Below are 72,089 nucleotides of genomic sequence, written 5' to 3'. Positions count from 1 at the left end.
TTATTAACTTATGTGTTGTGATGGAGGTGTTCCCTAACACTATGGTGGTAATCATTTTGTAATATATAAGTGTATCAAATCAACATGTTGTATGCTTTAAAATTACACAATTTTATCCATCAATTATATCTCAACAAAGCTGGGGGAAAATAAGAAATCAAAATTAGCAGTTGTCTATAATGCCCCATCCTGACTCAGTTAATGTTCTCCTAGAAGCCCCAACATATTATTTGTTGATGACACATATCTTAAAAATAATCAATATATATTTTGTGCTGGACATTCTCTTTACAGAACCTATTTATTTAAAGTTTTAAGTGAGCACCTTTGCTGATAATAGATATGACTTAGAAATTGGTCACGACTGCAGCTTTGTTGAGTTCCCAGAAACAACACCTAAGACCGAAATTGGTTTGTGTAGAGCATTTATTAAGGTGTATACTTGGGTTCAACACCTTTGAAGCAGAATTGGACAGAGAATAAGGTTAGGCTGTGGTACAGTCTCAACCAAGGGCTCTGGTGACCCTATACAGACTCTAAAGCTGGAATGGCCCTTCAGAATTGTCTTCCATTACATCAAGAAGGTAGGGCATTTTACTCTGAATCAATCTGTCACTGGATGTAGACCTCCCCTGAGGAGAGAGCATAAACTTGAGCAAAACAGTTGGGAGAGAAAAATTTCCAAGAAGAACTGACAGCTGGGGGACCAAGTCCATCAGTCCTGAAGGGGATGCAGGCATCATGTCAGTTTCCACTACAGGCATAGTATGAAAACAGAGAAGTTTTTTAACTTCCTGAGATGCCCCAACATGAAGAAGAAACAAATAACTTCGTAGAGGCAGTCCAACATACAAAGGGAATCCTAGTTATGCACTTCTGAAGCTAAAGAGGGTTACTCCATCCAGAAACCACTATGCACAAAAGTACCCTTTACTGATTTTGTTACTCTTGGTGTCAAAAGTTTCCCTTATGGTTTCATGAATCCATACTTAAATAAGAAATACTTATTCAATTATAATAATCTGTCCCTATAGGAAAGAAAAGGTATCTCAGCACTGTCTCAACACAGCAAGGGATCTGTACATTCCCAGGACGTTTACTCAGTGGCACCCAAGTGAATGTCCAGCACTTTAGTGCACGTGCTACATAAATCACCCGTAGTAACAAAGGCAAACTGGTCCAAACTGTTCAAAAATATTATCAGGGAAATTTCCCCTGAGAGACTTAATAGGTGACCAAATATTGCCTTTTCTATAATTATCATAACCCAGAAAAAAACTATAAAGGTAGGGCATGACTTACAACTACACCTCAAGGATAATTTGAGCATTTACGAATGGATTTCATTTAGTTGCCCAAATCACAAAGCTTTGAGTAAGTTTTAGTAATAATTTTAAGTTTTCTGGTTAGATTGAAATTTTCCTTGATGAAAGTCTAACACTTTAACTTTTGGCTGGGAGGAAGTTGTGTATTTTTTTATTCTCCTCTTCACAGGTGAACTGCTCAAGAAGCTATATAAGAGTCTTCCTTTAAAACAAAACTGTCATTTACCTATAAGCCTCAAAGCCCTGGAGAGGTAAAATGAATTAATGATATTTTTTATTTTTTACATTTTTATTTTTAAAAAATCCTAATTTATAGCAAAGTCACAAGAACAGTTAAATTAACTCCTGTATACACTTTACCTACATTCACTAATTCTTAATATTTTATACATTTGCTTTATATCTCTCTCCTTCTTTCTTTCCCTCTCTTTACATATATTATATATTCATATAAATAATGAAATAATTATTATTACTAATGCTAAACTGTTTGAAAGTTAGTTGCAGATATCATGACCCTTTATTCCTAAATATTTCTGTGTTTATCCCCTAAGAATAGAAACATTCTCTTACAAAACCACAGTATAGTCACTGAATTCAGAAAACCCAATATTCTTATAATATCATAGTATAGTATATTAATTACCTCCTAATGTCCTTTATATACTTTTTTTCTTGATCCAGAATTCAATCCAGGATCACCCATTGCAATTAGTTGTAATGTCTCTTTAGTTTATCTAGAGCAGTTTCTCACCTGTCTTTGCCTTTATTACATTGATATTTTTTAAGAACACAGGCTAGTTGTTTTATGAACTCTCCATCAACACGGGCTTTTTGATGTTCTGTCACAGTTAGTTTTTGCATGTTTGTCAGGAATACCAAGTAACCGACGTTGTGTCCTTAGTGCAACACATCAAGAAGCACATGACATTAGTTTACCACAGTACTAGTGATGTTAGCTTCGATCACTTGGTTTAGATGGCTTCCACAAGGTTTCTCCACGTAAAATTATCAATATACCCTTTGTAATTAATACGTAATCTGTGGGGAAAAAAAATAAGTAATGTGTGGGGAAATACTCTGAGACAGTTTAATTATCTGTTCCTCATCAAACTTTCACCTAATGGTGTTAGCATTTATTAATGATTCTTGCCTAAGTCACTTATCACTATGGTAGTTGCAGAATGGTGAATTTTTTTTCCCAACTCTATCTTTCCTTCTATATTTATTATATAACATTCTATGATAAAGAAGAGCTTTTTATTTAATGGGTTCTCATCCATTACTGCGATATTTATGTTGATGATAACATTGTCCCATTGAGAGCCCTTCAAACTGGCTCCTGTGTCATTTTTACAATGTCATTTTTTTTAGAACTTCCTTACTTTTTGACACAATGAAGTGCTTCAGACTCATCTTGAATTTTTTCTGTCCCAGCCCTGGAATCAACCATATCTCTAAGCTCTTCAGAAACGATTACATGGTTTAAGTCTACCTAGAGTGTTTGTTCTCTACAATTATATCAATAAATTTATGTACCCTCAACATGTACGCTTAGGGAATCTTTTTTCCTATGTATCTAGATCGTACTCCCATGCTGACTACATCATCCTGCCCTAGTTCTTTTTCGTTCCTTTTATCTTTATGTCCTCTTGATATACACCCAAGGGATTACTTTTCCTGTATAATTAGATGGGTATCCTATGCTAATGACATCAAAAATGACCTACACTTTGACAAAATCATACTGCCTTTCTTAGGATTCATAACAAATCCCTCTTCTCATAATTTTGATGGGGAGCCTCTCATGGTAACTTATCAGAAATGATTCAAGACACCAAAATCATGAGGATTTCTTCCTCAGACTGAAATATGTGATCCATGGAAGTGGAATCATTAATTTTTTTAAGGGAGGTGGAAATAGGCACATAGTTTTTAAGGTTGAGCAAACTGATCCATGGGACTTATACTCCTGGTTGATTCTAGGCCAATTAAAAACTAGGTACAGAGATTGGTTCAATGGCAGAGTAGAAGGACGTGCTCTCACGCCCTCTTCGAGAACACCAGAATCACAACTAACTGCTGAACAATCATCGACAGGAAGACACTGGAACTCACCAAATAAGATACCCCACATCCAAAGACAAAGGAGAAGCCACAATGAGATTGTAGGAGGGGTGCATTCACAATAAGATCAAATACCATAACTGCTAGGGGGGTGACTCACAAACTGGAGAACACTTATACCACAGAAGTCCACCCACTGGAGTGAAGGTTCTGAGTCTCACGTCAGGCTTCCCAATCTGGGGGTCCAGCAACGGGAGGAGGAATCCCTAGAGAATCAGACTTTGAAGGCTAGCAGGATTTGATTGCAGGACTTCAACAGGACTTGGAGAAACAGAGACCCCATTCTTGGAGGGCACACAAAAAGTAGTGTGTACGTCGGGACCCAGGGGAAGGAGGAGTGACCACATAGGACTGAACCAGACCTACCTGCTGGCGTTGGAGGATCTCCTGCAGAGGCAGGGGGTGACTCTCTATCACCATGAGGCCAAGGACACTGGCAGCAGAAGTTCTGGGAACTACTCCTTGGTGTGAGCCCTCCCAGAGTCCGCAATTAGCACCACCAAAGAGCCTGGGTAGGTTCCAGTGTTGGGTCGCCTCAGGCCAAACAACCAACAGAAAGGGAACCCAGCTCCACCCATCAGCAGACAAGAAGAATAAAGTTTTACTGAGCTCTGCCCACCAGAGCAACAGTCAGCTCTACACACCACCAGTCCCTCCCATCAGGAAACTTGCACAAGCCTCTAAGATAGCCTCATCCACCAAAGGGCAGAGAGCAGAAGCAAGAAGAACTACAATCCTGCAGCCTGTGGAACAAAATCCACATTCACAGAAAGATAGACAAGATAAAAAGGAAGAGGGCTATGTACCAGATGAAGGAACAAGATAAAACCCCAGAAAAAGAACTACATGAAGTGGAGATAGGCAAGCATCTAGAAAAAGAATTCAGAATAATGATAGTGAAGATGATCCAGGACCTTGTAAAAAGAAAGGAGGCAAAGATTGAGAAGATGCAAGAAATGTTTAACAAAGACCTAGAAGAATTAAAGAAGAAACACCTAGAATAGTTAAAGAACAATCAAACAGAGATGAACAATACAGTAACTGAAATAAAAACTACACTAGAAGGAATCAATAGCAGAATAACCGATGAAGAAGAACGGATAAGTGACCTGGAAGACAGAATGATGGTATTCACTGTGACGGAACAGAAAAAAGAATGTAAAGAAATGAAGACAGCCTAAGACACCTCTGAGACAACATTAAACACAACAATATTCGCATTATAATGGTCCCAGAAGGAGAAGAGAAAGAGTAAGGACCCGAGAAAATATTTGAAGAGGTTATAGTCAAAAACTTCCCTAACATGGGAAAGGAAATAGCCACCCAAGTCCAGGAAGCACAGAGAGTCCCATACAGGATAAACCCAAGGAGAAACAAGCCGAGACACATAGTAATCAAATTGGCAAAAATTAAAGACAAAGCAAAATTATTGACAACAGCAAGGGAAAACTGACAAATAACATACAAGGGAACTTCCATAAGGTTAACAGCTGATTTCTCAGCAGAAACTCTACAAGCCAGAAGGGAGTGGCATGATATATTTAAAGTGATGAAAGGGAAGAACCTACAACCAAGATTACTCTACCCGGCAAGGATCTCATTCAGATTCAATGGAGAAATCAAAAGCTTTACAGACAAGCAGAAGCTAAGAGAATTCAGCACCACCAAACCAGCTCTACAACAAATGCTAAAGGAACTCCTCTAAGTGGGAAACACAGGAGAAGAAAAGGACCTACAAAAACAAACCCAAAACAATTAAGAAAATGGTAATAGGAACATACATATCGATAATACCTTAAACGTGAATGGATTAAATGCTCCAACCAAAAGACACAGGCTTGCTGAATGGATACAAAAAAAAAGACACATCTATATGCTGTCTACAAGAGACCCACTTCAGACCTAGGGACACGTACAGACTGAAAGTGAGGGGATGGAAAAAGATATTCCATGCAAATGGACATCAAAAGAAAGCTGGAGTAGCAATACTCATATCAGATAAAATAGACTTGAAAATAAAGAATGTTACAAGAGACAAGGACACTACATAATGATCAAGGGATCAATCCAAGAAGAAGATATAACAATTATAAATATATATGCACCCAACATAGGAGCACCTCAATGTATAAGGCAACTGCTAACAGCTCTAAAAGAGAAAATCAACAGTAACACAATAAGACTTGGGGATTTTAACACCTCACTTACACGAACGGACACATCATCCAAAGGGAAAATTAATACGGAAACACAAGCTTTAAATGACAGAATAGACCAGAGAGATTTAATGGATATTTGTAGGACATTCCATCCAGAAACAGCAGATTACACTTTCTTCTCAAGTGCCCATGGAACATTCTCCTGGATAGATCACATCTTGGGTCACAAATCAAGCCACAGTAAATTTAAGAAAATTGAAATCATATCAAGTATCTTTTCTGACCACAATGCTATGAGATTAGAAATGAATTACAGGGAAAAAAACATAAAAAACACAAACACATGGAGGCTAAATAATACGTTACTAAATAACCAAGAGATCACTGAAGAAATCAAAGAGGAAATAAAAAAATACCTAGAGACAAATGACAATGAAAACACGATGAGCCAAAGCCTATGGGATGCAGCAAAAGCAGTTCTAAGAGGGAAGTTTAGACCTATACAAGCCTACCTCAAGAAACAAGAAAAATCTCAAATAAACCATCTAACCTTACACCTAAAGGAACTAGAGAAAGAAGAACAAACAAAACGCAAAGTTACAGAAGGAAAGAAATCATAAAGATCAGAGTAGAAAGAAATGAAATAGAAACAAAGAAAACAATGGCAAATATCAATAAAACTAAAAGCTGGTTCTTTGAGAAGATAAAAAAAATTGATAAACCATTAACCAGACTCATCAAGAAAAAGAGGGAGAGGACTCAAATCAATAAAATTGGAAATGAAAAAGGAGAAGTTACAACAGACACCACAGAAATACAAAGCATCCTAAGAGACTACTACAAGCAACTCTATGCCAATAAAGTGGACAACCTGGAAGAAATGGACAAATTCTTAGAAAGGTATAACCTTCCAAGACTGAACCAGGAAGAAATAGAAAATATGAACAGACCAATCACAAGTAATGAAATTGAAAATGTGATTAAAAATCTTCCAACAAACTGGGGCTTCCCTGGTGGCGCAGTGGTTGAGAGTCTGCCTGCCAATGCAGGGGACATGGGTTCGAGCCCTGGTCTGGGAAGATCCCACATGCTGCGGAGCAACTAGGCCCGTGAGCCACAACTACTGAGCCTGCGCGACTGGAGCCTGTGCTCTGCAACAAGAGAGGCCGTGATGGTGAGAGGCCCGTGCACCGCGATGAAGAGTGGCCCCCGCTTGCCGCAACTAGAGGAAGCCCTTGCACAGAAACGAAGACCCAACACAGCCAAAAATAAATAAATAAAAATTAAAAAAAAAATCTTCCATCAAACAAAAGTCCAGGACCAGATGGCTGCACAGGTGAATTCTATCAAACTTTTAGAGAAGAGCTAACACCCATCCTTCTCAAACTCTTCCAAAAAATGGCAGAGGAAGGAATACTCCCAAACTCATTCTATGAGGCCACCATCACCCTGATACCAAAACCAGACAAAGATACCGCAAAAAAAGAAAATTACTGACCAATATCACTGATGAATACAGATGCAAAAATCCTCAACAAAATACTAGCAAACAGAGTTCAACAACACATTTAAAGGATCATACCCCATGATCAAATGGGATTTATCCCAGGGATGCAAGGATTCTTCAATATACACAAGTCAATCAATGTGATACACCATATTAACAAATTGAAGAAGAAAAACCATATGATCATCTCAATAGATGCAGAAAAAGCTTTTGAGAAAACTCAACACTCATTTATGAGAAAAACTCTCCAGAAAGTGGGCATAGAGCGAACCTACCTCAACATAATAAAGGCCATATACCACAAACCCACAGCAACGATCATTCTCAATGGTGAAAAATTGAAACCATTTCCTCTAAGATCAGGAACAAGACAATGATATCCACTCTTACTGCTATTATTCAACATAGTTTTGGAAGTTCTAGCCATGGCAATCAGAGAAGGAAAAGAAATAAAAGGAATACAAATCAGGAAAGAAGAAGGAAAATTGTCACTGTTTGCAGATGAAATGATACTAAGAGAACCCTAAAGATGCCACCAGAAAACTACTAGAGCTAATCAATGAATTTGGTAAAGTTGCAGGATACAAAATTAATGCACAGGAATCTCTTGCATTCCTATATACTAATGATGAAAAATCTGAAAGAGAAATTAAGGAAACACTCCCATTTACCATTGCAACAAAAAGAATAAAATACCTAGGAATAAACCTACCTAGGGAGACAAAAGACATGTATGCAGAAAACTCTAAGACACTGATGAAAGAAATTAAAGATGATACCAACAGATGGAAAGATATACCATGTCCTTGAATTGGAAGAATCAATATTGTGAAAATGACTATACTACCCAAAGCAATCTACAGATTCAGTGCAATCCCTATCAAATTACCAATGGCATTTTTTATGGAACTAGAACAAAAATCTTAGAATTTGTATGGAGACACAAAAGACCCCAAATAGCCAAAGCAGTCTTCAGGGAAAACAACGGAGCTGGAGGAATCAGACTCCCTGACTTCTGACTATACTACAAAGTTACAGTAATCAAGACAATATGGTACTGGCACAAAAACAGAAATATAGATCAATGGAACAAGATAGAAAGCCCAGAGATAAAGCCATGCACCTATGGTCAACTAATCTATGACAAAGGAGGCAAGGATATACAATGGAGAAAAGACAGTCTCTTCAAAAAACTATGCTGGGAAAACTGTACAGCTACATGTAAAAGAATAAAATTAGAACACTCCCTAACACCATACACAAAAATAAACTCAAAATGGATTGAAGATCTCAATGTAAGACTGGACACTATAAAACTCTTAGAGGAAAACATAGGAAGAACACTCTTTGACATAAATCACAGCAAGATCTTTTTTGATCCAACTCCTAGAGTAATGGAAATAAAAACAAAAATAAGCAAATGGGATCTAATGAAACTTCAAAGCTTTTGCACAGCAAAGGAAACCATAAACAAGACGAAAAGACAACCCTCAGAATGGGAGAAAATATTTGCAAACAAATCAACGGACAAAGGATTAATCTCCAAAATATATAAACAGCTCATGCAGCTCAATATTAAAAAAACAAACAACCCAATCCAAAAATGGGCAGGAGATATAAATAGACATTTCTCCAAAGAAGATATACAGATTGCCAACAAACACATGAAAGGATGCTCAACGTCACTAATCATTAGAGAAATGCAAATCAAAACTACAACGAGGGCTTCCCTGGTGGCGCAGTGGTTGAGAATCTGCCTGCTAATGCAGGGGACACGGGTTCGAGCCCTGGTCTGGGAAGATCCCACATGCCACGGAGCAGCTGGGCCCGTGAGCCACAACTACTGAGCCTGCGCGTCTGGAGCCTGTGCCCCGCAAAGGGAGGGGCCGCAATAGTGAAAGGCCCGCGCACCGTGATGAAGAGCGGTCCCCGCACCGCGATGAAGAGTGGCCCCCACTTGCCGCAACTAGAGAAAGCCCTCGCATGAACCGAAGACCCAACACAGCCAAAAATAAATAAATAAATAAATAAAGTAGCTATAAAATTAAAAAAAAAAAAAAAAAAACTACAACGAGGTATCACCTCACACCAGTCAGAATGGCCATCATCAAAAAATCTACAAACAATAAATGTTGGAGAGGGTCTGGAGAAAAGGGAACCCTCTTGCACTGTTGGTGGGAATGTAAATTGATACAGCCACTATGGAGAACATTATGGAGGGTCCTTAAAAAACTAAAAATAGAACTACCATATGACCAAGCAATCCCATTACTGGGCATATACCCAGAGAAAACCATAATTCAAAAAGACCCATGCACCCCAATGTTCACTGCAGCACTATTTACAATAGCCAGGTCATGTAAGCAACCTAAATGCCTATCGACAGACGAATGGATAAAGAAGATGTGGTACATATATACAATGGAATATTACTCAGCCATAAAAAGGAACGAAATTGGGTCATTTGTAGAGACGTGGATGGATCTAGAGACTGTCACACAGAGTGAAGTAAGTCAGAAAGAGAAGAACAAATATCATATATTAATGCATATATGTGGAACCTAGAAAACTGGTACAGATGAACCGGTTTGCAGGGCAGAAATTAAGACACAGATGTAGAGAACAAATGTATGGACACCAAGGGGGGAAAGCGGGAGGGAGTGGGGGTGGTGGTTTCATGAATTGGGAGATTGGGATTGACATGTATACACTGATGTGTATAAAATGGTTGACTAATAAGAACCTGCTGTATAAAAAAATAAATAAATTTATATTAAAAAAAAACTAGGTACGAATAGTGGGATTCCAAATATTTCTTTTGATATTTATGATTCTTCTTGGCTTTTCTACTGAATGATATGCAGGTGCTTAAAAACTACCACAGTGCCAGTATGCCAGGCTGACGCTCAGCTTATGCTACTGCATCAAAGACTGAAGCCATTATGGCTCACTCAGCTGACTTTGACCAAAAGGAGGACAAAGTTATTCTAATAGAGAAATATTACAGTCTTACCTTAACGAAAGAGCAGAGTTCAGCAGAAGTCCAGCCAAGAGTTCAGCAAAAGCCATACCCAGAAATAAGACAATCACTTTCAGTCACAGGATTTCTCAGAAAACTCATAAATAACTAAAGTTGCCTTCCCTGATAACTGCCAGCCCCTGATGAATGCCACCTTGCTTCAAGGAAAATGTTCCCCCTGATAAATTTTAACTAATCACCTTGCCCATGGGCCAAAAATAATATTTCACGGTTCCTCAGATGCTGTGGTTTTTGCTTTAATAAACCATTCCTTACCTTGGTTCCATGATTGATCTCCATCACATGTGAATAAATATCAGCTATGCTTTTAATTAAACTGAATACATCTGGGTTATTCTTTGACAAGATGATCCTGAATCTAATCAAGACTTGAAATTTGACTTCCATTTACAGGAAACTCAGTAAAAAGTTAAGTGACCAACCTAACTTGGAAGCATATAGGCATATGCAGAATGTAAAATAGTTCATAGGAAAATTGACCCAGTTTCTGCAATAACTCAATGGCAGGAATTTTTTAAATGAAGGGAGGTCTGCTGCAGATTAAAAGAGATTTGAGAAACATAAAACTGAATAGAATGTGTGCACCATATTTAGGTACCATTTCAAAAAAATAAACTGTAAAATGGCATGTTCAAAACAATCATGAAAATGTGATTATGAGCGAGGTATTAGATGTTACCAATGAATTATTAAAATTGTTAAGTGTGACAATAGAATTGTATTTATGTAAGAAAAGGTGCATATGTTTTAGAAATACCTACTTAAGTATGTAAGAGCAAATTTAAATAACGTCTATTTCCTCTTAAAGATTTCAACAAAGGTGGAAAAAATAAAGAAAAATTAAAAAATAGAAGCAAGGAAATCTTGATAATTTTTTAACTTGATTGAAATGAGTTCATTATTTGTTCTCTCTTCCTCTGTGTCCATTTGAAATTGTTCATCACAAAAATATTCTTAGTAAATATTCTTAATTTTGATAATATAAGATGTGTGCACAAGTTTTTGAAACCCTTTTTCCAAAAGAGGACATTTCCTGTATATTCTAAATAAACCCAAAGAGGAAAACTGTAGGCACCATTTGCTACCCAATCTGTACATTTCTCCCTTGTCGCTGACCTGAATTCCTGAAAAGTTAGCTGTAATTAGTTACCCTATGATTAAGGAAGAAACTGAAGAAAAAAAGAGGAAGAAGGAAGAGTCCATCAAGATGTGAAAAGATGAGAAAAAATAGAATGAGATTCTACTGTCTATAGCAGAGCTCAAGGCTAATGTTACTGTCAAACTGAATTTTTTATGAAATCACTTTTTAAAAATTCTACCTACATCTATTAATTCAATTCCATCTGATAATAAAGCAGGATAGGGTTGGGGAAGTTCAGAGGGTCAGAGAATGAGTTAATAAATGATTAGTGGAAAAGTATCTTTGGAAGGCAGTACAATAAATTGCTTTTGCTTTTCTCTTTCCTAATTCCCCCTCCTCGTCCTTCCAGATGCGATTTAAATAAAACGAAGTTCTTAGGCAACTAACGTTAACTGTGTGTATAGTGCAATGCTTATGGTGGGGCTTCTGTTTAAAAAATAGAATAGAATAAGCCCTGTGGGATAAATGTAGTGCGTCATATTTCTCCTAGGTTTCTCTTCCAGGCACTTCAATATTGTCTCTGTTGTGTTCTCACTCAAGTGTTGAAAGCTAAAATGCTGAGTGGAATCCCAAGGGGAATCAACTTCCCAGCTTCAGTGGTGTCCACCTAATGTTCTCCTTGGACTCAAGATGTAAATCAACACACAGAAAGAAGGAAAACATTACAGTAGTTGCTGTCAAGATAGCAAATAATTTTTCAACATTACCAATTTAATGTAAAGATTCAACTTATTAAATGTACATTAAGTCTTTCTTATGCTTAGGGCAAGTTCATTTCCAGAAAAGTTCAATTACAAAATCATCAATAACACTTATGAATTTCAATAAGTCATTTTGCTTCTGGGTAAATTATCCTTATTACTAATATGTGCAAGTCTCATTTGGACATAAAGAAAACCCTAGGTATAAGAAAGGAGATAATAATTAACTAAGCATTCTCCATTTTTAATAACTAACCTAAGAGGAAAATAATGATATGTTCATTCACCACTGCAGAATCAACCAGAACTCACTGAACAATGTAGATTTCATTGTTAATAAGGAACACTAACTCCTTCCTTGGAATGACTTTCCTTTTAAATAAACCATATTGGATGGTTCCATTAAAGGACATCACTACAAACAATAAATGCTGGAGAGGATGTGGAGAAAAGGGACCCCTCCTACACTGTTGGTGGGAATGTAAATTGGTACAGCCACTTTGGAGAACAATATGGAGGTTCCTTAAAAAACTAAAAATAGAGGTACCATATGATCCAGCAATCCCACTCCTGGGCATACATCCCAAGAAAAACATGGTTCAAAAGGATACATGCACCCCAGAGTTCATTGCAGCACTATTTACAATAGCCAAAATATGGAAGCAACCTAAATGCCCATTGACAAATGAATGGATAAAGATGAGGTACATATATACAATGGAATATTACTCAGACATAAAAAAGAACAAAATAATGCCATTTGCAGCAACATGGATGGACCTGGAGATTATCATACTAAGTGAAGTAAGTCAGACAGAGAAAGACAAATATCATATGATATCGCTTATATGCGGAATCTAAAATAATTGATACAAATGAACTTATTTACGAAATAGAAACAAACTCACAGATGTAGAGAATGAATTTATGGTTACCAGGGGGGAAAGCTGGGGGGAGGGATAGATTGGGAGTTTGAGACTGACATATACATACTGCTATATTTAAAATAGATAACCAACAATGATCTACTGTATAGCACAGGGGAACTCTGCTCAATATTTTGTAATAACCTAAAAGGGAAAAGAAATTGAAAAGAATAGATACATGTATATGTATAACTGAATCATTTTGCTGTACGCCTCAAACTAACACAACATTGTAAATCAACTATACTCCAATATAAAATAAAAATAAAAAATTTTTAAATAAAATAAAAACAAAAAATAAATACATGATAAAGGACATCGGGTCCTTTTATTTTTAATTAATCTATAAGGGTTTAAATGTGGCAAAATGATCAAAATGTTAATCAGTTAACTTTTTTCATGTGTTACTATTTTAGGTGCATCTCTAGATATTTTCAGCTTTTACTGCATTTCCAATCACCTAAAAAAATTCTATGGCTTTTTTACTTTTTCATAAACTTCTTTTGTAATCAACTGAGGTCAGATCAAAACAATTAATTCAATTCTAACAATATTTTTCATATCTCACTAACTTTTAATAATTACTTTAAGATTCCTTCCCAGACCCTTGATTATTATTAGCGGAAAATCATATGATTGTGTTAGATGACATCAGCTAATCCTCCAAAGCAACTGCTCCTCTCCAGTTTGGAAAGAAACCAACACCTCAGGCCTCCTTGCAGAGATAATACACAATACACCACCGAAACCTACAGTAATTAAAATCTCTGTTAGCACGCCTTTGATTTCCACAACTTCCTCTTACTGCTGTTAAAGATTTTTAAAACTACCAAGGATCTTCTACTGACATGAGCTTTATCCCCTTAAGTCCTTTTGGGAATGGGGCAGGATATAAATAAAGAAACAATAGTAAACAGCTTAGTACCTGCTCCCAAGATGAGCTAAGCAAAGAAGGGCTGTTAGAAGCATCGCTATGGTTTCAATGGGTTCAGTCATCTTGATTTATTTTCAACAGTGTTGAAAATTGTTGTTGTTGTTGTTATTTCACACACATTTATTGACTATCTACCCTGTGAATCATGAAGCCAAACACTAAAAGGGATATAAAGATATACACTACCCAGTCCCTACCTTTAAAAAGGTTAATTGTATTGAAAACCATAAACATAGTAGCCATAATTTATTAAACATTCATGGTGATTTAGGCAGTTTACACATGGTAACCCTTCAGCCTACCTCAAATTCTGTAATATAGGAATTGTTGTCCTTATTTACATTGTACATATCTAGTACCTATTCTTTAATTTTGGCATCCACCCATCTTCATCAAAACCATTTGCTTCATGGAAAGCTGATTCTCATCTTCAGACCTCTGGGACCTGCTCAATCTATAGTTAGATGAGCTGACAAATCCCCTTCTATTATCAAAGCCAGTTTGCATTGTTTTTTCTATTCTTTGCAACCAAAAGCACTCTAACTGATACACAGGATAATAGTCAACCTTCAAAATTAATAACATTTTCTTAAGGAGGTGGGGGTTATAGTTTCCTTTATTTTATAATTTTTTAGACACTAAGGAGAAGCTTAACTGATTTCATAATATAAAAACCGGAAATTTCATTAAATAAATATTTGCTGAATGAATGAACTGAACAAATGAATGAATAATGATTAAACTATTGAATATGAGATAATTTCTCTGTCCTTATTTTGCCCCTACCCCATCAGGCTAAGATGCATGATTGACATTGTTATGTTAAAAGAACATAAATATATAACAATAATTGATGTAACTCAGCTCTTTGAATTTATTTAGTTTTTCTTAGGCAGTTGATGATAGACCCAGCTTGACATTATTTGAAAATCATACGTAACGGGGGTTAAGTAGCTAGCACCTAGAAAGTCAGAAATAGAAAAGAGTCACCCATCTGACACTTGCCTCTGTGTATATTGACCTCCATCTCACATTCCTATACATCAGTAAGTAATGTTCTCAGAGAGTGAGAGATTAGACCATAAAATGTGTGTTTTGTTTTGTTTTACTCACAGTGATCAAAAGTGCAATAGATTTTGTTCAACTGCTAATGGTGGTTGTTAAAGACATTAATGCCATGACTTAGGGACCTTTTTCTCCAAGGAAGCTAAAGAATGGGTAGAAATGACACATAGCCTGAGGGGAAAGGGTGTGGTGGGGAGAAGAGGAATACTTTAAAGATATTAATCACACAGACATACTGAAGATCCCTCATCTCATGATTGGAAACTACTCCACTGAGAGGGAATTAGCTCTCACATTTAAAGTAGGAAGTGACTATAGAGAGGGAGAAAAGGGTTGTTTATTCCCAGACGCTGCCAACTTCCATATTGCTCTCTTGCTGTGTCATAGTCACAGACCTATACAATGACAGGAAAGATAATTTCTAATCTTCCTGTTCAAGAAATGATTTTATTGATCTCCACTTTATCTTTTATTTTTCCTATGACTCAGCAGGTTAGAACTGCTCCAGCTTCTGTAGCTTTCTATCATTCAGCAAGACATCCATGGAGTTAAAATGTCTTACAAGTTAATAGGAGGCGAAGAAATTTATTTCAGCACCAAGGAGAGTACCCTGTAATTTTTCAAATGGTTTTATGCATTCAAAACTGCATATTACTCATGAGGCTAGAAAGAAATTTTGAAAGGTGGTTTGACAGAAAGCTGCTAAGAACTTATTTCATTCATGAGAAAAATTCTAATCATTTCTATAAAATTAAAAACTTGCCAGAGTTTTGTACCTGTACATGATTTCAACAATGCACTATTTCTTAGCTTTAAAATGCAATGGAATTAGAGATTATTTGTCTATTTCTCAAATGTCAAAACCACATATTCTGTATGGACTTAGATTGAAGGAAGTTTCAGTGAAGTCACAGAAGAGTTAAATTAACAGTGATGCCCCATGATGCAACTAGAGATTATAATACTAAGTGAGGTAAGTCCAAAAGACAAATACAATAGGATATCACCTATATATGGAATCTAAAATATGACATAAATGAACCTATCTATGAAACAGAAACAAAATCAGGGACATAGAGAATAGACTGGTGGTTGCCAAGGGGGAGGGTCGTGGGAGAGGGTAGGAGCGGGAGTTTGGGATTAGAAGATGAAAACTGGTATATATAGAACAGATGAACAACAAGGTCCTATTGTATAGCACAGGGAACTATATTCAATATCCTGTGATACACCGGTCAGAATGGCCATCATCAAAAAATCTACAAACAATAAATGCTGGAGAGGGTGTGGAGAAAAGGGAACCCTCTTGCACTGTTGGTGGGAATGTAAATTGATACAGCCACTATGGAGAACAGTATGGAGGTTCCTTAAAAAACTACAAATAGAACTACCATACGACCCAGCAATCCCACTACTGGGCATATACCCTGAGAAAACCATAATTCAAAAAGAGTCATGTACCACAGTGTTCATTGCAGCTCTATTTACAATAGCCAGTACATGGAATCAACCTAAGTGTCCATCAACAGATGAATGGATAAAGATGTGGCACACATATATAATGGAATATTACTCAGCCATAAAAAGAAATGAAATTGAGTTATTTGTAGTGAGATGGATGGACCTAGAGTCTGTCATACAGAGTGAAGTAAGTCAGAAAGAGAAAAACAAATACCGTATGCTAACACATATATATGGAATCTAAAAAAAAAAAAAAATGGTCATGAAGAATCTAGGGGCAAGACGGGAATAAATACGCAGAACTACTAGAGAATGGACTTGAGGTTATGGGGAGGGGGAAGGGTAAGATGTGACAAAGAGAGAGAGTGTCATGGACTTATATACACTACCAAATGTGAAATAGATAGCTAGTGGGAAGCAGCCGCATAGCACAGGGAGATCAGCTCGGTGCTCTGTGATCACCTAGAGGGGTGGAATAGGGAGGGGGGAGGGAGGGAGACGCAAGAAGGAAGAGATATGGGGATATATGTATATGTATAACTGATTCACTTAGTTATAAAGCAGAAACTAACACACCATTGTAAAGCAATTCTACTCCAATAAAGATGTTTAAATATATATATATATATCCTGTGATAAACCATAAAGGAAAAGAATATGAAAAACAATGTGTATATATATATATAACTGAGTCACTGATGTACAGCAGTAATTAACACATCGTAATTCAACTATACTTCAATAAAAAATAAATTAAAAATAAAAAAGCTCCATGAGAGCAAGTCCTAAAATCTTTCTCACTGCTCTATCCTCAGAGCTTGGCACATGGTAAATGCTCAATGAATATTCATGTGAGTCAAGTGAGAAAGAATGAATTAATGAATGGCATTCATTAAGTGAGTAGGAAGGAATTAAGGAATATCTTGTTTGTAATGAATCACTTTCTGCAACTGGTCTCAGAGATCCTCACATTGCTCAGCCTGAAACATGGACACATCTTTCTCTGCCCTGTATCAATGGTGCTCTGGATCTCAGAAAAAATCATGCCCCAGATCATGCCTCTCGGCTCCATTAAGCTTTCAGTGTAAAGGGTTCTCCTTAGAGCCCTGGAAAGGTCACTGAGGTTTCTACCCATGTAATCCTACATCTTCAGGGTAGCATGCCATCCACCCACCTGTGGCTTCTCCAATGCTCAAGCCAACCAGTCAAGCTGGTTCTGCCCTGTTACCCGTCGGACAGGACCCAGACACAAGAGGCTAGCTCTCATCCTCTTCCACAAAGTCCCCAGGTAGACCATAACTACTTGTCCTTATTCCCAAGCAACCCAGGCAGCCCCTTCCTTCTGTGCCAAAAGTAGAAAATATCAGGCCTTGCTCTACTGAGAGATCCTCAAGAGCCCAGAGACATCTTAGTTCAGCTGTGCTAGGAGACAAAGGACAATAGTGCAGTTCTCCTCTGAGTTACCACCATAGCCAGACATGAGGTCACCCTGAGAGACTAGAATCTACCAGAGACATGGCCAAAGGTGAAAGAGGAAACATGAACGAGTAAAAACAGTGTTGAAACAAATGTTTCCAACAGTCAGCATGGCAATGAAGACTTCTCAGGCCTCTGAATCCCTTTCCTTGTTTTATGTCTATTTGTTCAATGAAACACGTGCAAATCAAGTCAAGCCTCCTGGCTCCCAGGTAGGTACAGCCCAGTTCTTAGCTCCTAGAAGGATTCTGGGCTAAGGCTCCACTCAACTTGGACTGTACTATCAGGCCCCCAAAACGGGGGGAGCTGCCAGGGAAGGACTGATTTCCATTTCAAACTGCATTCTGGTACTTTGTACTCCAGCACCATTGGCCGATCAATATTTAATGCTTGGAGATTCTGACTCTGCGGGAGTCATGTCAGGGGACCTTGGGAGCCAATCTGCTTGAGCTTCTGAGTGATAATTATTCATGGGCTCCTGCCTCTTGCTCTTTCTCTCGCACGGTCCCACTCTGCAGACTCAGTGCCTTATTCAGTCTTCTCTCTCGCTCTCTCCGCTGCTGTAGCTGGACCCTCCGCCTTCGCCAACGCTCAGCATCTGCACATTCCCTACAATGGCTAAAACAGCAATGGGTAAGGCTCGCGCCTCGTTCTTCCTCGGCTCGACCTGGAGCCCACCTCTCACCCTCTCTCTTACAGCTTGGAAGACATTCGGAGATATTTTATAGAGAAAAAGACATTACTGTTAACGTAGCAATCGGGAAGGATGGAGGCCGCTCCGGGGTTTGAGGGAGGGCAAAAAGGGGATCCTTGGAAATCTAAAGCTAAGGATTTTTTTTTAAAGGTGGAAGCAGGTAAGTTGCCGTCCCATGGGTAGCGAATTTATTCTGTTTCCCTATTTAAAATTGGGGCTTAGTCGTGGGGGGGGGAGGGGTCTACTCTAACTGTATGCCTTAAATGGGGTTAAGGGACATTTTGGAAAGTGCTTTGTAACATCCTTTATTTCTTCTCTAGTTAAAAAAAGAAAAGAAAAGAAAGAAAAAAGAAAGAAAATAGGGGAGAGGAAAGGGGGCGGGAGAAAGGAAAAAGAAAAACGCAAAGTCAAAGCGGTCCCATCTAGGCTGTTTGAAAGATGGGTGGAGACGAGGGAGGCGGGAGAAGAACCGGGCAAATGTATGGCATTGTCTGGTCGGAAAAACTGATAGTCCTGGGGCGCGGTGCGGAGAGGTGAGGGCGCGGGGCGGGGCTGGCGGCAGGGGGGAGACCTACACTCCTTTGTTTTAGGGAAAGGGAGGGGGAAGGAGAGAGGAAGTTGGGAGGGCACGGAGGGCGCGGGTGGGCAGCTGCAGGGGCGGGGAAGCGCGCGGTTGGGGAGGGGTGGAGGGACAGCGGTTTCGCAGGCTCTGGGGTGGGGTTTCTTTGTGTGAGGACGAGCTGTCCCGGGGGGGAGGCACCTGCAGCGCTGGGCACACAATGCGGACGGCCCCACCCTTTGCGGAGCCGCGCTGGCGCCCGCCCCCTCCCCCCTCCCCCCTCCCCCCAACCCGGTGCCGCGGAAAGGGGGCCGGGTGCGGAGCGCAGCGCGACGCCCAGGAGCCCAGCCCTGGGGAGACAGCAGCGCCACGCCCGGAGCCTCGCGCTCCCGACTCCCAGCCTCGGCTTCCGAGTGAGACCTGAGCATTGCCCCCGCCTTCCCCACCCTGGCCTCATTGTTCCGTTTTACAGAGAGAAGGGGGGAAAAGTGGGTTAACATTTTTCTTTTCAAAACCACATTACATAGGGTTATTAGACATAAACGCGATAAAGCCTTCTTTGAACTCATTTGATCGTTTGGGGGAAAAGCTTCTGGAACCTAGATACGAGTATACTAATAATACAGACACAAAAGGGGTCAAGGTCTTAAATTGAGCCAAGTGAAGTATCTGTTTTGTAGGTCAGACAGGGCCACATATCGGCAATTTTCATAGGCTCAGCCTGTATCGGAGAGACGGTCGAGACGCAGAGACCAAACGAGGTTCCGGATCCAGGGCCTCCATCCCCAACGGGTCTTGCGCCTCCAGTGCCCCTCGGTTCGGCGCTCGGTGGCCCCGGGAGAAACAGGCAGGGAGGGACCCGAGGTCGGGTGGCGGCTGGAAGCACCCCTTCCGCGGGATCCGGTGGGGGATGCGGAGAAGGGGGAAAGAGGCGAAAAGGGCTCGCTCTGGTCAGCTCCGCCCTGCCCCACCCTCCCAGGCGGAGCCGGAAAGACCTCAGGCTCAGATACTGGGCAAGGAAAGGGGACTGGGGAGGGGCCCTTGAGCGGTCTGCCGTCCTCGAGTCCTTTTTTCCAGCCCCGCAGTCCAGAACAGACCGGGCGCCCCTCGATGTGCGCAGACAGCGGGCGTTGCTCCGAGTCCCAGCGCCGAGCCCCTCCCAGCCAAGTGCGTGGCTCTGCGGAAAGGCCGGCTCGAGCCCCGCCCGGCCACACAAAGGCGCGGCCCCACCCCAGCCGGCCGCGGGACCGCAGAGGTGACCCCTTCCCAGGAGCGCGGGGAGGGTCTCTTCTCGCCCTCCCACGGCCCGTGGAGCATGGGGCTGTTTCCCGCAGCCAAAGCCCACGGCCCACGCCCTGTTCTCCATGCTTTCCTGGGTGGAGACCCCTTGGATGGTCTCGGCAGGAGAGACCCTCGCTCCTTGAGCGAGGGCCTCGTCCCCACCCTTCCCAGCTGGGGCCCAGACCCGACAGCCGCTGGCCGGGTGGGGGCGCACGTGGCGAGCCGGCGAGTGGAGCGCAGCCAGCCCTGCAGAGCCCCGCGCCGCGCCCTGCGCTCCGCTCCCCAGGGCCGGGCGCTCGCCCGCGTGGGTGCAGCCGGGAGAAGGGTTTCTGCGCAGTGTCCTGAACTACCCCGGCCTCCCGCGGTTCGCGGTTCGCCTGGCAGTCCGGCAAGGTTCTGAGAATGGGGGGATGGGGGCTCTCTCGCTCTGCGCTCTGCACCTCCACCGAGAGGTTTCTGCTGCAGGAGGGCGTCTGCAAACTCAGCAGCAGCAGCATTATTGCTAGTATTTTAAATTATTATTATTATGACTCACCGGCCATATTTGTTCAAAAGGTTTGAATGACTGCATTTGAATAAGGATTAACCCTTGTTGTGCTCACTTTTCTTCCTCCTGTTCCCAACCCCCCTCCCAAAAAAAGAATGCATTCCCCCTTTCATTTTACGTTATAAAACAAATACATGTTCGCTTCCTTTAGGGACTTTGTACGTTCATGTGGGTCAGATACAAGTGCAGATGCTTGCTTAGGGCAGGGCTTGTGTGCCAAAGATTGCTGGAAAATTCTCCGCAGAGAATTGTTTGTGGCCGCAATGGATGAAAATATCCGTATATAATTGAAATATTTTGATCTTCACCTTATAGTCCATAGACCCTATCTATAAATATATAAATATAGGTTATGCACAAAATTTTAACTTTTTGTTTTTATTGCTAAACTCTTCTTCCAATTGCTGATTCTTGATACGGACTCGATTCTGCACAGAAACATGGATGGTGAAATAGCCACCATCCCATTAATAAAAATCCCACCCCAAATATGACAAACGCAAGGGCCCTTTCTGCCATGAGTAAGCAAATCATGAAAAGAAGTACAACCTCTGCATTATTAAAATAATGGATTTTGAAGTCATTCCAGTTGCAAAGCATAATCAGTTAATCACCAGGGCGGGAGTTTTTTCCTGATTCATTAAACAATTATTGTATTCAGCAAGATTGTACTAGGTGCATATAATATTCCCTGTTATCTTCTCTAATGAAGTGGGCACCTTATAAATGGATGTATAAATAACTAGAAGTGTAAAGAGGAAGATTTTGTCAAATTTTCAGGATAAAATTGAAAGAGAAATAGCAGTAGTTTATCACTTAATCTTATATGCAGAGTTCGTACCAGGAGAGTAAGCTGAGCCTGCAGTAAGCATTGCTGACCCAGTGTAGCAGCATTACTGACCCAGCGTAGCTCAAGGCAGGTAGCTGGTTTAATGATATAAATTAATACACCGGGTGGTGGTTGTCTACCTACGCATGGTAAAATTCTCTGAAAGAAAATAAATTTTTCAATGATAATTATCAATGATTATTGGATTGGATGGTTTGTCATATTAAAATGCACAACTTTAAAGTTAATTAAAATTAACCATGGTTCTGTGATGTGACTTACCGAATAATTGTACTATATTATTCTAAGGGGGAAGGGAGTGTTTTTATTGTCAGAGCAATTGTCTCTGCCCTTAATCATTAACAGTTTTAGCAGAATTGTATTTGTTGCATTAAAAATACTTTTACTTACCTTCATATTCTTTTAATTGTTAATGGATAGATCGTGGAATAAGCATTTAATCATTTGGCACAATATATTTACCTTCAAAAAACTTGTTCTCAATGGTGAAATGCTGCAAGAGGGTACATTTTCCTTAGATTCAAGAAATGTCCTCTCAGTGTCATAAAGCCGGTTCACGCAATAAAATAGCTTTCCTCCCTGTAATTTAGAATCAAAATAGTTACTCAATTCTGTGAATATTTAGTAGTAGCTATTAAGCAGAGTTTTAAAGTTAAATCTGTACAATTAAAAATGAAATGGAAGATAAATCAATTACATAATTAATTGAGGATTTTTGTCATTGATAAATCCAGACCATCTTTAGGAAAATTCCTGATTTATCGGTCACTGGTGTTTTTTATTCCAACCGACTATACACCCACCCCAATAGCTCACTGCTCACACAGGCTGGATGACGCTGGCCTCAGAGCTGGTGGCTACCTGCTTTGGGTGTGGCCACCCCAAGCTGTTATATCTAACTCCAGCTCACACCAGTTTCCTCTGAGGTCTTAGAAAAACACACATTATTCTGTTGTCAAAGAACCTGTGACCTTATATGAAGAATGCAAGAAATTTTCCAGACAAGAAAAAAAAAAAAAACAGAATTAGCCAGTGACCCAGATGTTTCCAGAACCAAGGCTTGGAGTCTGCATTAACTTTTCACTCCACTAGAGGGCAATCAGGTTCTCCAAAGACGTAGATTGATTTAAACCCTGTTCCAAATACTTGCTATTTAAGAACGTCTTTTATCTGGAGCATTCAATTGCTTATTGGATAAGTTTAATGCCATGCTTAGCCTAGTGAATGAAAAGGGTTTGTACACTTTTTCAAGGAGACGAGATGAAATGAGCCATCTTCATAATCTGGAAGTAGGTGTAGGTCCTGGTTAATTATTCTCTGATGATTTTACTTCCTAGTATCATTACATTGTTACTGTAATATCATTTATGTTATTAGGGAGTTTGTAGTGGATAAATAGTAGATGGTGGCCAGTAGTAATATCAAGATTATATAGGAACAGAATGTTTCAATGTTTAAATAAAGGAATAATTAAACAAAAACATTGTTTAGTTATTCATTTATTTAAAATGTGCTCAGTGTTGAGGACACACCTGAATGTCACTCACCACTTTCAGGGAGATGTCAAGTTAGTAGATAAAGCAGGTAGATACAATGTGATACTGAGAGGGGCCCCCCAAACAGGCTATTACTCTTTTTCCCACTTCTTGTTTTTTTTTTTTTTCCATTTAAAGGATATCTTTTAAACCAAATCCAGTGTGATTTCAGCTTGAATATTTAAATCTAATGTTATGTCAGCTTTCAATAATTATTGAGTACCTCCTTGTAGTTTTATTATTTAGTAGAAAATTGATGTTAATTTTAATGAAATAAGAAATAGATAAGCATAAACTAATTTTTAGGATTATCAAAAGTGGATTTTTTAATGTTTGCAAAGGTAGGAAATTCTTTTTCTCTATGTCATGTAACTCTAATCCAACCGTAAAATATTTAATAGGTTCATATTACTATGCTCCCCAGACTTTAATGTGCATGTGAATTACCCTGGATTTTCATTAAAATGCAAATTCTAATACAGAAGGTCTGGTTGAAGCCAGATATTCTGCGTTCCTAACAAGCTTCCAGAAGATGCCGATTCTAGCCACCAAACACATCAGTTTAAGCAATATAAAATTGTGATAGACACGTTCCTCCCACAATAAGCTCTGGCATTACGTCTTAACACTCAAGTCTATGGCAATCTTTACAAAATATTTCACCTCCAAACTCATATACTTAGGGATTTTATTCCTCTGGGAGTTATGTGTTCTGTGCCATCATTCTCTTTTGATGGGATTTTTGTAATATATTCATATTGCAGGATTCAGCAAAAGACCTTCAAGAGAAATGTGGAAATAAGAATTTGACTCTGTTTGGGGGCGGGCGGTGGCGTGTGTGTGTAAGAAAAAAATGAATGTGGCTTGCAGCACAGTTGAGGAGGATGATAAATCAATACTGCTAGTTTACTGTCATTTACAAAACAATGCGCAGAACAAAAAGTTCAATTCAGAAACTTTTAGTTACGGAATATCGTGCAAAAGTCTGTAACCCCATTTACCATATGGCTAATTCATTGCAAATACTCTACATACTAAGGAAATTAACACAGAGGATTGAGCAGTCCTAAAGTTGTCTCTCAACATATCCCATACTTATTACTTACCAAATTATCTAACAGAGCATTTCTTCCTGGATACCACATGAGCAAATTATTAATACTTTATTGAGTATGGCTGTATATTTGAAAACAGATTACGTGTGTGTTTTCTGCTTACTTAAGCCAATAAAGGACCTCCATTATTCTATACTAACTTTCTAAGAAAGTCAACCTAGAGGTAAAAACTGGGTCTTCAGGGAATATCATCAAAGATGTACTATGTCAGTCCTGGCATTCAGTGGGTGGCTGGCCCTGCAAACATCACCACATCTCGGGAAATGCTCTCCTGCAAAAAATGATACTATGCATGAAATATCTCAAATTAGAAATTTACCGTTTCCCAAATAGGGCACTAAAAACATGGTCCCAAATAAAACTGGCCATAGAGATAAGAGGATATACTGTTTTTCCCCATGAAGTTGAATTAAGCCTCAAGGTTATCCATCCCTTTGTTCCTATTGTTTTTAACTGTTCATTTCAGGGTCTCTCAAAAGCTAGGAAACTTTCAATTTTTGCAACTCCTGGTACATTTAAAAAGGAAGAAGACATGCTAAGACAGCATTATAAAAGTAATGATGTGTGTTTTAAATGTTTAATCCTAGCAGTCTGTTGTAGCTGTATGTATACTTCATTTGGAGATAACAGAAATTTAAACTAGTGGACCCTGAAGAATGAGGCAAAAAATTTCCTGACTGGTCCTTCAATCAACAGTTTTCCTGTGACATTGCTTATTTTCAAGGATCATTTCTCTGGCATAGAAGTAAATTTCAGAGTGTCTGTAAGAAGTTACTTTAAATTATTGCTTTCATCCTTATATAGTATATATAACATGCTAGGCACTAAGCACTTTACACATATTAGCTATGTTCATCATCCAATAATCCTAAAAAGTAGGTACTATTACAGATGAGGAAACTGAGGCGCAGAAAAGAGGAATGACTTGCCCAAGGTCACACAGTTACTCAGATCCAAAATTTGAACCCAGGCCTTCTGGCTCCAGAATCTTCGCTTTTAACCAGTACCTTTAGACGTCAGAGGTGTTCTCATCATGGGGTTTGAACCAGTGATACTGCTATTTCGTTTAACAAGCCTGATGGTCTTATCCTTTCTGAGCACAGATCCACCTTGAAGATGAAATACCTTCAAATTAATGACTACTTTAATAGCTAACCTGGGGCTTGTTAAAATAATTGCCGGGGTTTAGGCTTTTGGTGAAAGAGTTATAAGACTTGGGGACTCTAATGTATAGAACCACCTTGCTTTCTGAAGGCTCAACTAAGAACACAGCAGGGACTTCTCTTGTGGACACAGTGATTTTTTTTTCTGGAAAAAAAGAATTCTTGACTTAATCTAATCAGTATCTTCCGGTTAACACATTTCAAAATGGGCTCTTAGCTGGTTCCGTGGACCCTAGATGTTTAATCTTAATAAAGATGTTTAATCTTTGTTTTATGAAATAAATCTAGAGCTAAAAGAGAGATACAGCCCTGGCATCCACATTTAACATAATCATTAGATATTACTTCAAGACTTTCTCCATCTTATTACCTCAAAAGCAGACACTCAGGCAAGAGAGATCTGTGGGAAGGCTCTGACTCCCTTGGAAAACATTTTTAATTATCTTTTAATAAAGGAATCAGGTCCTGTCATTTGTCAAGGAGACATCTGCAGTAGTAAAACCTGTGTTTATATAACCCATTTTTATTAGTCATGATTAAGATAACATTTTGTGTACGTTTGTTCTCACAAAACACTTTTATGTGAATGTAAAGGTTAATTAATGCATTTCAGCAATCATTTTGCTAGTCATCTGGAAATATAGCTTCTCTAGGAATTGTACTTAAGAAGCCACACATTATACTATAAAACCAGAACAAAATTTTAAGGTTTTTCTCATTTGCAATTTTGTTGACCTCCAGATTAAAATATTTAATACTTTGAAAAATTATAAGATTTTAAAACTTTGTTTTTGTGATCAAAAATAATTACAGTTCTTGTATAGTCCATTAAATATAATATTATCTGGAATTGATTTTTTTTAATTGTAAACCAATGCCTATAAGTATGCTTATTTAGCAGTTACTCTTCCGGAATAATTGTACTTTGGATGTCAGAATTTGTAAATCATCCATTAGCACAAGTACTTAGTATCACAATAGATGATCAGTAATATGAATCTGTCAACCTTTTAGTTGTAGGTCTTTATATCTGGAAAAGAAATGGATGAAATTCATCTAAACTTAGTTCCACAAATACTCATACAAGAAAGCATTTTAAAGTTTACATTTTCATTCTACTCCCTCTGTCGGAAGATTTTTTTTTTTCTATTAATGGCAGCCATCAAATTTAATTTCCATTCAACAAAACTGCTTACAGTAAACCTAATAACACTCTTTCAGTTTGGACTTCCTAGTAAATAGAAACCTAACTCACATGATAAAGCTCAACGGTATAAAACATTTGACTGTTGCAAAACTGAGACCAGAAAATCACATCAAGATGTCACTTGTTACCACTTCCAGACTCTAATGCGGAGGGGCACCAACCATCTCAGGCAACTGAACAGCAGCTAGAGTTACTGCAGCGTGCCTTGGAACGCTGCTTAGGAACATAATTGTCTTTACTACTGCGTGGTTCTTTTTGTTCCTGACACACTAGTATCTACTGTTGTTTTTTAAGTCTTACAGCTTTATCTGAGCAGTGCCAGTTAGCATACTTCTCATAGTCATTGTTCAAACACATGACAAATTACCAGAGTTGGTTCTAGCGTTTTCATGCACAGATTACATGATCCAAGACTCCTGTCGCTTTAAAAATCATCTTTTCATTCTATTTCTGACCTAATCTTTACTTTTAGAATAAAAAAAAAAAAGGGAAGATAAACACAGAAGATTGAAAACATTCAAAAGAAAAATTGGATAGCATGATCTATCAATGTGGGACCTTGTAGGTCTCAGAAAATACTCACCTGTGCCACACTTTTTAACCTTCCTATAATCCTTATGAGATGGGCATAGAATACATGTCACTCTGTTTAAAAATGAGTAAATTTAAGCTCAAAGAATTTAGTCAAGTTCACATGTGGTAAGTTTTAGAGCTAGGGCCAAAACACAGGTCTATGTGTGTGTGTGTGTGTGTGTGTGTGTATATATATATATATATATATATATATATATATATATATATGTAATTTCACTGATGGAATCCACAAAACAAATGAACAAACAAAACAAAATAGAAACAGAGTCATAGATACAGAGAACAAACTGGTGGTTGCCAGGGGGCAGAAAGGGGGCTTGGGCAAAATAGGTGAGGGAGACCAAAAGGTACAAATTTTCAGTTATAAAATAAATAAGTCACAGGGATATAATGTACAGCATAGGGAATATAATCAATAATATTGTAATAACTTTGTATGATGACAGATGGTAATTAGACTTATTGTGGGAATCATTTTATAATGTATAAAAATATTGAATCAATATGCTGTGCACCTGACACTAATACAATATTGAAGTCAATTATACTTTAATAAAAAGATATAGATATCTAATATATATTAATATATATTATATGTATTAGATAGGATTAGATTAGATATGATATATATGAATATATCTAATGTATGTTACATCTATATTAGATATGATAATATATAATAAAAACAAAACTAATAAAATGTAGCACTTTCTCCTGTCCAGTAACAATATGCACAAGTGAGGAAAGATGCACACTAAGTGGGTTTACCTTCAGTCTAAATTTATTAATAGTTAATGGCATTCGCGTAGCACAGGGAGATCAGCTCGGTGCTTTGTGACCACCTAGAGGGGTGGGATAGGGAGGGTGGGAGGGAGGGAGACGCAAGAGGGAAGAGATATGGGGACATATGTATATGTATAGCTGATTCACTTTGTTATAAAGCAGAAACTCACACACCATTGTAAAGCAATTATACTCCAATAAAGATGTTAAAAAAAATAGTTAATGGCATTAACTGCAGTAAAATAGATTCAAATACCAACTTTGTTCTGAAGCCTATGCTAGGTATTGTAAAAATATAAATAATCATGGTCCTTACCCTTGGAGAATTTAGTCTTTTGAAGAAAACAGGACCCTGTACATACAAAAAAAATTAATAACCAGTAATAGTAACTTGTAACTATAAATAGAAGTCTCCACCATTTTAACAATCTTATTACACTACCCTACAATATTATGAGGCAGCATATAATGATGTGCTAAGACCACCAATTAGGAAATACAGAGAGCCACTCAAATGCTATAAGAGACCTCTAGTGTATAAGAGGTGGGTATGGGGATTAGATGGATGTAATTTTAAATCTTGTTCCACCTATTCACTAGTCGATAATCCTTGAGTGAATTATCATTTCTGTATTACAATTTTCTTGGTTATATCTCACAATATATCTCAGGTATAGCTCAGTTATATCTCAGGGGGAAATAAGACCACCTAAATTACACAGTTGTCAGACAGAAAAAGACAAATACTGTGTAATATCACTTACATGTGGAATCTAAAAAATAAAAAATACAAATGAATGTATATGTGAAACAGAAACAGACTCACATAGAAGATAAATTTGTGGTTACCAAAGGGAAGAGGGAAGTAGCAAATTAGGGATATGGGATTAATAAATACAAACTACTATGTATAAAATAGATAAGCAATAAGGACATACTGTATAGCACAAGGAATTATAGCCTTTATCCTAGTAAGCTATGATGGAGTATAATCTGCAAAAATACTAAATCACTATGCTGTGCACCTGAAACTATTATATTATTGTAAATCAACTATACTTCAATTTTTTAAAACATCACATGGTTGTTGAGAGGATTAAGTAAGCAATTCAGTGTTAAGCACTTTGTAATCCAAAAGAGTAATCCCCTTCCCTGACACCCTAGATGGATGATGAAAACACTAAATAAAAATATTAATTTAAAGTAAATAACTAAATTCTTATACTTTGTAAATTTCTACATGTAATAACAAATCTACTGGAATTACTTGGAATTTAGGAAATGAGCATCACTCAATAATTCTTTGTGGTAGAGGGAGAACTGATGTGATATTTATGACACAGCCGTCAACATAGAACACCTCCAAGATAAATCCATTCCAGGTAATGCCAGAATTAAAAATACATTTCTTTTGCATTTATTTCTCATCTCATGTTTCCCTGTTATACTTCATATCTCATCCTCCTTCAAATACATACATAGCTTCAATAAAACTAACCCTTCTTGCCTACCCAGTAAGGCTCATCAACATAAAATGTCATATTCAGTAGAAATAAAAACTGATTCCAGAAACATTAAAATGTAAAAGTCCTCCCTGACGTTTCTTGGAGAGCAGGAAAGGGGAAATTATATCACATACCACACACACACGCACACACAGAGTCTCTTGTTCTTAAAATCTTCTTAACCCATCAATTTCACCCAAATCTCACATCAATTGACTGTTTCATAATCTCTCATTTCTGTTTCTCCAGTCTCCTGCCTGCCTGGAACTCTCCTGCTCTGCTACTTCCATTTTCAACACCTATCCTTCAGCTAGATCTTTTCTTTCAGGGATAACTTCAGGTATTTCTTACCTGGATCAATTTAGCCTTGCTACTCTCCACCCATTAGTAGATAAGTACAACAAAAATACTAGAGCCAAACAGTACAAACAGAATGACTGTAGTAAGAAAAAGGATATAGATACTTAGAGTTTAGTATTATTCCTCCAGTACTCATGAAAATAATACCTTTTCAATCAGTAGTGTTCCAGGTACCAATCAGTAAAACACTGTAAAATGTTACTGGAATGTCATTATTAAAATAATAAAGATATCCTGAGAAATCAAATTAGCATTCATCTGACATCTGACTTGACAAAGGCTTAAGGGAGCATAATTGACTTCTGCTATAAAAGAGCATTACAACTATTTTGTTTTGCCTCCAAAATATCATTTCATATAAACATATGGTACATAAAGTTGGAATTATATTTACGACATAATTACAGGCATATTAATAGAAATATGTTTACATTTACAAGTATAGTCCTTTTTCAAAGTAGATACTGTTGATAATAACAATCTACATATAAAAATACTCAGTATTGTTTGTATTTATAGGCCATAAAATGCAGATAAGATATACTCCTACTTTCTCACAAACATGAAATAATGACAAAGGAGGAGCTTTATATGAAAGCATCAATACAATTTAAATCCTCACGAGGTCATAATATATTGCAGTGAGTAGCAGAGTTCAGCTTTAAAGAAAATGTAGACATTCTTTCATTTTTAAAAAATTGAACAAGTTCCGAAATGCCTAACCAAAACACAATGGTAGAAAGAAAAGAACTGCATCTCTTCTATCAACCAAAAAGTTGGTTTAAAAAAAAAAAAGCTTAGTAGTAGAACAAATAAAAGAAAATGAAATTCAGTACCTAGGATGAGAATTTTTTCTAAATTCAACATTAACATTGAAGAAATATTGAATTACGCTGCTTTGAAAGAACTGGATTCCACTTGCTGAAATTTTTCTTAAAATGAACTTTTTCAAGCGTGTACAGTATCAGTCTATTTGTTATGAGTTGCAGGAAGCTGTATTCCAACTTACGCAAGAGAAGAATTGCAGAAAAATGTAACTTGGGAGAGAATGATGAACTTTATGACCTGCTTGCATAGCTGAAGAGAATAAACGCCTACCCACTTCTGCAAAGGGACGACGCTGCTCCTGACAACAAATAGCCAACATTTTATCACTTTTGATAAATTTTAGACGTGAATGGTGAATACATAGGGTGAGGACGGTCAGCTAAGAAGTCAAATAGGATTTCTCAGAACTGCTTCTGAAAAAGGTTTGTTCTCCTTGAGACAAAGAGTAGCAGGCTTTGCAAGGCAGCCTCAAATCTAGCTTTCCTTGATCTTTCTTCCTGTGAACTCTATAGCTTTACTGTCTAACAATGAGCTTGGGGATTAGCTACATACTGACTTGCAGCACCTTTTTGTGGTCATCATATTTCCCATCATTTATTGTCCCCTACTATGCATGAACCAGTCACATGTCACGTGTCCCTATGCCCTTTTTCCCATTTCATTTTTATGGCAACTCTTAGGTTTCATTATTCCCACTGGACAAGTAAGGATAGGAGAAGCCAAGGGTAGTTAAGTGACTTTGTCGAAGTCACACACCTTGTTCAGGGCAAAGGTGGGTTTCAGATCTCAAGCCCTCTCTCTTCACTCCAGCTGCCTCACCGGGAACAGTTGTTACCTGTGTGTTTTGCTACAGACATTTCTTTATCTTATATGCAACTACACTGAGGGCTTCTTTTAGGCCAGAACCACGTTTCATGTACTTTGTCGCCCTCACAGCATCATGTGGCCGGCAGTAATGATACTATTGGGTCACGTGTATTGAGTGTAGTGTGCCGAGTGCAGTGACAGCTATCCCAAGCACCTTGAGAAGATTATTATCACCCCCATTTTCACAGCTGGGAAAGGAAGGCAGGGAAGGAAAGCCACGTGCAGCCAGTAGGTGCTAAGGCCAGGATTTGAAACAAATCAGTCTGACCCTGGAGCCCTCTTAGGCAACCACTATACCTACAGTCTCCCTTGGACATAGTAGAGGCTCTCATTGTGTTCGGTAATTTGATGAGATAAGGATGAAGAGAAGCCACAACATTACAAGAAGCAAGATGCCACCGCATTTCACTATAGCCACGGCCTGTAGACGTCAAAAGTCACTCAAAGAATAAAGAGCAAATCAGAGAAGATTAATCTTTGCTAACAATATCTCATATGAGTTAGCACTTCAGTTTCGCAATACATTATTTAATTCCATCTTTACAATAATATCCCCATCTTGTGGATAAATAAACTCATGTTTAGAAGGTTTAATAAATTGTTAAGGTTGGATAGATCTTGAGCTAGAGCCTAAGTAAGTCTTCAGCTTTTACTCATATTTCTTCCATTATCCCAAGGTAATATCTACTCATCTTAAGTCAGTTTTGTGGCCAAGAAAGCAACAGAACATATAAATGAATGCAGAGGAGACATTCACCTGCCTCCTTTTTCTCCGTGCATAGACAGAGGTGATTACCTGTTGTCATGAAGTTGACCTTATGAAGGATTGAGGTAGGTGGGTCTGCTTAAATTTTGCCTGGGAACCAAGCAATTACAGTTGTGCCACTAACTAGTGCCATTTTGAAACTATCGCCATAGCTACAACTATGGGATAAGGGCTAAGTGAGATGAGTAGGCCACTTCAAAGCACCCAGAAATACCAGTCTAGCATAAAAGGAAGTTAGTAAATTTAGTGGAGAGAATCGGTGAGCTCAATCTGGCTCCAACATCTGGACTCCTAATCCCCACTCTTAACCTAGTCTCAATGAGAAGCCAGCTGAGCCACTGACAGATCCAGGGGGTATCATTTGCAGCTGGTGACAGCTCCTTCCTGCTCAGCCACCAGAAGATAAGCACTTACACAACACTAACTGCTACATATAACTACACGCATGCATTAAATGAGACACCTTCTCTCGCCCTCAAAAAACTTAAATTTAGTTGGGAAGAAATGATTAGCAGTGAACCCAACAGTAGAGGAATAAGGGCTAAGCTTTGTGAAACAAGCCAGGAACATGACTGTGTCTTTGAAAGGAGAAGAGACTCAAAGCCCTTTGGATGGAAACCATTAAGTTTGAGTCACTTCTGTTTTTAGGGAGATGCGAACTCAGCCTTGTGGAATTGCATGAGTCAACCATTGGAGACATTTCTGAATTGTCACCACATCCTGGTACACAGATCCTCTGTCCTGCTCTACACATTATTACTTGGCCAGCTTTTTGAAATTTTGAGCAATATCCCGAACCACAAGTACACTTTTTTTATGAATGTATTTAGGCAGAATAAATCTAGAGAAAACAGAAAATGAAGGAAAGCCCATAGTGTGCCTTTAAGTATTATGTATTACCAAGTTATGATTTTTAAAATAATATCAGCAATTTATTATGCCAGATTCTGATTCATATTTATCTATGCAGATCAAACACTTGATACCATTTTACCTTCAGTTTTTTACTAGGAGTGTTTATGACCAAGTCTTGTAGTACTTGCTACCAGAAAGAAAATAAGAAGCATAGGTTATTCTGATCTCACTCAACCAGTTATACCAACATGTAATCTTTCTCATATCTTAGGAATGAGTATCATGAATTCAAAAGGGGCTCCAGATGGCATCCAAAAAGCTCATATTTTATCAATCACCTATTCTGCCTAATCATAAAATATATATATTTTATATATATTTAAAATAGATCTTCCTTGTAGTATGGGGAAAAGCTAAGTTTGCTCAAATAGTTTGACAATTTGAAATTCAAATGATGGGTTGCTTTATGAATCACATTATATATAACATTTTGTGTCTATCATGTAAATATTTGTTATGAAATACCAAGATTTGGAAAGAGGAAACAATTTACAAAGCAGAAATATGAAGAGTAAGTTTTCCTTTTCTTTAAAAATGTAATGCCTTAAAATAATTTGTTTAAAAGAAGGTAGGTAAAGAAAGCCCTTAATGCAGAAAACACAAAAAAATGAATCTGCATGTAATGAGGAAGTTAATTCATTTAAAGACAATATTTGCTAAATTTGTAGAATCATAGAATTCCAGAGCTTGGAAATAACCAACTGTCAATGAAAAAAAAGGTCCAGAAAAATTAAATGACTTGCTCAAGTTCTTAACAGAAAAATCTTAAGTTCTGAGAAGACCTCAAAGGTCATATAATCCAGTCACCATCTAATACTTATTTTCCTACCTGAAACATGGGGTTAATTAAGACTTGAGCTACTATCCAGGAGCGTAGTTTCATTAGAATGGCAACACATTACATAATTTTGTAAAGTAAAAGAGAAATGCCATTCTTCATGAAAATTTTGTAGATGGAGGAATTCTACAAGTAATACATGGTACATATATATTGCCTTAGTCAGCAGAAGCAGCAAGTACCACCATTCTGGATGCATTCCAAGAATTTTGTATGTATACGTGAGGCACTGGTCTTCACATGCAGATGAATTTGCTTCCCAAGAAGGATGAAAGTGTGTGAAGCCCTTTGAAAGGCTGTTCCAAGTGCTCTGGAAGAGGAGATCAATGATCCTTAGGTTTCAGGAAAGGAAAAAAAAAAAACTTCCACAATGCAAATAAATTGCTTTATATCACCCAACATCAAAAATGTACAACCAGATTTAGAAGCAGGAGAAAGAGTCAAATATGGAAGAAAGATGATTTTTTTAAAAGCCTTTCATCACTTCCACTCATTACACCTTTCTCCCATTGCTGTTTTCCCCTCTGTCCCTGTCATCACCACCACCTCACCACCTTCCATCCCCAAAGTGGGGGAAGGCCTTTTAAAAAACTAAAGTTATTAAGTTTGATTTCTTCATCTATAAAATGAGACTATCATTAGATTACTTACATTATTTCTGCTGTTCCTTCCAGTTCTATGATGCTAAGGCTAGTGATTCCAATTGCATTAGACAAAATGCAGACTTATTAATAATCTAAACATATTTATACTGATGACCTTAAAGTAACTCTTTTTGAGAAACTGCTCACCAATCCAGGTCAACCAGATTTCACTAAAGTAGAAAAACAAAATGCACAACCAAAACAAACTAAAAACCTTCATAATATATTTCCTCAAAGTATGAACAAACCCTCCTGATCGCTCAGTTATTTTTATTTGTATCTTATACGTTAAGTGTATTATGAAATCCACCTGTAAGAGAACATACGGTTACTTTTAAAATCTTTCTGGGTTTTTTTGTGATGTGTATTGCTTATTTCAAATAAATCAAAACCCAAATTTCAATCTCTTTATCCTTTCTGTAGCCATTTACTTTATTACAAAAAAGGCAAAGTGATACTTTGGCATGCAAAGAACAATAACTTAACAAAACTACATTTATCATAGCACGAGCATACAAAACTTTTGCATCACTGAAAATTACCGTTTCTTAGAAGAGCTTTTATTTCCAGAAGAAACAAAACACATGTGAAAGAAAGAAAATTTAGAAAACTTTTCTTGGACCAAGTTGTCTTTTATATTTTAATCTTGTTTGTAACAGTGATGACACAAAATGGACTGTGGAATTCAGAAGCTCCGGACGTTTTTCTTACTTGCTTTTTAGACTGCTTTTCATTCCTGGCAGAAAATTATACTAATTCAAGTTCTAGTATATGATGGGATGAATCCTATTTCAGAAAATGAGTCTTTACATGGCAAAGCTTGAGGAAGCAGCATTTGATTTCCAAAACAAAAAAGCAATTTTCATGGCATATCTACATTAACCTGAGGATTTCTTCCACGCTATTTAGCTGCCTCGAGAATGGATGCTGAAGAGAATTACACAGTGGAAGCCGTAATATTAAGAGGTTTCACACTCATCTCAAAGGCTCCAGTACACTCACATACTCTCAGAGATATTCAATCAATGGTATAGCTCATTTTTTTTTATTATCAGTGGCAATTCTAAACCTTGACAATATTTATATTTCCTATATTTTTAAATATATATTTGTACATTCTATTCTCTTTGACACAAAGTGACTGTAGGACATATTACTTAAGTGTGACTAACAAGGTCACAAGACTTGTTTTCATTCAGGGGAAAAAATTTACCTGACTGCTCAGTTTTTGTTCACTAAGCCAGTTACCTAAGCTTTTAATACACAGGTTTTGAATGGATGACTAAAACAGAACTCTAATAAATATGATTTAAAAATCCAACTTTTAGAGCACTATTGAGTAAATGTTACATACTGTTGCATTTTACAAAGTTTCATTGAGTAAGACTCTAGAATTCTCCTTAGGTTTTGGGAAGCAAGCAAAATGCTGGCTCCTACATGAGGCTTTTGTGGCCTTTTCCTGAAATATTGTCTATTAATCTTTTATATGCCATTCATTTCCTAAGAAAAAATTTAGAAAAACTGCTATAAGGACAATTTGTATACTACCCAGATAAGGATTCTATTCAATGGAAACTTAATAAGTATTATTTTGGCAATAACAGCAAGTTAAATACTTCTTTTATTCACAGTTGATGCTAGTAACTATTACAAGTAGTAAGGATTTTGTAAAAAATAATGGGAAGAGATTTAAATCTCTTGGGTGTCACATTCAGCCATTGTGGAGACACAATTCAGAGAACATCATGGCAGCCCTCAAATGGAGGTTGCCTCCCCATCAGGAGACTGCAGGGAAGGGGAGAAAAGAGCCATTCCTCTACGAGAACTCCACTCAGCCAGATGAATGGTCTCTCTGTTCTTTCACTCTGGCTTTGTTTCATTTAAGTCCCAACCAATTTAGCTATCATCCTAGGCTTGTGACTACTACTGGTGACTTAAGAAAAAGACATCCCTCGGTACCCAGAATTAGGCTTGCTGATAAAATCTTGAATTGCAGACAGAATAAAATGCTCCCATTACTCCTGTAAACCACAGCGTAGTTTGGTCTCCATGTAGAACTACAAGAATTTCTTTATCAGGGGAAAGATAAAAGAGCAAGACCCTGCATGATACAGCGGAATTCTCATTAAACTCAACAGGCGCTTGACCTGGAATCAAGAGTAAGGTGAGGTCCCAAATTGATACAATTTACTGCTTTTATTACAATTTTGATCACAAGGACTGATTCATGTCACCCAATTTCTTTTCCTTGTTACAATTGTTTTGCCAAGAATCAATGGAATTGATATTTAAGAGCCTCATGTGTTTCTGTAAAATCCAATGATGGGTTGTACAGCTTTGACCTTCTTAAATGTTCCTTTATTTGATTTGATATCTGTTCCTACAGAAAAAGTATGCTGCTCTGGCTGATCAAAATATTAATCTTTCAGAACCTCCCTGGTTATTATAGCTTAGGAGATCATAATCCTTGTGGGGAGATGTGAGTGGAATAAATACAAACTGAATCCATATTTATACTAAACTAATTAGCATTACATCATCATGGCAGAAATATCTAGAACATTACTTCATATCACTGATCTTCTGGGATGTTAAAATAGATCTTGAAAAATCTGAGATTTCTTTTTCATGTAAATGTTGAATTCTCAATTACATATTCATCAAGCTAAGGTTTTTTTAGGGTCCAAATTGAAGCCAAGATAGTATGCGAATGTTTTAAATAGAATCATTTTAGTCTATTTCATCTTTCAAGAAGAAAATCACAGTGATGGAACTCCTGAAAGTATTTCTAAACGGGATGATAGATTTGACTTTTAGAAAATAATCTGACCTCAGGATCTAGGACCTCAAAGCAATCAGACTACCAAACACAATACACATACACATACACACACACACACACACACACACAATAACACAATATGGCCAAAATCAAGTTAAGATGAACAGCAGGAGCTTAATTTATGACATGGATAAAGAAGGCATCAAAAAAAGAGCTTATAGGTAATGGATTCCCATCTATTTAAAGACAGATAATAGGAGGCACAGAGAGAAGTCAGGTCTAGGAGATCAGTGGTAGAGTGTGGGTTCAGTGTTTAATGACTGTGGGTGTAAGTCTTGAGTCTTTTTAGAATCAATTAGCAGAGTACCCTGTTTCTCCCATTATCTCTCATTTAAACCCTGGCACCAACAACGAGGACTACCAGGAATGCCCACAACTATCGCCCCCAACCTGGAAATGACAGCGTTTTTTCCCAAAGAAAGAGGTGCTTTTAATTCACTGTTTATATACATTGGAAAGCTTCAAATAAAAAAAAATGTTGTCAATGAAATCTCTTAGAAACCAATGCAAATCTACTTGCTGTAAAATCATTGCAAGGAACTTACATCCTGCATTCTGTATATCATCTAACTTTGTCCTTTACTTTCTGCCCAGAGACCTTTCAAAAGAAGAAATTTAGGTTGACTCCAAGTTGAGTAGCTTAGGACTTGCCAAGAAACCCCACCCCTACCCCCTAAACTAAATTGACTAAAATGATCAATGATCGCAGGTAAAACATGAGGAAGGTAAGGAGGAAAAGCAATGTGCTAACAGACCCTGATCATCCTTCATCGGAGCCCCCAAAACACAAGTCCATGATCAGGCAACGAGTGCCCTGAATGACTCTGTTCTTATGGTTAACACTGCTATGTGGGGACACAGACCAGTAGCGCATTCAGAGATTATGAGATATTTTCTTCCAAAGTAGTATATTAATGACATTTTCAGAGCATTCCTTAACTGTCTTTCACTTGTTAACAGGAAGTCTAATACATATTACTTCTTTTTTATACTCTGCATTAGCCAAAACTGAGTCAAATAAAATTTTGCCCAGAATGAATAAATGGAAGATATTTTTGTGATACTACTGATTCTAAATCAAATAACAACAAAGGAAGTATGAGAACTCATATTGATGGTCGTTCCCACACAAGCCAGGTGAAATAGAAAATTGAACATTTTTAAAACACTTATTTTTAATTATTCAAGCCTTTCAAAAGTAATGGAGTATATTGTCATGAATAATATAGATTGTCTTGTTGAAGCACAAAGTGTATAAAATTAAGATGTATTTGAAATTTTGAGCAAAGGGCTTAGAGTTTGTGATATATATTTAGAAGAATGGGAGAAATAATTTCATATGTATATACATATATATGTGTGTGCCTATTTCATATTTTACTAAGTAAACAAAATCTCTCTGCTATTTTAATCTATCCCAAGATCTAATCTGATAATTAAATCTCTAGTATGGTTTGTATTGTTCTCCTCAACCACTCTTTGTTCCTCGAGGGAGGACTACAATCTCCAGATTCACACACACACACACACACACACACACACACACACACACACAGGAAAAAGCAAAAAAAAAAAAAAATTGAGAAAATTTAGGTGATTGCCTGCCAAAATATATCATCCTTAAAATAATAATCCAAATAACTGATGCAAAAGTATTTTTTTCCTAAAATACCTAGATAATTACCACTTTCTCTTTTTATCTCATTAGCTGGAATATGAGTGTGTAAGGATATATTTACTCGTATAATAAAAATATATATACTCAAAGTTCCTTTTGAGAAACTGTTCCTGCGTTTTCTAGCCATCTCTGTACCGAGTAAAATCCACAAGTAAAAGAAAAGTTACATTTTCTTTCTATAAACCCCTACACTTACCTATAGCCATGTAGTCAATAAAGTTAAAGAACAAATGCCAAAGAAAAAATGGGAAAGAAAAAAGTCTTGAACTCATTATTTTAAAAATCAGTAATAATATGCATTATTTTCTAGTTAAAAACAATATGTAGATGGTGAAGGTGAGTGTAATACATCTGAGCAAATTCTTGGGGAAGTGAATAACATTAGCAGCAAAGCATTTAGAATCAGACAGATCTACATTCAAACTCACTCCACACTTTATCATCTACTGCACGTTGGGCAAGCTACACCACTTCTCTGAGTCTTAATTTCATCTGTAAATCTGGACTAGTTATAGTACTTCTCATCGTATTGTTGAGATGATTAAATGAGAAAATACATGCAACCAGCTAGCACCATGCCTGGTACATTGTTTGTGCTCAACAAATCGCAGCTGTTGCCATTATTCATAGTTCATTGTAGCCATTTAGAAGAATGGAAAAAATATCAGCGTTCATACACCATTAGGTTAAGTGGATATTGCTATAAAATCATTGCGTATCATGTGGGTTGAATTTTAAATGAATTTACTAGAGAAATACACTTACCTGTAAACATTAATAGTAAATAGCAAATGCGTTTAGAGTCAGACAATGAAAAACATTATATGGAATTACCTATCTCCTCCCGCATCCTTACAAACATGCACACTCTGCTCTGTGTTGGGTATAGTGAAAAGATTAATATATGCTGGCTTCCAAAAACCAATGAAGAAAATGATTGTCAATTCAAAGTATGAAATTTCAATAGTGAAATCTTAATAATATGTTTCTAATCGCATTCACATTTGCTTGGGATTTGTTTTATTGTCAATAAAAAAGTTTATCCAAATTATATATATTTCCGTACCTCAACCCATGGTCTATTTTCTGCAAGGTAAACTCATCCTACTGGACTCAGTTTTAGCGACCCTTTTTCTGGAAAGCTTCCCTTGGCTACCCATGCATGAGGATCGCTCACTCTCTTCCATCTGCCCTTGACTCCAAATTTAGTTATTCTTTTCTATCAATTCATCTTTCATAAAGTCCCCTGCATCTTCCCTTTCCTTTTCCTCTGCACTACCATTTCCCCAAACCACACTGCATTACCTGCTGAACTTTATTCAATTGTTTCTTAAGTGTGTCTCCTAGTGATGGGTCTTTCCTGCATAAAACGGCCAAATAGGTCTAAGAAGAGCTTTTATCAGGTAATTCCACTTTCAAAACGTTCAATGGCTTCCTATTGCTAGGATGACTTGTAATAGCCAAACTTTTTGACCGTGAATGGGGATGTCATTAATGTTATTAATGGGCTTAAACCAGAATCATGCAGGCAAACTAGGACTTAACAACGAACCAACCCATTGCCAACTCTGTGCTTTTCAAACTTTCTCACCTAAATATTCCTAAGGGTGGACTCAAAACTAAACTCTCAAATTCAAATTTCTTTTAAGTTTACACATTTAAAATTCTTGAAATTCTAACATTCTTGTATATATCCATGTTCATTTTAATGTACACATAATGTTTTTAAGTCACAGCAACCCTTTTACATGAGTAAAATTTCAAAACATCTTACCCAAAATCTTGGAGCAAAATTGACCTCAAAGAAGACTTACTATCAGGACACAACTTCTAAAAACCCTTTGTAGTGTAGTCTATGAAAAAGCTGTCTCCTGAAACACAGAGAAGGCCATTCACAAAGACCTGGAAGTGAATTATGCTCCCTGGAGTTGAGTTGAGTCATCCATCCTTATGTAAACTCCCTGCTCCACTCACAAAAGTTTTCCATATGGTCTCTTTATAAACCCATTTCCATGTCAACACTAACAAATATACCTCCTCTCTTCTTTGCTTTCCTCAACCCTATGATCCTGGTCCATTTGCTCTGGTTGCCATATAAAATACAAGGTACCCAGTTAAATTTGAATTTTGGAAAAGCAAGGAATGGTTTTCAGTATGTCCCATGCAATATTTGGATTAAAACTGAACTAGGTATTGGTATTTTTATTTGCTAAATCTGGCAACTCTAACTGTAAAGCCATTGCTGACCACCCTCCCCACAGCCCCAGGGCTTTGAGGTTCTTCTGAATTTCTAGTACAAATCATCTACCTCTATTTGACACTTACCCTATTTTGCATGTGTTTCTATCACTTTTTATATCCATATACTTCATTTCCCTGACTTGAAAGCTCCTTAAGAATGAGGACACATATATTATATCTCTTTTTAATTTCATAATGCCTCACAGAAACTCTTGACCATAGGTGGTGATCATAAATATTGATACTTGTCAATTGAGAGATTGATTTAAAATCAGTGAGCAAAATAGCCAACAACTATTTATTAAGCAACTGCTTTCTGTTCCATTCAGAACTATGCTGTAAATTATTTCATAAATGAGTAAGATGCGACATTTGCCTTCAAGGAGTTTAGTTTAGTAAACAAAAATTACACATCAAAAACCAGTAGTGAATGACCTGAAACAGTATATAATCAAGTATAACAGTGTATAATCATGATTATGTAGTATAGCCTACTAAGGACAACAGGAGATCAATGTGGGAGTACCCCGAAGAGAGGGAAACACTGAAGAGGGGTGATCTGAATTGGGATTCAGATCTTGGGAAGGATGTAGATGAGTGGAGATGATTAGGAAGGGCAATGCCATCTGGGGAAAATCTTGGGCAACTGCAGCAAGTGGAAAGGAGACCCATCTTCACAATACGCCTTTGCTGCATGGAAGCAATCAGAAATTGCTTGGGCTGTGGTTGCAACTGGTTTTACGGGGTTCCATAGGATTCAGAGCAACTATATCAGCAAAAATCTATGCAATGGCTACTACTGGATAGAGTCGTGCCATGTAGAGTCACAGGTCCTGATGTTTAAAAACAATAATCAAAGTAAGGATGCCATTAAAGAAATCACCCACAGAGATGAGCTGGGGTTTGTCCCCAGACCACCTAAGAGAGGAAAGAACAAACATTTGTATCAGTCACAGTTATATATTACACATGGGCTCTAAATGTGTTGGTTCCTGACAACGTTTACACCTTTATCAATCTTAATTAGATCAGTAACCTTACTGAAAATTGGTGAACTTCATCTCCAGGAAACTGAGGACAGATGTTGAGGAATGTTTTCTTCAGTAGGAATTCATTTTCTTTTACAGCTTTAATCTGTTACCTCTCTATAAAATGGAAAATCTTTTTTTATTGAAGTATAGTTGATTTACAATATTGTGTTAGTTTCAGGTGTACAGAAAAGTGATTCTGTTTTATATATTTTTCGGATTATTTTCCATTATAGGTTATTACAAGATATTGAATATTGTTCCCTGTGCTATACAGTAAATCCTTTTTGCTTATCTGTTTTATGCATAGTAGTTTTTAATCTGTTAATCCCATACTCCTACTTTATCCCTGCCCCCTCCCTTTCCCCTTTGGTAATCATAAGTTTGTTTTCTATGTCTGTGAGTCTGTTTCTGTTTTGTATATAGATTCATTTGTATTATTCTTTAGATTCCACACATAAGAGATATCAGATAATATTTATCTTTCTCTGTCTGACTTACTTCATTTAGTATGATATTCTCTAGGTCCATCCAGGTTGCTGCAAATGGCAATACTTCTTTTTTATGGCTGAGTAATTTTCCATTATATATATATATATATGTACCCCCTCCATCTTCTTACACCAATCATTCACTGGTTGATGGGAACTTGGGTTGTTTCCATGTCTTGCTATTGTAAATAGTGCTGCTATGAACATTGGGGTGCATATATCTTTCCAAATTAGAGTTTTCATCTTTTCTGGATATATGCCCAGGAATGGGATTGCTGGATCATACGGTAGTTCTATTTCAGTTTTTTAAGGAAACTCCATACTGTTTTCCATAGTGGCTGCACCAATTTACATCCCCACCAACAGTATAGAAAGGTTCCCTTTTCTATAAGACAGAATATCTTTTATTTTGCTTTTGGATTGTCCTTCTCTAATAAAGTTGATGTCTTTAACATGTGCTTCTAATATGTGCTTAATTTTGCAAAATATTTTGGTACCATTTGGCATCCTCTTACCAGAAAAAGGTACAAGCCTACAAAGGCTTGCTGTTTTGGTTTTAATCAGTTCATGGAATTAAATGCATTGAACCACAAAATGCTTTTATGTGACAGATATTGTGATTCACACTGAACATCCATGTGAAGATCGGTTTGGACCTTTATAAATGACATAATTTTATTAACTAAATAGACACATAGGACAAAGAAATATGGTTTCAGCCTTCTAAAATTCCAAAGGCATCCAGTAAAATCTCTCAGAATGGGTGTTGGCAGGACTATTCTGGCACAAGGCACCTGGCAATAATGCCCAAACAATCTTCTGCAGATTCTCGCCTTCCCAAGGTACTCCTCTTCCATGGGTTACATAATGATCAGAAGACCCTGCCAAGAGGTACCTGCTCCCTGTGAGGTTCAGTATGTTAGGACATCACCATTTGTTTATACTTTCTCACAAGTTAGTGCACGTTATCTCTCTTATTTTTCTTCCATTTTCCTTAATTTATTAACTTTGCTAATTAAATAACCAACAAAGGTGAGAGGATCCCACCTCTTTATCCCCTTCTGGTCATCACTTGTCCCAGGGATGACCAACGTGATAAGAGGCCCTCTAAGGTTGCCTGGACAGGAGACCTCTTGAAGGACAAAGGGGAAAATGAAATGGGGGCAGGGGGGTTGGGGGGAGTGAAAGGGGAGGAAGGTCTGAACTCCAGCAGCTGCTTGGCATCCAAACTGAGTGTGCAGAGAGGAAGAGACCTCCTTATCAGATCTCAGGTCCAGGTTTTTGGTGTGTGTGGAAAGAGGGAGATAAAAAAAAAGTGCACTTGGGATGATGAGAAATAAGCAACATTGGTCCCTGCAGGATATATCAATATTTGCTTAATAACTATCCTGATGAGTTCTCTGACTCTCCCCAAATGAGTATGTGGCCATTCAGGGTCAACCACAAAGGACACCTCCTGAAGCTGATTTACATACAACAGACCTAGTGCACATGTACTAGAATGGACCTTTCTCTTTGCCCATTTTGTCTGTTTCTGCTTCCTCCGTATCTTTCCTGTCTCTCCCTCCTACCCTGCTGGATCTCATTTCCATCTACCTTCCTTTCTTTCTCTAGCTCCCTTTCTCTCACTTCTTATCTAACCTGCAACAATTTGTGTTTTATGTCCTCTGTAATAAGGAATATGCACCCCAGAGTCCGCTTCCATCTTTCGTTCATTTATATTTTGTGAAAGAGGGCAGTGTCCCTGGCAACATTCATTCTGCAGGAGGCTACAATTATTACTCAGGTTAAAAGAAACGTTCAGAGGAAATTCAGAAAATGATAGATACTAATCTTGAGCCTTTTGTTTCAGCCTACAAGGAAAAAATGAAGGAGCTGTCCATGCTGTCACTGATCTGCTCTTGCTTCTACCCGGAACCTCGCAACATCAGCATCTATACTTACGATGGTGAGATGCCTACAGTAGAAATGCCCCTGCTGGCTGGATCAGTTGGCAAAGCTTGGATATATTTGTTTCTGTCTCACAGTTCCTGGTATAATTAAATCAATATTTTGTAGATCTTACTATTGACCTGCCGGGTCTAGCTAACGGGTCTTATTGATTGCCGTTTGCTCAAAACAGTATGAGTTTGATGCTAATAACAGCACATTAATGTCTCTTAAGAAACATGGCTGAGTGCTTATTAGCCATCGCATCCAACATGTCAACATCCACAATATGTCCGAGGCTTTTCTTTGCAAATAACATGATATGCTAAGCTGTAATTAGAGATCACAATTTGCAAGAAAATGCTTTGTAGTTAGAAAACTCAGGAGAGAAAATCAACCACCATCACAGTTTTTTAGTGTAGTCTTTATAAAATCCCCGTATTTTGTGTGCGCATGTCAACAACCTAGTAAGTTCCAATAGTAAAACCGACCTATGACTGAAGCCCCAGATAAAGAGGATTTTAAAAGAAAATCCTGAAGAACTGGCATAGCTATGAACCTTATTTTGCAGTAAAACCCTTTTGGTTTGATTTATCCTGATTCATACTACTTAATTTGATTACCTTCCTGGTTCTGCCACTATCTGCATGACCTCGGGCAAGTAACTTAGATTCTTTGAGCCTGATTTAACTCTAGTATCTTCCTCCCAGTGGTGTTGTTGGGTTTAAATGGTTTCATGTTTAGCATAGAGCCTGGCCTCTTGTGAGCATTCAAAATGGTAGCTGTCATTATCAACAATACCATTTTTACTTAATTCAGTGCATTTAATCAAAATGTTTGGTGCAGTTATATATGTAGTAGATAAAGCTGAGGCATATTTGGCTACCTGTTTGGCTCACAACGATTTTCTTTTCCACATGTGTAAGGAAATCCATTAAAGGTAAGGTGAAAGGATCGATGGCAGTTAACCCCTTCTATGCCTTTAAAATATTCCAGGACTCAAAGACGTTTTTCTTTCAAACTGATTCTATCATGGCACAAGCATCATAAATATGAATTAACTGTTTCACAAGGAAATGTCTTTCATGCAAAAAGATTTTGGTTTCCAACCAAAACTCTCATTAGAATGCAGGCCCCATGTCTACTTCGTATAAGTTCATTCAGTCAACAAATACACTGGTCCTATCCTTAATCTGCTAAATGTGGCTGTGACTAGTAATCCAGCTATGTTTCTTCTGAGACTGTATCTCACCATGTGTTGTCACTGAGGTTCCAGTGATGCATACAGCTTAGGCCTCTTCTTCAAGGCACTCATGGCCTAGTAGAAGAGAATTACAACATACAAATAATCAGTAAGTGGAACTCAGTGTGGTTATTCGCTAAGGCAGCATTTACTGGTAGGACACAGAAGACAGTGATGGTTTCTGCCATCTTAGGGACGGGAGAGAGGGAAACGAAAATCAAAAGTTATATATAAGCTGAGTCTTAGAAATCAAATAGACAATTCAACATAGCTCATGAACTGCTTCCTAAAAGAACTGGTAGAGAATTTCAAATTCCCAAAGTCTTTAACCTTGTCTTCTCTTTCTATATTAGGTAATAACGTGAAGTGTTTCTTGTAGACAAATATTATAACAAGAATTAATAATTATTATTATTATTTACATTTACAAACACTAAGTGCTATGGCCTGTACTTTACATTTAGTATCCTTTATATCTTTTTTTTTGGAACATCTTTACAATTTAATTTTTTTAACAGCTGTATTGAGGGCACTTACAAATCCCTGCACATATTTAATGTATATAATTTGATTAATTTGGACAAGTATCCTTCATCTTTTAATCTTCACAACAGTCTTATGAGAAAGGGGCCTTTTATCTCCATCTTTTAGATGAGGAAATGAAAGCTTAAAGAAGTGAATTAACCTTCCCAGTATCACACCCTAGTAAGCAGGGCTTACTATTTGGATGCAAATACAGGCAGTTCTGATTACAGTGTCTCTAACTCTATCCATTTAAAATCCCATCACCTTATCAAATAAGTGATTTTTATTTGCCTCTGTTCTCTTGAAACCCTTTTCCATAAATTTTATAGAATTGTACTTAAGATATAAGTACAAATTTGGATGCCTTCAGGAAGATTTAAAATATTTTTACATTTGTGAAAAAAGCCACATCCTGTTTAACATACTGAATTGACTTTGTCTGTATGATCTGTTAGCATTCACAGGTCTAAGTAAGGCCAGTTCCTGTTCACCTGGGGTCTGACCTGACCACAAGCTGAAAGTGCACTAACCAGCCTGCTAAAAGAACACTAATGGAAGCTAATTTATAATTCTTCTCTGCTCTGCTCTAGTCAGAACTAGTCTGGAGGCCTGGCCAGCTTGGTTGCCACAATTTTCAAGGGACATTAATAAATCAGTGAGGCCTGTGAGATTAGGGAGTGATGCAGTAGAAAAGATCTAGAAACAGTGTCACTTTAGGACACTGAGAATGCTTTAGACTGGGGAAAAAATTTGAAATGGAAAATCATAACTCTTTTCAAATACTATTGTGATGCCCAACAGAGACTGACCTGACTTTGGGTGGGTTCCGAGGACAAAACAAGGACTGGGGGGCCGAAATGAGAGGGGTGTAGTCTGGGGTTCAAAATAAAAAAACGCTCATCTAAAAGTGAGAGCTGTCCAATGAGCTTTTAAAAATCAGTATATTTTACTAAGCTGTAAGTTGTGTAATTACACTAATATCCTAGCAGGTGCTAGCTATCACTCTATTTTATATTATAAATGGTATTATTTTGCATTATAAATTATATTATGCATTTATTTTCAGGTTTTTGCCCATTTAATTACTATGCATATTATGCAGCTATTGAGTTTAAATATTTTTAAAATGTACAGAGTGTATAAATTAGATAAGCAGATGTTGCCCCCTCCCTCCCCTACCACAATGCCTCTTCCCCTGCTTCCTGTCTACAGGTGAGGGATGATGAAGAAGGACATTCTAAGTAGCAACAAAGTAGAAGCAAAGATATTACCATGGTACCCTGTCTTATTGTCTTCATTAGACTGTAAGCACCTTGAAGGCAGGGACCCCCATCATAGTGCCCTCCCCAGAGTGGACATTACATTGCTTGATGACTCAGATCAACAGACACACTGAAGGGCAAAACAGGAACCAGCAGGATGTCTTGCACATGAGCCTTGACTGCGCCAAGTATTTCCAACCATTCAGGGAGCTACATCGGTTCCAACACAGCTCCTGTGATTTCTAACCACAGGATTAGGTGTGAGAACTGGAGGACTTTGTTATTTTCCTCATTATTTAATCTGAAAATGTTTCCAGCTATGCTAATTTCCAAAAAAATAAATAAATCTAAATCTGTGCTCCTTGCTTTTCATATGAGGCTCATATTTATTCAAAAGGAAAATAAAGTTAGTTTAAAATCGATTCAGGCTATTTTTTTCTGGGCACGCCTACCATGATTCAACTCCCTATGGACATTATTGAATTTCCCAACACTGTAAATATTTATCCAGTTAAAATATATCCATAATTATACTAAAGAAAGAGGTCTTATATGTTCAAACAATGTAGAGTAAATGATCATATGCAGTATTTTACTCATCTTTGCCAGAATAACAAGGCTACTTTTAATTGCCAGAATTCAAATTATTTTAGTAAACCCATGCCTGTGTTCTGTGGGCTTAACCTTCTCAAATATTCATCTCTCAGATATGGAAGTGAAGCAAATCAACAAACGTGCCTCCGGCCAGGCTTTTGAGCTGATCTTAAAGCCACCATCTCCTATCTCAGAAGCCCCACGAACTTTAGCTTCTCCCAAGAAGAAAGATCTGTCCCTGGAGGAGATCCAGAAGAAACTGGAGGCTGCAGAGGAAAGAAGAAAGGTAACTTTTTCCACAGGTTTTTAAATTCTGCTTCCTCTTTTCCTTGCCTTCTCTCTCTCCTCTTCTCTCTCCCTTCCCCTCCCCCACCCCTCCGCTTTCACACACACACACACACACACACACACACACACTTCCATCAGAAGTTCAGACAATGATGTCTGAACCTGCACATGTAGGTCTTCTAGACATAGATCCAGGCTACTTCAAATAAAAACTGCTGCTTTGAGGCTAGTTAAAACCAAAGATCTCAGACACTGAAAGAACTTCAGTGCCCTAGTGCCCTCCCCCCATCTTGGACCCATTTTGATAAAAGCCTCCCTGCCTTAGCCTATCCTTGCTGTCAAGAAAGCACAGCCTTAGGTACCGTAACTCCAGGGGTTGTGGTGGGGAGAGGTGCCCAAGTGGTGAGCCCTTCCTCTCAGAGTCTGCGTCCTGCCCCAAAGCATAGTACATGGTTTTGCTCGGAACTAGAAAGCACCACATACTCCCTCTGAGATATTTCCTGCCCAGAAACGCTGTTCACCCCAGGGTAAGGGCCAGAAGCTTGCCCCTGTCCCCAAGGCCTCACTCCCTGTCCTTGAAGTTGGTTCATCCAAGATCAGAACCCTCTCGGGAATATGTGAGTATCTTCCTCTACCCATTTCTAAGCCCTGATGGCATTTTTTTCTTTTTTCCATTGGCCCTTGTTTGTATTAAAGAACTTTTTCTTACAGAGCTAAATCTTTAATTTTCCACAATCAGCTGAATAAGAAAAGCCAAGGGTATTAAAAATGGAGGGCATACAGAAATCCCTAAGACTGTATATATAGAGACAGAAGTTATGTCTGAATATGTGTGTATCAGCTGTGTGATTATGGGGGTCCATCCCATCGAGATGCTCTTGATTAACCCAAATGAATTACTGCAGGTAACTCATTCCTATGTTGTATTTTCCACTGACTTTATCATGATATATTTTTAGAATCATGTAGTCACTAAGAATATGCTCCATGCATGGTCTCATGACTTAAATGGAAACTCTGTATTTATAATGATTTTTAAATTTTATTTAGATGTTTATAAAAAGTTAGCCAATACATTAAACATTTCTATGTTGGATACTTACAAAGAAAAGGAAAATAGTCCTTCTCCTAAAGACTGAATTCTCTAACAGGGAGTGCAGAACAAACCCAAATATGTGTGTATGTATATGTGTTTATATATACCTACATGCACACACACACACTCACACATATGTACATATATAACTGTAGCATCAAATAACAAGGCTCAGAGATTATAAATCCTAGATTAAGTTTTCTGAACCAAAAATACTTTTTGTTTTAATCTTTATGGTTGCAAAATCTTCCTATATCGTGTAACTTTCTGATCACAATTTCAATTTTTACTCAGGTGAAGTTCTCTTTACATCCAGTGAGTATTTCTTTACATATTATTTATTGTATTTGACCAATTACTGTTGTTATCAATTTGGATTTCAAAGGAAGGAAACTAAGCTACTAACCCAAGTAGACATACAGGAAGTTGCTTTAGAAATATTTATCAGGTTTTTTTGTTGTCATTTATAGCTTTCTTCTCATAGTAAAACTGAACTAACGTATTCAGAGTTACAATCCTTCGAGACTGTCGCCAACAAATATGAATAACTAACTACAATAGTAGAGAGCATGTTACAGTCAAGGTAATTTAAGTTCTCACTGAAGCATTGGCATCTTATAGCTAACAGGTGTGAATATAGGTCATAGGTTGACATATGGAGATGCCATGGCTTGATTAGAAGTCAGTAACTGACCTGAAATTGAAAATTAGAGATGAAAATTCAACATCATAGTTCAGGATGTTGCTGGTATATTTAATTTGAAGGAAATTATTAAAAGAAAAAGAAAAACACAGAGATGATCAAAATTAACTGGATGTGCTCATAAAATTCCCTGAGTTAACTAATTACTGATTCTGGTAAAATTCGTGTACCCTGACAACAATAAATTATCAACAATTACACATTTAAACAATTGAATTTAACTAGAAATTGGCCACGTGGCTAAAAGACATTTACAAATGTAATCATCCAGCATTGTGACACCCAGGAGAAATATTCTTTGGAGCCCTTTAAAATCAGTATTCCGTCACATTTCTGCTCTTACTAAAATTTTCAAAAAAATGATTTTCAAAAAAATCATTATATAGATTATGTCCAGGTACTAGGGTTTTAATTAGAAGAAAATACAACTAATTAACAGAAAGTGACAGCTTAAGAAATCATTAATTGATTTTTTTCTATTGGCTTGTACTGACTTAATTAGCACTCATGTGAAGAACTGTTAATTCTCTTTAAAGAGAATTCTTTAAATTCTTTAATTCTCATTACAGAGCCTTTAGCAAGTGCATATATCTCAGTAACTATCTAAGTGAGGACATGCATATAACCAAAACCCAACTCAACTAACTGAAGCAAAAAGAGGGTATGGGACTAAAATCCTCAGAGTGTTACAGCTTCAAAAACAGCTTGATCCAGGAGCTCAATATTTCTTTTTACATTTATCATTTCTTTCTGCAACTAATTGGTCTCAATACCAAGGATTTTTTGTTTCAGTCAGTCCCAAATTATTTTTCTCACAAATTAGCAACTCCAGCAGAAAGAGAGCTTCTCTTTCCTAATAGTTCTAACAGAAGTCTTAGAATTGAGTCTCAGTGACCTGTGTCGGGTCACATGCCCAACCCAATAAGATGGTACTAAATAAAGCAGGACAAAGAGAATTGGTAGTTCTGGGGTGAAAAGTGCTATTCATATGGGGTGGTCAGAAAAGGCCTCTTGAATATTAGAACATTTGAAAAGAAGCATGAAGATAGTGAGGGAAAACATTTGAAAAAAAGGCAAGAAGATAAGGAGTGAGCCATGGGACTCTTCTCTGGGGGACAGAATTTGAAGTAAAGAGAATAGCAAGTGCAAAGGCCCTGAGGTAGGAGTATGCTAGGACTATTCGAGAAATAACACAGAGGACAGTATGGTGGCAGTAGAATGAGCAAGGGGAGACTGGTAGGAACTGAGGTCAGAGGTAGCATTTTTAAGGGCTCTGACTTCAAATGAAAAAGAAGGTCATTGGGAAGATAAAACCATTTCACTCCTTGTGAATCACAGCCTCTGTTCAGAGAAATATCTGCTTTAAAAAGCTGGGTGACTAGAAAAATAAATAGTGTTAGATAAATAGAGAAGACATGAAAGTGTTCTAGATGTAGAGAATGGTTCCAGAACTAAGGATACCCAGAGGTGAGAGTGCAGAAAGTGTGTTTTCAGGGCAGTGGGTAGACCAGTAGTTTGGGCTAGTGACCTTGGGTAGGGAGTTGGAGAGTAGTGAGGTGAGATCGTGGAGGGTCTTTTCAATGCCAGGTTAGGTGTTCAAACTCCATTTTATCTAAGAAATGAGGAGTCACTAAAGGCTTTCAAAAATACTCAGATGTCCATCCTAGCCGAGTGTCCGGCAATACTCATATTGCCCTGGTTCCATTTCCTTTCTTACAAGCTAACAGTTTGTAAAGATTCCGCCTACCAAACATAATACATTTAAATAAGTATTAATCAACTCCTTTTGTCATGGTTATAATCAAAGCATCGATAACTGCCAATTAATATTTTTGATTATCATAAAATAAGCATTCTCTCACTAAATTAACATAATTCTAACTCAAAGTAAGGATGAAGATAGACACAGAGGTATTTCACAGAGGTGAAATATGACTTCTGATAGGGCTTTTAAAACAAAAATGTTATGAGACCCCTCCCCCTCCATTAGTACCCTTGAAAGACTTGCTTCTGGGACCTGAATTTAGAGATCATGTCTGGGAAGCAGTGACCTACCTAGGCTGTGCTGCTGGAGCCTGCTGGATTTAGAGCTGGAGGGCTGCCACCGACTCACCTCCATGTGGGCTCAAATTCACTTTGTGTTCAGTGTTTTGGCAGTTTCCCCAATCCCTCACTCCATCTGTTGATACTATTACAGCACTGACCATCTGGTCACTACATTAAATGCTCCTCCCTTAGGCTCCTTTGAACCAGAATTAATGCTCCATTGATTAGTTGGTAGAAGATTATTATAAAAGGAATAAGTCCTTTTCCTGATTTTTTTCTTCCTTCTTTGATTATCTCTGAGAATCAGTATTCGCCTCCATGAGACCACATTACCTCATGAGGTCAGCTTTGAAGCTCATTATTTGAAATTAAAGTTTCCATACAGCAGCTTACCCATGTGGATGAAATGATATGAACACTTTGGTTATCCATCCATCCATCTATCCATTTATTCATTCAACAAACATTTATTTAGTGAGAGGCAGCAGAGCTAAGCTAACCATACACTCCAGTTGGCCCAGGACAACCCCAGCTTATTCCTACTGTTTGGTTATCATTATTATCTCAATCTCATAAATATCCCAGTTTGGACAATAAATTATGTGATTATGGCAAGACAAGCACAGTATTTAAGAGCATCTTTAAAAGCATGGTGGTTAAGAACACATGGTTAAGGAGAATGCCTGTGATCAAAGTCTGGTTTCGCCACTTAATAGCTGTGTGACCTTGGGCAAGTCACTAATCTCATTATGTCTTATTTTATCCATCTGTAAAATGAGACTAACAATAGGACCTACATCCTGGAGTTATTGTGAGAATTAAAAGAGTTATTCCATATCACAAGCACTGTGAAAGTGTCAGCTATTATTGTGTAAAAACACATCCAATTCCAACCCCACAGAGATGATGATCTAGCAAACTCATGATTTTATAAAGAAAGCTTCTCATTAACACAGATACTGAAATGTTACTGTATAATACATTTCATAAATATTTTTAAACATTATAAAATATTAGTTATCAAATTACAAAGGTGGTTTGATAGGTAACAGATATATAAATAGTTCAGCCCAACTAAAAGTGGCTTCAAAAAATTAGTATTATGAAAAACAATGATGAAAACTTAAGGAATTGAATGATATTGATAAAATCTCATGCTAAAATCAATTAAATTAAAAAGAAAGTTATTCAAACCACTCCAGTAAACTATAATTGGCATACTGACAATACTGGCACAATCAACTCCAAAGTCATCGAACCTCCGAAAGAAATCTGTGTTGCTTATTTTTAATAATATGGCCTCGAAGTGGACCATTTGTCACCAAACATGGTAGATTTACCTTTTCCATTTGTCGGCATCTCACATTGTAGATGGCAACTAAAGCCGGATCCGGTAAAAGATGGGTGGTTTGTATAGCAATGATTATGAGCTAAAGTGCTGGATTATTCACAATTCAACATTCAGGAAGCGTTCTGCTCCTTAGAGAATGTGACACGTGGTCCACACTCTTCCCGTGTGTGAAAAGCAGCCCCGTGATTCTTTCCTAGGAGTTAACCACAGTAAATGCACTACAGACTCTGGCAGAAGGGCTCATTCTAAAGGTGTTTGGATTTCAGTCATTTTAAATTTCTTATTATGCTTCTGATTCTTCAACACAAAGTGAATATTAAACCCTTTTGTTTTACATAATTATATTCAATCACCATATTTAACAAGGCTTTATTTGTGACTTTAGCTGGGGTAATAATGTTTTTTCATTGTTAACAGTAAAGCAAATAATTAGAGGTACATCATCTAACCTACTACCGTAAAAGCACTTAGGTACTAGGAGATCTAGCGTCGGATAAATGGTTCCAGAAGGCAAGAAATATATCCAAATGATGAAAAGGGACAAGAAATAGAGCGGTATGGGGACTTCCCGGTGGTCTAGTGGTTAAGACTTCACCTTCCAATGCAGGGTGCAGGTTCGACCCCTGGTCGGGGAGCTAAGATCCCACATGCCTCACGGCCAAAAAACCAAAACGTAAAACAGAAGCAATATTGTAACAAATTCAATAAAGACTTTAAAAATGGTCCATATCAAAAAAAAAAAATACTTTAAAAGAAAATAGAGAGGTAGAAATGTGTATACTTCAGAACACAGAGAAATAAAAACTAGCACTATCTAAAATATAGTCTTAAATCTCCTCTGTGTACCCAAAGTAAAATGAGTTTTATTATACCACTTAACTCAAATTTATCTTCCATTTCATTATACAGTAATTAAATGCTTATACTCAGTAATATAAGAAATGGTAATGAACCTCTTTGGAAAATTATATAGTTAAAGTGTTCCTAAATGTACAATAATTCTTCTCACCATCTCATTATTTTTCCCTTCACGTATCTCTCTTGTAATTATTTCAGTGATACTGAGTTCAATGTGAGGAAATTTATGCCTAGAATAGGTGTTCACCATCAATGTGACTCCGCTATTACAATAGCAAGATGGAGATGTTCTGCATCTCCCAGAACATCATGTTGGATGTCTTAGCTCTATAAATACTTTGCCTTGACATTCGCATTATACCTGCTGGTCATTATCATGCCCTCATTTTCTACTTCCACATTTCAGTGACCTTCAACATTAGGTACATGCTATTCAGAAATGTTCCTCCATGGTCAGATCCTTTTCCCTTAAACAATTTATTTTTAACAACTTTTAGCAAATCCCACCTCTCCAGCTTCCCTATAAGTCAATCAAGATTCCTTTCTGCTAATCTGCCCAAACAAGGAATAAAGTAAGAATACCTATTCGACCACGTAGCAAAAACTTTACTCCTACTGAAATGAAGGAAAATGCTTCTACCTTTATATAACACATCCTCACATTCACTTTCTGTTTTAAGGCAGTTTTCTGGACCAAATACTTATTTGCTTATTGATAGAAATATTAGAATCAGAACCAGTGAGGCCGTGACTGGGAGATTAAAGCTGTATTCATAGAATCAATTTCTCCCCAGGAACAAAGTTAGAGAGGTTATAGGTGGTGATATCTGGATGCCAGGCTATGTAAGAAGGAAGAAGAATTATGACTTTCTGCAGCAGTGGAGTTCCAGAGACCCTAGGAATTGAGATCAAAGCCCTCAGGGCTGTGAGCTCCATGGAAGAATTTAAGAGTTGAGTATGTATGAGGAAGAATCAAAACTGGGAGGCAGACATATTTTCTTGGTGAGGAATTCTTTCCATAATCAACTTCTCATCCTGTATTTTTTTTCCATGGACTTGAGCTTTAAATATTTGAAACATGTATAATTATTAGATCCTACTAATGCATGAGTTGAGGCAGTGGTGGTTATAACAATCCCTACTAGTGTGTAAGGAAAAGCTCCATGGAAGCGAGTGGCCCTGAAGGGTGGCCTGGCCCAGTTAGGCAGGTCTTCATCATTGAGCAGCGGCCTCACGTGAGAACGTTCTGTACTGCCTTCTGTTTCTGTTTCATCCCATTAATTGTGCTAAAGGAATGCACTTGACACCTAGGCTGGGTAATCTCATTTAGCCCCAATGGCTGCAAAAGTACTAACGCCATTAATTGAGGCATTTCAAACTGAGCCAAACGCCACACTCCACAAATGCAACAGGCCTCCCTCCTTTACTGATTATGGACCCCTGAGGGAGTCTGTGTTCACACAGTCCAAATGTGTCCCACCAAGGCAAGAGATCTGAAAAGGAATGTATTGCTCTATTACCCTTTCAATGCCAAGGCCTTCCCTTCTCAATCCTATTCCCCTGCTGTCTCCTGACTGGTTTTGGCTCTTTCACAAAAGAAAATTAAGAGCACAAATATAAACATCAAGTTACAACACAATTTCACAAAGTGCCAAAGTTAATTTGAGCATCTGAAAATTAAAAATGACGCAGTTGCTTCTTGATAGCTATCCATGGTAACTCTGCGAGAAACGGCCACAGAAAAATCCAGGTAGATCCTATCCAGGGCAGCGCTGGAAGCACTGATCTATGGGAGAAGGAGGAGGGGAAAGGGACTTACTAACATGCCAAGCAGAAAGTTCACATATCTACTGGCTTCAACAGCCTTGGCTGATGGACCATGTCATACAGAGGAATACAATCTAAAAGCACTGCTATAGAGGATTTTGAAAAATTTTGTTTTGCTTTATTTTGATTGATTTGGTGTTCTTTGGTTTCCTGAAGCTGCCCCATCGTTTTCTGCCCATTACAAGAGATACCTAAGGCCCCAATCTTATCCATAATTCTTGGACATATTGCACCCTTGTTTTGTGATAACCCAGACTTCTCTCCCTCAAAAAGTTTTCTGGACTTAGGTTACGTAAATTGAATTGAACTTTCTGAAATGAAAGATCAAAGTCATTTCCTCTTACTTCTTTGTGGTGCTTCCTTAACTGTGAAAATTCTTAGCAGTACAGCCCTATTCAGTGTACCTGTGCTGGTGGAGAGGAGGGAGTTAAGGAAGGGCTGATGTCACCAACCACGTGGACACCTGAATCCACTCACCGTCAATAACTAAAGGAATGTGAACAGATATCCTGCACACGTGAGATAACCAAGATTCTACATCTGAGTTTAGGTGTAGCAGGAGGTTCATTTGCCATCCTCTCCTGTCACAAGTGTTTTGAGTTTTCCGTTCAATAATAATGGCTGCCGTTTGCTCAGCACTAACTTACTCGATATTAGACACCGTGCTGAATACCTAGTAAACATTATTTCATTTGATGCTGGCAGATAGTCCTATGAGACAGCTACTATCTTTATGCATATGCCAAAAAAATAATTTCATGAAGACTTCTCTCAGAGAGAAACTTTAAATACACACACACACACACACCTTTAGTCAGTCTCTCTTTCCCTGTGTCACAATTCAGTAGTCCTGGTAGCAGTAGATAAGCAAAATCAATGTAGGATGTTTTACCAATAGTCCCACCTAGAGGCAGGACGATGAATAAGCTAGAAAATATTTTTCATGTTTCTTCCAGAAAGGCTCCATTTGATCTTGAACTTACTTTGTGTTAACGTTTTATCATTTTTCATAGTAGATTTTTTGCAAGCTATAACAAAGCAAGAATGAAATGGGTCCACTAAAGCTGTCAGTGAAACGATTATGGGGTTAAAACAAGAAGTGGGGCTGGTTCCCAGAACTGTCTGTTTAATCTCCAATGAGTCACTAGACATATTCCTGATAAACTTCAGAATAACCACATCAACAAAGACTCTTAAGGCTGTCTGATTTTACCATTCCTGTAGAATTTTATCTAAAGATAAGTTTCTTTCCCTGTCAGACTTCGTATTGTTTATACATCACAATCTCTCCAGTAAGGGCCCACAACCACTCCCATCAACTGAAATATCTTCCTATTAATGTTTTTAATGGTAATCAATATTTAGCCCATGAAATGTTCGTTTGATCTACCATTGTTTAGATATTCACATTTACAATTCCTCCTGTGAAGCCTCACCTCAGAGGACCAGCTGATCCCAAGGAATTACCCAGGAACTATGGATGTGTAATAATTTAGTCTTAAACCTGGATAGTTCAGTATTGGGTAAGACTTCTCTTAGCTGCATAATTGTGGAGGAGAAGATGAATCTGGAAAGATGTTAATATATCCAGGGTCATTGACACAGTTAGGACTTAAACACAGACCTGACACCAAAGCCCATGCCAGTGTATTTTTCAAAAAGTAGGCTGTGAACTGCCTGCATGACAATCACTAGGGATGCTTATCAAAAATATAGCTTCCTGGGTCTTACTAAAGAACTGCAGAGTCAGAATCTCACGGGTGGATACCAGGCCTTGGCATAATTATCAAGCACCCCTCTGACTGTTAACATACAGAACCGTATAGCCTCCTGATGCTGCAGGAGAATTACAGTGCACAAAAATGTGCGGGACGTGCCGGAGTGGGGTACACAGGTTTCTGATGTTTCTGCTGTAATCACTGAGCAATCACAGGGTTTCACAGGTGACCCAGGTGGCCTTGGCATATTCAAGACGGGGCCAGAAAAGGACTTTCTGTTGTCTGTGGCCATATGGAGATGAAGTTTGCGCTGTTCCCAAGTCTCCAAAGAGAATTTGGTGCACAAAAAAAAAAGAGCAGAGGTGGGCATGGAATAAAATGAGAAAGTGAATTTAACAATTTGGGGAAAGTTGAAAGGCTCATTGCAGGGCCCAGCCTACAACTGATCAAAAACAATGAGGCAGGAAAAAGATGGGAACGTGCCCCAATCCTCACCTATTTTCCTCAGGCTTCCATGGATGTTGCCATCAGGTGATTAATTACAGCATTCCCTGTTGCATAAATGCTTAGCAGCAACTTATGAAAACAAAAACTCTTCCAGGAGGGTAAAATGCTTCTTCTTCTAAAACAATCTGTCCAAAAAACTCACAGCTGAAAATTCAGCTCACTACATTTCCCCACTCACCACATGCTATAGAAAATTCTAAGGCATGCAGATGAGCAGGGAATTGACAACAGTGCTCAAGGCTAGAAGTACTATTCATTTGAAAAGCATGCTGTCTTGAATCAGTGGGCCATTATTCCACCAGGTTTGTGTCTGGATGATTCTAAGATGGATATGTTTTTCTTTCCCAGTCTCAGGAGGCTCAGGTGCTGAAACAATTGGCAGAGAAGCGGGAACACGAGCGAGAGGTCCTCCAGAAGGCTTTGGAGGAGAACAACAACTTCAGCAAAATGGCAGAGGAGAAGCTGATCCTGAAGATGGAACAAATTAAGGAAAACCGTGAGGCTAATCTAGCTGCTATTATTGAACGTCTGCAGGAAAAGGTAATCATAACAGAGTCCTGAGCAGATGCATGCATTCATATGCAACACGGCCAGATGAACTCTCAAATGCCCAGGCGCCAGAGACTTAATCAATCTCTGCTGCAGGTGCAGAAGGCACCTAACCCCATGGGCAGGGTTTCCCGGGGTAGCATGGCCTTAGTGGGTGCTGCAGCATGGTTGAGGAATGGGAGTAGGACTTAAAGCTGGAATTCTGTCAGATTTTCCCGTGGTGAATAGATTGAGGCAGGCTGATTCCTGCTTTTCAAATGTATAACAGACTTTGGTACAAATCTTAGGAACCCATCTACTGGAAAAATATTAAACTGGAAATATCAACTATTTCATACAATCAGTAATAAATGACAATAATATATAGTAAAATAATAAATTTAATATTTAGTCTAATAGTTAATTAATATATAATATTAAATATGTAAAGGTTTTGTCAAAATATATTTGGACTTATTTCCATACATTTGGAAAAACATATTTGTCAGAAAAGGACAGAATATTTATGAACAGCGGAAAACCCATTCTCTCCATGTAGGAAAATCTATGCTAAAAGCTAGTAGGGGAAGTTCATTTACTCAATTTCTGGCATCCTGGTGCCTTTCTTCTCACCAACCTGAACATATAACTATTCCCATCAGTCAGGATAAACAGTCCCGGAAATCCTCTAGAAATTGTTCTCAGAACCGCTGTATCTTTTACTCAGGATAATTGTGAATCAACCTTCATCTCTCATCCTAGGCCCTAAAAAAATAAAAGCAAATAGCATTGCTAGGAATGGGACATGCTGATCTTATTCCAGGATTGGCAATTAGACCTTTAATATCCAGTGCAAGATTTATATCAATCCAAGTGGTGGGATGAATTGGGAGATTGGGATTGAAATATGTACACTAATATGTATAAAATAGGTAACAAATAAGAACCTGCTTATAAAAAAATAAATAAGATAAAATTTAAAAAAAATAAAATTAAATTAAAAAAAGACATATCAATCCAAGGCTATCCAGGAGCATTACTGTTTTTTAAAATTACACATACTCAAACACACAGCAGATCCTTCTTGATTTCAGTTGTAAAATAGTTCATAAAATTTGCATATTTAACTATTATTTCCAGAAGTGCTGGATTTTAATGGGCAGTTTATGTTTCTATGTGTATTTTTCTTCACCCACCCCTCTGGCCAGCTCCTTTTTTCTCTCTTCTCACTCTCACCCAGAATTGGTCTCCTCCCTCCATCCATACATACTTGCATACACACTTGCATGTCTACATACATGCATATATACATACATACATGCATACATACAGTTTGTCCTGGAAATAATCAACCTGTGGAATGCTTAATATTCCTGGCATCAAGCTGCAGAATCTCCAGGGGTGGGACCCAGGCATCCATATTTTTTTTTTAACTCTCCAGATGATTCCAGTATGCAATCAGGTTTGAGAACTAGCGGTTTGTAGCCTGTTCTGATGTAAATCTCAGCTGACAGCATTTTATCCTGTGCTGAATGATGCAGCCCACATCATTTTTAGGGCCACATTTTCCCTGGAATTCCATAGCTAAAGAGACAGTTTTCAAATCTAATAGAATCTTTGACCAGTGACAGCCAAGATCTGTTATCTTCTCAGTAAAGTGGAGACATTCCTTAGAGCATACTAACTTTACTTCCATTTGTTGTATTTTAAGTACATTGTAGATTTTTTGTTGACATATGGTATATGTGTTTGTATGTACTAAAACTACTTTGCTTCTTCCTAAAATAAGACAAAGTTAGTTTTTTATTGTGACTTTTTCTGAATGAAATTACTGCAATGAAGTTAGAAATTAAAAAGAGGATCAATAATAATAATTATGCTGAAAGAGCATGAAACTGCCAATATAACATAAGCTTTTCTGGAATCTCCCACATCAAAAGATGATTATTACTGAAATGACATCTATTAGTGAGATAGTCATGAGGCGACCACACTAAGTGCCCACCATTTTGACAGCCCTCACTGGCCCTACCGATTAGCCAAGAGATGTGATACAATTCCACGTGAGCTTTTGCAGCAATCTGCCTACCACCCAGCCCTCAGTGCCCCTCCTCTTCAATTAATCAAATTGAGCATTTGAGCAGAGCATGTCCCTCCATAGTGGCTACGATGGTATCCTCAGTGTCATTCACTGATGAATTCCCACAGACCTCTCAGAGTCCCAGCCATGTTAGCACAAAGCCTTTAGATAAGACTGAAAGCCTAAAGCAAAATCAATGCTGGTTGCACTTTAGAACCTACTGAAGAGCTCTTTAAAATGAGAGCTTCTGATGTAGCTGTCTGGGGCGGAACCCAGAGATCAGCATTATTTTTAAAGCTTACCCATAGGCACTCATATTTAGCCAGGGTTGAGAAGCACTGAGCTGAAGACTTCTTAAATATGTTTTCTTATGTTGTCATAAATGATATTTAAATCTTTTTTATTTTTTGTTCCGTAAACGTGTTCGTTCTTCCTTCAACAATGTTACACTCTTTTTTTTTTTAACATATATTACTATTCATTTATTGAATAAATGAGCACCTATAAAAATATAAAAACACTAACATGTGAGTAATATGTGGGCAGGTACTGTGTCTATATTATTCACCACTGAACACACAGTGCCTAGAATGTGGAAGAACTCAACAAATATTTTTGTATACATACATACATACATACATAATTCAGTTCATGATCCCTCTTCTCTCTCTATTCTATTCCCAGGATTCCTTATGCCTCTCACAATTTCTACTATCTCCTATATGAGAACATACCCTATGATTATTAGTTTATTAATCATTTGGTTAATAATTATTAATGATAGATGTAGTTGTGATGATGATGATACATTTACTGAACACATGACACATATTAGCTTTGTGCTCAGTACAATTTTGAATGTTACACTGTTTTTAAATTTCCGTTTCTGTTTCCTTAGCACTTCATCTCAACACTCCAACTTATCATATAGAAAAGAATCAAATGAAGAGGGTGTGAGAAAAAAGATGCCTGTGCCACAAAGACCTGCATTAGGCTGATCTGTTTCAGTCACTCAAATTGAGTGACATAAATAGTCATGCTCAGGGCTCAAAATTGTAGTCTATAGATTATGACTGACACTGTGGTAAAATTAAAAGTGTTCTTATTCTTGGAGTTTCTATTTCTAAAAAATAGAAAGAGACAGACAGAGAGAGAGGAAACACCTATTCTCACCATACAGAAAGGATAAGAGACACGTTCTCCTTCTCCCACATGTCCTACTTCCCCTAACCCACTAGACAGTATTTTACAGAAAATTCACCACCTGACCCATTTGGAGCCCTGGGTAGTAGCAGCTCTCTTATCAAACCCAACCAGGAACTGTAGTGAGTAGCTAATTTTGAAAAATCAGCTAAGGCAGGTATAATCATTTTGACAATAGATACATTCATTAAACATATACCTTTAACATCAAACATTTAAATGTACTTCCAATGACAACCTTTGAATGTGGACCAGGACCTGTCTGAGAAATGGATCAGTAAATTGGAGTTCCATGTCCTTCTTTTTCCTTGTGTTAGCCACACCTATATCACATTAGCTATGATTTACAGTTTCCTTTTTTTTAATTGCGTGAAGGCTAAAGACATATGCAAAATAATCTGGATATAGAAAGGATAAAAAATGTTTTTTCTTCAGGGAGTAACATTCTGTGATTCTTTTTCTAAGAGATGATTTTGATGATATATAACTCTTTAGATAGAGATTTCAACCATTATCAATTTCTGTCTGTTGTAACCTTTCATTCTTCTTCTCATCTGACTTTTTTTTTCTTTATCATTCTGATTCACGAATGCAATTTGTATAACTGTTTCCTATGGAATATGTCTGATAAATGAATAATGAAAGGAAAAAGAGGATTAAACTAGCTTTCACTGATTTCTCACTGTAGGCCAGGCATTTGACACATACTATGGAATTTAATCCAAACTACAGCCCTAGAAGGAAATACTGTGATCATCCCCATTTCACATCTAAGGAACCTGGTCCTTAGAGAGGTTAAGCCATTTGGCCAAGATCACAAAACTAAGCAGATCGCAGAGTCTCGGTTTGAACCCATGTCTCTTTGACTCCAAACTTTTATACTAAGCTAAAGCTGTAACTTTGGCCATCCTCAAACACTACACAGTAAGCAGACTTGGCAGCGGCATTGGATGTTGATAGTGCCCCCATGACCAACGTCATCTTCATGTATGAAAATGTGCTTTCCTGCACTCCCGACTCACTCCTGACCCCTCTTTTGTATTGCAAGCTCATAGTTGTTAGTAAAAAGAAGGATTCTGATGATGTTGAATCTCATCTTGCATTTAAATACTCATATAATAGGATTTCATGGATTGGAATTGATACCCTAGGTCATCTAGTTCAAGTCGCTTGTTTAGATTTGATACCTAGTGAGGTGAAGGGGATATTAAAAGGTAAAGTAAAAGAAAGACCTCATATTTCTTCGCTTCCAGTACAGAAATCTCTCTAATCACATTTTCTCTGAGAATCAGAATTTTTTCCTAAAACCATCTCTTACACATTTTTGCATATCAAAAAATAGTTGCATACAGGTGCTTAAGCACTATTATATTGATGGGAGCAAGAGGGTAAATTGTAGAGAACATTGTAAATTTAGATCTGCTTCACTCTGTCTAACCCAGCGTGTCTGACAGTGCCTGGCAAATATTAGAAGCTCAATAATGAAATGAATATTATCAAAGAATGGACTTGACCTCTTGATGCGCTTTCTCAGAGTATCACAACTTCCTCAGTAACCTCTTACTCAAGGTCTGACAATTGCCAACATTTTGATGATTAAAAAAAAAACAGATTATGTTGAAAATTACATGCCCCCTGCATATCTGCCTTTGATTCTCCCACATTTTTATACAAAATCGCATTACAATTTTGAGGATATATTTGATGATTTGAATGCAAGGTTTTCAAATAATAGATTTACTAAAATACCTGAAAATAAACAATATTTTTCCCAGAAGCTCAGCATTTATTTAAATTTCCTTTTTTTTTCATGTTATCTCAAGCTCACAGATTATATTTTCTTTCCTATGGCAAAATCCATTTCTTTGCAACTAATTTTGAGCTGAATAAGAAGTGTGCTCCAAAGTAGCCTAATAATACTGATTATAATCTTTCCTTTTGAGTTTATATGACTCTTTAGACTTGAGGCTGGTTTTTTTCCTAACATAGTGATGGTCTGGGCTTTCTCTCAATTTTTGTCAGAGCTCAGGTCTTACTAATTAGTTTCTTTCTGCATGAGAAAAAGATTTTATGGCATCTTTTTCCTCACCATAGCAGAACAAAAAGAAAGAAGAGTCAGCTGCATTCATGCTAGTTCCCCTGTGACATTTCCAAACAGGACATGATTTCTCTATACATGCTTTTTCCCTCTTCTCTTCATGGCTTTTGAATACAAACAAAATGCTCATTTAAACCAATTAAATAAAATAGCTTTTAAACTCTTTCTCTAGAATCAACTTCCTGTTTACTAACTCTGTACCTCTGAAGGAAATGTAGGGCTGTACATGCCTTTCTCTCCCAGAACCTACATTTGAAAAGACACATTTTTCCACACAACTATAAAATTTTCTCCTCACGTTCATATTGAGGCTACATAGCAGTGGTTGAATGGGGGCTGTATAGCCAGGCCCCCTGGGTTGGAGTCTCAGCTCTGCTGCTTGTTAGTTTTGTGATCTTGGGCAAGTGACTTAGCCTTTCTGTGCCTCAGTTTCTTCATCTGTAAAATGGGCACCAGAATAGAGCCTCCATCACAGGATTGTTTCAAGGATCAAGGGAATTAATACAGGTAAAATCTGTACCTATACAGAACTGGTACATATGAAGTGCCTAATAAATGCTTAGTATTATAAGGAACCTATAAGCAGAGACTCCTTGAGATTAATAGAGCTTAATGATAAGATTTACTTTATAGCTGGTCAAGATCATTGCCTCTGAACTAAAGGAATCTATAGAGCAGCAGTCCCCAACATTTTGGCACCCGGGACTGGTTTCGTGGAAGACAATTTTTCCACGGATCCGGGGCGGGGGGTGGAGAATGGTTTTGGGATGATTCGAGTGCATTACATTTATTGTGTACTTTATTTCTATTATTATTACATTGTAATATATAATGAAATAATTATACAACTCACCATAATGCAGAATCAGTGGGAGCCCTGAACTTGTTTTCCTGCAACTAGATGGTTCCATCTGGGGGTGATGGGAGACAGTGACACCCGAAGTGTGTTGCTTGTGTCCAGTCTATTCTGTAAGATGCAGCTTAATTGTCACTTGCCACTCACTCATAGGGTTTTGATATGAGTCTGCAAGCAGTTGATTTATTATGGTCTCTGTGCAGTCAAACCTCTCTGCTAACAATAATCTGTATTTGCAGCCACTCCCCAGCTCTAGCATCACTGCCTCAGCTCCACCTCAGATCATCAGGCATTAGATTCTCATAAGGAGCACGCAACCTAGATCCCTTGCATGTGCAGTTCACAGTAGGGTTCGCGCTCCTATGGGAATCTAATGCCCCCGCTGATATGACAGAAGGCAGAGCTCAGGTGGTAACTCAAGCCATGGGGAGCAGCTGTAAATACAGACGAAGCTTCGCTCGCTCGCCTGTCGCTCACTTCCTGCTGTGCAGCCCGGTTCCTAACATGCCACGGACCAGTACCTGTCTGTGGTCTGGGGGTTGGGGACCCCTGCTATAGAGCCACAAGAAATTTCTGGAGCTGCAGGGGGAAAAAAAATAGCAATATAAATAATATTCTAAATAGAAAAATAAATAATACTAATAACAATTAATATTTTAAAAATTCAATTTCAATTTAACACCCACTTATTTATCACCTATGATAGGCAAGACCATATGCTTATAACCATCCAAGGCAGAACTGTGTACTAAAAATAGAATTCCACCTTTCCTATCAGTTCCCTTCTCAGAGAGTTTAGTTCCCAAATCAAGTTTAGTGCCCCAGATCCTCAGGTAAATAAACATCTATTGATCATGCACTACGTACAAGAGAACCTGCTGGGCCCTGCAAGTGGAACAACAGTGAGAAAATGCAGCCCTGGCCCTCAGTGAGCTTCTAAATAAGCATCTGCCTAAGAGAGCTGATGAGATAAGAACAGAAATGACCAAAGCACAAGTTAGAATAAAACGGCTGCCACATAAAAAGGGAAGATTAATGCAGGTTTTCGAATGGAAAGTGAGATAGTTTTCAGTCTCATGAAAGTCTTCACGGAGAAAGAGGCAACCGCTATAGGGATTAAAGAGTCTGTTTACTTACTATCCTGGTGGATGGAGCTGGAAGACTAGGAAACTCAAGCATTGAAAAGTGCATGAAAAGACAATTCCGTTAAACCGAGAAATCAAGCAGGCGTAGGAGAAGGGTGGAGGGTAAGACTGGAGAGGTCATTTGGACTCAAGTTTTGAAAGACCTTGACTAAGGGGTTAAGAATTTAGGAAGTATACAAAAAGTCTTGTCCCTGCATCTCATCCTCCCGAAGTGTCCACTGGCAATTATAAATCCCTTAAAATGTTAGGGAAAAGGAAAAACACCGTTCAGAATGATAGAGAAGACAGTATGATATTTTATTGCTATTCTCTGGATTTATACAGTAGTCCTAAGAGTCAAAATTCTCTTAATCAGAAAATTTTAAAATTTTTTAAAATTCTCTTAATCATATGATCTTTTGTTCATCATTTTAATCAAATACAGTGACAAAATTTTTTTAGACACTATTAGTCTTCTATGATCTCCTGTAATGTGACCCTTATTGGGTTCCACGTTTTCCTTTCTTTGAAATGAGAACATTTCCTAAAGGTAGACGCTAAAGGGGGTTGCTTCCAGTCAAGCGCATAGAAGCCAAATTAGTGGGCGGGCCCTCCTAGTTCTCTGTGGACCAAGCGAGGCTCCTGATGTCTCGTCTCCCTTCGGTGTTTTTCAGGAGAGGCATGCTGCGGAGGTGCGCAGGAACAAGGAACTCCAGGTCGAACTGTCTGGCTGAAGCGACGGAGGGTACGGCACGCCCCACCATTAGTAAAATCCCCCTGCCTATATTATAATGGATCATGCGATATCAGTATGGGAAATGTATGACATGGTTTAAAAAGAACTCATTATAAAAAACAAAAAACAGAATCAAAAATAAAAAAAATAAATAAATCAATGCGGTCTCTTTGCAGAATGTTTTGCTTGATGTTTAAAAAATACCTTGGATCTTATTTTGTAAATACTTACATTTTTGTTAAAAAATACAAGTATTGCATTATGCAAGTTATTTCATAATCTTACATGTCCTGTAACAGGCTTTTGATGTTGTGTCTTTCCACTCAAGTGAATTTGCTAGGTCTGTTCTTTTTGGAGCTCCCCATGTCTGACTCCATTCCCTGCCCTTTTCATTCCAACAGAAAAATGAGGTCAATAGACAGTCTTTGGTGCTAGAAACCCACCATTGCCTACTGACCTAGAGAGTTTGGTAATCTCTGAACTTGACTGAGACCATACCTAGATCACAGGTATTACAACTCCACACAAATCACCACGTTTGTCCGCTCATAATCTACTAACTGCCTAGGAACTACAAAACCAGGCTAAGAAAAACCACGACTCGTAGCATTTACTTCTGCTTCTACTGGATTATGTGCTACAAATGTGCTTTGGCTTTAGAAAGGGATGGATGAAAAAGACAGATCTGAGATCAATCTGGGTAGAAGCAAAAAGCTGAACCTTTTAAAGTGCTGAACACAGATCCTAACCCAAATGGTTCAAGCAGCCGTGAAATCGCTTTTCATGAAGTGGGCTTATTCTCTAGTTTAAGTTCTTTTGATGGAATGAATTAATGTGTCAGGTGGCTTATTTGTGGATGCCATGATTGGTGATGTTCATTTTAAGCTCTTACCTATAGTACAAGTACATGATGCTACTGAATATTTTTCCACTTGGAAACTGTGAGCTGATTGTTGCATTCAAACACACACGCAAACAAAATCAAAAACACTGCGGACTTTCACTTAAGCTGGTCTTTCTTCCCCAGTGTGAGGCAATCCTGCCTATTTAAAAAATATTTATATATATTACTCCATCTATGAGGGCTGATGCAGTCAAGGGGGCTAGGCAGGGCGTTTGTGCCAACTGAGAGAATCAACAGATACCCACCATAAGTACCTATCGCAGTTTTGAAGTCGTTTCTCCCCCAACTCCCAACTCCCGAAGGTTGCTGCCTGCATATTTACTCTTCATTAGTGCTATTTTCCTGTATGTCATTGTGAGCAAGCTGTGATTAATAAAGAATTGGAGTTCTGTGAACTAATACAGGTTTGGTCTGTTCTCTTGCCCCTCCGTGTGTCTGACCCTGGAGTTCAGATTTTAAAAGGGTGGCCGTTGGATTAGGCAATCTCAGAAGCAAAGACAGTAATTAGAGTTTGAAGGAAACCAGGGCCCTGCTGATTCACTTCCCTTCTGGAGCAGCAGGAAGCATCACTTTTCTCTCTCCCTCTGACGGGCCAACACAGCAGGAGAGGGCTGCAATCTGTTCCCCTTCAAAACATTCAAAATTGAAGGAGATACCACAGGTTCAGACTGATAATTCTGCAGGAGAGAGCACCTCTCAAAGAGCTGGGAAGCTTCCTGGCACTGCCTCATGTTCTCCCACGCGGCCACAGGACACCTTCCCCAGCCTGTTAAAATGTGATTTCCCTGCCATACTGCCGAATTTTGCACTGCCAATAAACACACTGCACACACGGACACAGCGGGGGTGTGTCAATGACCCAGATGGATACTGCAGGACCAAAGGAACCACATTCAGTTTTAGCAGAAAATCATAAATAATTGAAACCACACAGACTTATGAATAAGCAAACTGAGCTACTGCCCATAGGAGTGCTAACAAGCCAAGTTTAAGGTGGAGGCCACCTGGTCCCTATCTTGAATATCCTTTATTTGTGGGCATCTAACACTGCAACCATTGATACACATCCTTAAAAACATGAATTCCATCATCTTCCTTTCAGAAGTCAATCAGAGCTTCTGATTAGCATAAAATAAACTATACTTTCACACTGATTTTTATGTTGCTTAATTCAGTAAACATTACTTGAAGGGCTTCCACTGGGCCAGAACCTGTGATTAAGCCCTGGATTTCCTCAGGATTACATTTAAATTGGGTATATGACTTTGAAATGTTCTTTAAAGAAAACTCACAGAATCCCATTGATTTGAAGATTCACCCTCCTCTCATCTCTTCTACTCTCAAAAATGTGTGAAACAGTGGAGGATTGATAAATGTTATTCTCTTCCCTGGATCAGGCACCAGACTTTACAACACTTCAGAGGAGAAAGCAGAAGTAAAAATGCACTGATAGCCGTACTCTACCCCTCCCACTGAGGGAGAGAATGAGAAGGGAGACATGACACCTTTGACTTTAGCAAGCAATCACCTCTTGCATTCCCAGGCTGGACAGGACAACGGTCCTTGACTTCTAATCAGGCAGTTTGCTGAAAACTGCTAAGGCAAACACAGAGCCTAAAGCAAAACTAACATCCTCAAGCTCCCCCAAATTATCCCAGATCATCTTAGATTCCTCTCTGTCTCCACTGCCCACCTCCAAGTGACCATCAAGCAGCACTGATTTGACTTCCAAGTTGTCCCTCATTCCTTGCTTTTCTGCTTTCATAACCACTGCCCTAATGTGGATGCTATTAGACTCTTACAAGAGCCAACTAACAAGTCTCTTCTGTGCCAGTCTACAACCCCCTCTACACGCTGATCAGGTCTCTCCCACATTCTACTACCGCCTCCCCTTTACCAGCAGAATAAAATCTGCACTTCTTCACATGACATTAAATTGTCCCCAACACACCTCTCTTTTCTCAAGAATGTCATTTTCCTTAGACACCAAACTATGCATCCTGACATACCAATGACATGAAATTTCTGGCCTCCATGCATATGCTGTACTCTCTTTCTAGAATTATCTTCACTACAATATCAGTCACAAGAGCCTAGCTTGGTCTGTAATAAAACCCCCCAAATCTCAGTGAAATAAAACCACAGAAGTTTATTTACTTCTGCTGCTGGACATGTCCAACATGAGTCACAGTGGACACTGCTCTGTTTCACTGCTCACTCTGGGGCCAAAGGCCTACAAGGACTGACTCTATCTGGAACATTGCTGGCCACCGTAGAAGAGGAAAAGTGTAAACATGGCCAATCACGTGCTGGCTCTCTTAAAGCTTCCTCCCAGAAGTAGCACAAGTTATATTTCATTGGTCAAAGTAAGTGATACAACCACATTTAATTCCAAATGATCAGGAAAAGTTCCATCCCATCATAAGCCCAGAAGGAGGAAAGCCAGAAATATTTGGTAAGCAGCACCAATGACTACCACCCTACTGGTCACCAAATAGCAGGCTGACTCTTCTTCCCACATGTGAAATACACTCACACTGTTCCTAAGATAGAAAATCCCCAAGTCCCATTTGTCCATGACATCAAGCTCTATGTCCAGGATCTCTGGGTGGTGCACAGTACTCTCTCCAACAGATGTGGATGTGAGTCCTCTTGACAAGAGGCAAATAAATGTAAAATACAAGTGATCTTCCCTAACATCTTCAATATACAGTGGTGAAATGGGGACAGATAATCACGATAAACAAATTTGTTCTAAAGGGGAACAATAGGGAATACATGGCATTCACTGAAGATAGAAATTCTGGTGACCCATTGGCCAGTCATTATGAGGGTCCTCCTGCTTTGGGATAGGGAACATTCCTTGCTTCTGTCTCTATTCTACTCCCAGAGAGGGGCTCCCCAGTCCGTGGCTCTTGGCTCTGTCACCTAAGCAGATCTTCCTGTTCCTTTATTCCCCTTGGGGCATTGGAGAATATGCCCTCCATGGAATCTGGGCAGCTCCTTGCCAGCTTGCTGCCCACCAAACTTGTAGATCCAAGACTCATTACGTTTTTACTATCATACCCTCACATATTAGTCCTCAACCTGGCAAGAAATAGATGGCATACTATAAAGGGGTAAATGAAGTATATTTAATGAAGATTCTTTTATGAGGATGTGGACAGATTAAAAGAAACCAACAAAGGATGGTGAAGGACCTAGTGTGTACCACCAGAGAGAAGCCATTTCCACCTGTGGCCTATAGATCCAAGAGAAAGTTGTAGCTGTAGAAGAAGGCTGTCTGATCAGGGGTTATGACCTTAAAGAGAGGAATTCAGCTTCTAACAAATGCAGCCCGGCAAGGAGGGATCCACAGAATAGAATAGCTTTCTTCTCTTACTCTTCAATCTGTAGCCAAGGACTCGCAGTGGCCAAATC

At 38.1% G+C, this 72,089-nt stretch overlaps 1 protein-coding gene across 1 annotated transcript; it reads left to right on the top strand.

Moving 5' to 3' along the window:
* The first annotated feature begins 18,341 nt into the window (after positions 1–18,341).
* Positions 18,342–69,068, top strand: STMN2 (stathmin 2). The gene is made up of 5 exons (XM_007185089.3): positions 18,342–18,495; positions 45,046–45,141; positions 48,860–49,032; positions 59,489–59,680; positions 67,704–69,068. The coding sequence occupies exons 1-5, from the start codon at positions 18,477–18,479 to the stop codon at positions 67,761–67,763; spliced, it is 540 nt and encodes a 179-aa protein (XP_007185151.1). The 5' UTR covers positions 18,342–18,476; the 3' UTR covers positions 67,764–69,068.
* Positions 69,069–72,089: the final 3,021 nt, after the last annotated feature.

Source organism: Balaenoptera acutorostrata, chromosome 17 (genome assembly GCF_949987535.1).
Source record: "Balaenoptera acutorostrata chromosome 17, mBalAcu1.1, whole genome shotgun sequence".
NCBI lineage: Eukaryota > Metazoa > Chordata > Mammalia > Artiodactyla > Balaenopteridae > Balaenoptera > Balaenoptera acutorostrata.
The sequence above is the reverse complement of the archived record's forward strand: the minus strand, read 5'-3'. Positions and strand labels throughout refer to the sequence as shown.

Coding starts and splice junctions, on each gene's coding strand:
- STMN2 (XM_007185089.3), top strand. Junction 49,033..59,488: donor CTGCAGAGGAAAGAAGAAAG/GTAACTTTTTCC, acceptor TTTCTTTCCCAG/TCTCAGGAGGCTCAGGTGCT. Junction 59,681..67,703: donor TTGAACGTCTGCAGGAAAAG/GTAATCATAACA, acceptor GGTGTTTTTCAG/GAGAGGCATGCTGCGGAGGT.